The 71905-nt window shown below is 40.4% G+C and overlaps 4 protein-coding genes across 4 annotated transcripts; 2 read left to right on the top strand and 2 right to left on the bottom strand.

Moving 5' to 3' along the window:
• Positions 1–22425: 22425 nt before the first annotated feature.
• Positions 22426–24863, top strand: LOC122052658 (CASP-like protein 5A1). The gene is made up of 3 exons (XM_042614306.1): positions 22426–23268; positions 24108–24240; positions 24513–24863. The coding sequence occupies exons 1-3, from the start codon at positions 23057–23059 to the stop codon at positions 24705–24707; spliced, it is 540 nt and encodes a 179-aa protein (XP_042470240.1). The 5' UTR covers positions 22426–23056; the 3' UTR covers positions 24708–24863.
• A 14698-nt stretch (positions 24864–39561) lies between these two features.
• On the top strand, positions 39562–45232 carry LOC122052651 (chaperonin CPN60-2, mitochondrial-like). Its single transcript, XM_042614293.1, has 18 exons — positions 39562–39803; positions 39887–39914; positions 40105–40236; positions 40353–40512; positions 41024–41199; positions 41357–41452; positions 42773–42877; positions 42962–43048; positions 43127–43216; positions 43314–43394; positions 43478–43546; positions 43691–43768; positions 43864–43959; positions 44223–44322; positions 44402–44505; positions 44586–44691; positions 44774–44852; positions 44948–45232. The coding sequence occupies exons 1-18, from the start codon at positions 39766–39768 to the stop codon at positions 45051–45053; spliced, it is 1731 nt and encodes a 576-aa protein (XP_042470227.1). The 5' UTR covers positions 39562–39765; the 3' UTR covers positions 45054–45232.
• A 761-nt stretch (positions 45233–45993) lies between these two features.
• LOC122052646 lies at positions 45994–47520 on the bottom strand. Its single transcript, XM_042614282.1, has 2 exons — positions 47252–47520; positions 45994–47095 (listed from the first exon to the last, which is right to left on the bottom strand). Exon 2 carries the CDS (start codon positions 47000–47002, stop codon positions 46265–46267), a length of 738 nt encoding a protein of 245 aa, XP_042470216.1. The 5' UTR covers positions 47003–47095; positions 47252–47520; the 3' UTR covers positions 45994–46264.
• Positions 47521–48328: 808 nt separating this feature from the next.
• Positions 48329–53125, bottom strand: LOC122052643 (elongation factor P-like). The gene is made up of 7 exons (XM_042614268.1): positions 52850–53125; positions 52683–52760; positions 52431–52537; positions 52174–52251; positions 49626–49727; positions 49329–49410; positions 48329–48674 (listed from the first exon to the last, which is right to left on the bottom strand). Exons 1-7 carry the CDS (start codon positions 53016–53018, stop codon positions 48556–48558), a joined length of 735 nt encoding a protein of 244 aa, XP_042470202.1. The 5' UTR covers positions 53019–53125; the 3' UTR covers positions 48329–48555.
• Between the last annotated feature and the right edge of the window lie 18780 nt (positions 53126–71905).

Raw genomic sequence — 71905 nt, 5'->3', positions numbered from 1 at the left:
CTAATATAAATATAATTGATTTCTCTTTCTTTTAGCACGGACCTGCTAGGTTCACCAGTTACGAAACTTATCCGTAAACCATAGGTCTCGGGTTCGATTCCCGCCTAAGCTATTTTACGGTTCTAATTATTTTTGCTACTTCCGCTATTCGGAAAAATTCCGAAAAAATATCTAAAAATTCCAGAAAAATCATACTATATTTCTAAAATAGTTTTGAGAATTTTCAGGCTTTACAATCCCCCATACCTTATAAAAAGTTCGTCCCCGAACTTAAAACAATTCTGGTATACATGCGGCCTCTGCTCCCAAGTCGCCGTGTGATTTTGCCGTGACTTTGACAATGGTACTTCCTTGTTCCGTAATTTCTTTCTTGCTCGGTCTATTATCCGAATAGGCCGACTGTCATAGCTGAGATCATCACGGACTGTACCAACTGGGGCTCAATCACCGGTGGCGTCTGGAATATGCTTCTTGACATGGAGACATGAAATACGTTGATGGCTGACATCTCCGAGGGTAGCTCTAGCTCATATGCTACCTTGCCCACTCTCTTCGTGATAAGGTATGGTCCCACATATCGGGAGCTAGCTTGCCCTTCTTCCCAAAGCGCATGACCCCTTCATGGGAGCTACTCGAGGAAAACTGTATCCCCAATTGAAAACTCTAGGGGTCTATCAGCATAGCTTTTCCGGCGGCTCTGTCGCTGTCTCTATCCTCTGCGAATCTCTGCTGTGGTATCTCGCCACTAGATGTCATCAAGCTCTAGTTCCTTCATTCACCACTCATACCAACAGATTGGTGATCTGCACCTCCGCCCATAGAGTGCCTTATAAGGTGCCATGCCGATAGTGGCACGATAGCTATTGTTGTATGCAAATTCTGCTAAGCTCGGATATTTGCACCAACTTCCCTTGAAGTCTAGGGCACACGCTCGGAGCATATCTTCGAGTACCTGATTTATCTGTCTCAGGATGGAAGGCTGTGCTGAATTTCAATTTGGTGCCCAATCTTGACTGTATACACTCCCAGAAGTGTGATGTGAATCTGCTTTCTCTCTCTGAAATGATGGTTCGTGGGACTCCATGTAGTCTGACGATCTCCTGGAGATACAACTGAGCTAGCTTCTCCATGGAGTAGGATATCTTGATAGCTAAAAGTGGGCTGATTTAGTCAACCCGTCGACTATTACCCGGATGGCATCAAAACCATTCGTGGTTACGGGTAGCCCCACTATGAAGTCCATCGAGATATCCTCCCACTTCCATTCGAATCAGATAGGCCGCAGAACTCCTCCTGGTCGCTGATGACCCTCTGACAGGTGAGGCAGATGCTAACATATCTGGCGATGTCTCGCTCATCCCGGGCCACCAAAACGTTTCTTGGTCTTGATACATTTTGGTGGAGCTCAATGCATCGGAGTCCTGTGAGCCTCATCTAAAATCCGTCTCCGTAGCTCCTCCCGATCTAGAACACGGAGTCTATCACCAAAATACAACACCCCGCTCGGACACTCTGAATTCTCTACTTTCGATTCTCATAGCCCTTGCTTGATTTTGAATTTGTGGTCCCGATCCCGAGCCGATCAATATCACCAAGCAAGGTAGACTCTAAGGTCATAGTAGAGCTGTCCGACGATGAGTTCGAGACCAAAATCCGCGATCTCCTTCTGTAGGGGTGGTGACATGGTTGCTAGAGATAATAAGGTAGCGCTGGATTTTCTGCTAAGTGCATCTGCTACCCTATTGGCTTTCCTGGGTGGTAGAGGATGTCTATGTCATAATCTTTGACTAGCTCTAGCCACCGCGCTGTCGCATATTCAGATCCTTCCGAGTGAAGAAGTACTTGAGACTCGATGATTTGTATACACTCTGCCGAGCTCCATACAAGTAATGTCTCCAATTTTGAGAGCGAACACTACCGCTGCAAGCTCAAGATCATGAGTAGGGTAGTTCTTCTCATAATCCTTGAGTTGTCTGGCATAGGCGATTACCTTGTCATCTTGCATCAGCACTGCTCCTAATCCCAATTTAGAGGCGTCACTATATATATCAAAGCTGTCTAGGCAGTGTCGAATAGGTGGACTAGTCAATCTCCTCTTGAGTTCGCTGAAGCTGTTCTCATGATCCTTGAATTTCGTGAGAGGCTCGTCAGTGGGGAGGCTATCTGGAGAAGTCCTCTACAAATTTCTGTAATATCCTACTAATCCCGAGCTCCACGATCTCCCGGCTTCTTAGGTCTCCTCCGATTTATCGCTTCTATCTTGGGATCTACCATAATACCATCCTTTGAGATGGCGTGACCCAGGAAGACACCGATTTAGCCAAAACTCACATTTCGTGAACTTGGCGTATAGTGGGTTCTGAAGGGTCTGCAATACTAGTTTCGTGTGCTCGAGTGTTCTTCCTGAGTTCCGGAGTAGATAAGAATGTGATGGATAAACACAATCACAAACTTATCTAAATACTCCCTGAATACCCTGTTCATAAGATCCATGAATGTAGCTGGAGCATTTGTCACGCCAAAAGGCATGACTACGAACTCGTAATGTCCGTATCTGGTCCTGAATGCTGTCTTCGGTATATCACCCTCCTTGACTCTGACTTGGTGATATCCTGATCCGAGGTCAATTTTGAACACCGCTGCTCCCTTTAACTGGTCGAATAGGTCATCTATTCTGGGAAGAGGATACCTGTTCTTGACCGTGACCTGATTCAGTGCTCTGTAGTCTATACATAGCCGCATGCTTCCATCCTTCTTCTTCACGAATAGCACAGGCGCTCCCTATGGTGAGTGACTAGGGCGTATGAAGCCCTTGTCAAGTAGCTCCTGTAGCTGCTCATGAAGTTCCTTCAGTTCTGCTGGAGCCATGCGGTAGGGCGCTTTGGAAATAGGGTTGGTGCCGGGGAAGAGCTCTATCTCAAATTCAATCTCGCCGGTGCTAGGCCCGGTAACTCTTGTGAAGGCTGGGGTAGTCACATACAACCGGACTTAGTTGTTGGTCCTCGTCCTGGCTGGTAGTGACTACATGTGCTAGGTACCCGTACATCCCGAATCCATCAACTCGTGCCTTCATAGCTGAGAGAAGTTTGGCTTTCTCTTTGGTTCTCCGATGTACTCGAACTGTGCTTCGCTTGGTTGGAATACGACTTTCTATTTACGGCACTCTATAGAAGCACCGTATCCGATCGGAGTCCATTCCAAGGATGGCGTCGTAGTTAGTCATTTCCGGGGATCGGATCACAAAGAGTTCCAGTGCTCTATAATGACTGCACCGCTCGAGCCAAGTCCGATGCCATGACCTCTCCGAAGGTAGTCCGTTGACCCGACCACTGAGTACCTCTGGGGGTATTTCTAATTTCTCGGAGAACATCCTGGCTATATATGAATGGGTTGCCCCAGTATCAAATAGAACAGTAGCACTATACTGAAAAATGCTAATCTGACCTGTGACGACTGTCGAGGCATTTGCTACGTCCTCTCTGGTGAGTGAGTAGATCCTCGCGTTCGCCATAGCTGGAGGGGCTTCTAATCGGCCCTGGCTGATAAGTGGACCTTCTAGAGCGGCCTGCATCTGATGTAACTGAGCTGGCTGGCCTGCATACTGGATCTGTTGTGGCTGAGGAAGACCGGTCTTGTTCGGGCACTGCTTGGCCATGTGCCCTTCTTGTCCACATTCAAAGCATCCTCGTGTGCCCTTGCGACAAACCCCTGGGTGGAATCTCCCACAAGTGGCACACTTTGGATAACTGGGTCGCTTGCTAGATGGTCCTCCTTTTGAGTCACTCCCTGATTTGCGCTTGCTGTTGGAGTTCCCTTTCCAGTTAGAGCTGTGGCCTTGCTGTTTTTGAGTGTGAGAGTTTCCTTGGCCTTTGGACTCTGAGGAGACTTGCTTCTGCTGCCTTATGCTGTACTGTTCTGTGGTCAAGGCACTACTCACCAACTCCTCTGTGGTTTGTGGCCTATGTATGCCACCCGCCACGTTCACTGCTATCTCTGGCCTCAGCATCTTGAGCATCAACCTGATCCGTTCCTTTTCCGTGCTGACTAGCTCTGGGCATAGACGAGCCAACCTGTTGAATTTCTTCACGGCTTCCTCAACTGAGAGGTTGCCCTGACGAAACTCAGTGAACTCGTCATAGTGGCGGTTTGTAACCCGCATATGAAAGAACTCCTCAAAGAATTCCTTCTCAAAGTCAGCCCATGTCATCTGCTCACTGGGCGATTCTTTCCCACCACATGCGTGCGTCTCCTGTCAGGCTAAGGAGGCACACTTCACCTTCTCGTGTTACGGCCAGTCCAGAAGCATCGTGCTCTCCAGTGGTTTGAACCATGCTTGGGCATCCCATGGTTCACTAGTGCCCGAGAAGTTCTGCTTGACTCACGCCATTTGGATCGATAGGCTTCCTTTCTTGGCTCACCACAGACTGCTTGTCGGTGTTGGTGCCAGTCAGGGTCGAGCCGGTGGAACCTCTAAGACTACCGAGTCGTCAAATTCGGTTCGGTGACTGTGGGGTGTTCTACTGATTAGCCTTTAAGGTGGCTATCTCTGTTGATGTTCAATAGTCCGAATGGCGAGCCACTAATCTTGTAAGGTGCGGAGGAGGCACCGAACCGCCCGCCTTTCTTTGCGGGCTCAGTAGCTAGTGCCCTTCTAGCTGGGCGTCCTCGTGCCATTTCTAAAGACATAGAGAACATAAGTATAACTAACACTATCACAGTTATCTAACTACTGATATCATGTTTACACTATCACATACTAACAAGCAGTAGGTATATAAACATGAACTGTAATAATAAACGAGAAGCATAAATAAAGTAGAGGTGTTCTTACTTGGAAGCTGCAGGTACAATGCTGATGTGTGTGTAGGAAGTATGGAACACTGCTCTGATACCACTCTGTAACGTCCCGCCTTCTACTACTAGGCTGTAGGGCGAATCGCTACCCTCGTTCTACACTATACTGTGCGGAAAGCTGGGCTAATTAAAAATTTTACTAATTATCTGATTAATGTTAACTCTGACACTAACATTCCGGGTGTACCTTGGAGTTGTACACTTGCTAGGGGAGGTATTTACAACTGGTAACACCCTCCGGATCGATCCACAGACCGATCTGCTGATACATCGCTACGTCCCCAGCTGGATCGGTCGGCAGACCGATCCAGGTGTGGCTGGATCGGTCGACAGACCGATCCAGGCACTCGAAATCTCCTGGGACGCCACTGTCGCGTGCTGGATCGGTCGGCTGACCGATCCAGGAGGATACAGTAGCATACTGTATTCGTCTGGATCGATCGACTGACCGATCCAGTGGCACTGATCGATCGGGAGACCGATCAGAGTCTGATTTCAGACCCGGGAAACTCTGATTTCAGCACTTTGGCGTGCCAAAACCCCACATAACATCTAACTAATGCATCATAACTATTCTAACAACATGTAATAACATTCTAACGACGTAAACTAGTAATCTAACTTAACATAAGGCATAGTTTAGGAATTCATGGCAACACACACAACTAAAAGTGCCTAGAACATGTAAACCAAAACCAATCAATAAAATGCTAAAGTAAATGCTAAAGAGTCTAATGCTCAATTTGCTACGTCCCCTAAGGACCTTTGATTCCAGTTCCATACACACCCACCATCTTTGCATTGCCCTCCCATTTTCCTTTTACCTGTATCTGCAGTATAAGGAAAATAGTATCTGTAAGCCAAAAAGCTTAGTAAGAAACCATCTACCTCACAAAAACATGCGACGATGCAAATATGCTTTGAAATTATGTCGTTTAAAACATATGCTGAATGTACTGAATAAACTGAGCACGGCATGGCATATAAGCATACAATCATAGCATATCTAAAGCTGTACATGAAATCAATGGAGATAATTGAACTAAGCATATAAAAGCTAACTGGAGCTAAACTGATACTGAATTCAAACTCAACTAACAAGACCAATTTTGAGTTTTGAAAACTAATTCGTAATAAGTGAAAATACATAATCATACTGTTTTGGGCCCGGCAACTGTACTTGTTGTGCGCGCATCCCTAACTAGACCCGGGATTGCAAGTTCTGAATCTAGTAGGGTTTACTAGGTTCAACCTACGGATATCTGATCCTGTACAGTGCCTACTGAAAATAAAATACTGAATGTAGCTAATTACTGTGTAACTTACTGATTCTAGGTTATCTGAACCTAGAGCTAGGTTGTCTAAACCTAGAGGCGACTGTGGGAGCCCACCCATTGGACCGTAGTCCCATATATCTAAAATAAACTAATTTACTGTTCTAAACGCTTCTAATGCATTTAACTGTACTATCAAAATGCCTAAGCTGCTTTTTTACTGATCTAGTTATTTTGTCGAACACTTAGTGTGCCCCAACTCTCCTCTTTATTAGGGTGATCACCTTTAGGCACCCGACAACGTCTACAACCCCAACTGAAGAGGGTAAACGTGTCCGGCCCATCTAAAGGTGCTCAACTAAATTCCTAAATCTGAGAGGAGGGTTAAAACACCCTACATGTCCACAAAATCGGCATATTACTAATCTAATGCATAGAAAACCCAAACGGAGCTATTATACTGCAGGTGAGGGGTTTCTTACCTCTTGATCGTAATTTCTTACGATTCTATTCGCTAGAGTTCCGGTGGAGATGATCCTCTCGACGATCCGATCACGTCTTCGCGTTCCTCTCGCGGAGAAGAACCTCTTTCGTGTTGGAGTCATCGCCGGAAGATGAACCTATGGCCCCTTGCCTTGGTGTGCCGTGCGTGAGGAAGAGGAGAAGGAGGGAGAGGCGGCGGTGAGGTTTTGGAAGGGAAAAGTGGCGTGAGGTGAGGAGGTGCCGAACCAATTCTAAAATAAACCAACCCAACTTAAGTTCTTCTATTTATATTAAGTGGGTAACTAGGCCCAATTCTAATATAAATATAATTGATTCCTCTTTCTTTCAGCACGGCCCTACTGGGTTCACCGGTTACGAAACTTATCCGTAAACCATAGGTCTCGGGTTCGATTCCCGCCTAAGCTATTTTACGGTTCTAATTATTTTTGCTACTTCCGCTACTCGGAAAAATTCCGGAAAAATATCTAAAAATTCCAGAAAAATCATACTATATTTCTAAAACAGTTTTGAGAATTTTCGGGCTTTACAGGGGGTTAGCTGCTTATGTTCATGATAGTTCTCACAAGTATGGAAAACTAGGGCCTAGAGGTAAGAAATGTATCTTTATGAGATATCATGAGACCTCCAAAGGTTATGTTTTAATAGGTGAGCAACTAGATGGAACCATCTCCAAAATAGACTCGAGAGATGCAACTTTTCTCGAAACAGAATTTTCAATCAGAGGTGATGTTGATAAAAATGTTCCTCTATTTGAGGAGGATGAGATATTATCAACAAGAGAGGTGTCAAAAGGGATACCTGAGTCTAGTCAACTGAGTGGGAGTGATATGCCGAGTCATGAGTTGACCTCTCAACAACCCAACTTACGAAGAAGTGTTCGTAAGATCAAACCTAAGAAGAGGTTTGATATTGAGAATGAGGCATTGGTTACACTTCCAATTGACGATGACGAATCTCAATCCATTGATTAAGCATTGGGATGTAGAGTTAGAGAAAAATGGGAAGCTGCAATGGTTGAAGAGATGGAGTCCATGATTTAAAATCATGTTTGGGACTTAGTCAATCTTCCTCCTAGCCAAAGGGCTATTGAGAATAAGTGGATTCTCAAAATAAAGAGGAAAGCAGATGAATCAATTAACAGATACAAAGCTCGTTTAGTTGCAAAAAGGATATACCCAAATGGAGGGTATTGACTTTGAAGAGACATTTTCTCCCGTAGTGAAATTTGTATCAATAAGAGTTATTTTGGCCTTTGTGACACATTATGACTTGGAATTACATCAAATGGATGTAAAAACCGCTTTCCTCAATGGTGATCTTGATGAAGAAATCTATATGATTCAACCAGAAGGTTTCATTGCTGAAGGCCAAGAGCAGAAAGTATGTAGACTTAGAAAGTCTATATATGGGCTAAAGCAAGCATCAAGACAATGGAACATAAGATTTAACGAAGTCATTTTATCTTATGGTTTCGAGATGATCAATGAGGATCATTATGCTTTCCTAAAAAGGGGAAAAGGAAAGTATATCATTTTATCATTATATGTTGATGATATGCTGATGCTGGAAATGACATAGTATATGTGAATGAAGTTAAGAAGTGGCTGTCATCACAATTTGATACAACGGATATGGGAGAAGTTGAATACATCTTAGGAGTTAAGATCATAAGAGATCATCCTAAAAGACTTTTGGGTCTATCACAAGAGTCTTATATAAATAAGATGTTACATCATTTCAGCATGTCTAATTGTAATATAGAACATACACCTATTGTGAAAGGTACTGTTTTGAGCAAGAGTATGTGTTCTAAAACTCCAGAGGAAATAGCTGAGATGAGTAAAAAATCATATGCCGGTGCTATTGGTAGTTTGATGTACACTATGTTGTGTACACGTCCCGATATCAGTTATGTTGTGGGCTTGGTCAGTCGCTTCCAGTCAAACCCAGGACCGAGACACTGGAAGGCAGTAAAAAGGATATTCAAATATCTGAAGATGACAACAGATTATTGTCTCTGTTTTCAAGGATCATATATGAGTCTGAAAGGTTATTCAGATGCAGATTGGGCTGGAGACCTGGATGATAGAAAATCCACATCAGGCTATGCATTCTTGTTGAATGGTGGCGCCATCTCCTGGAACAGCAAGAAACAAGCTTGTGTAGCTTTGTCGACTATGGAAGCTGAATATGTGGCATGTTCAGCGGTTGTGCAAGAAGCAGTCTAGTTGAGAAGGTTTCTGAAGCATCTGAAAATTGTTGAAGATAGTGGGAGTCCAGTAACTGTCTACTGTGACAGTCAAGCTGCAATAGCTTTTTCTAAGGATCCCAAATATCTTAGCAAAGGCAAGCATATAGAAATTAAATATAATTTTGTAAGGGATATTGTGGCTAAAAGAAAAGTCATTTTTGAGTATGTCCCTACACGTGTTATGCTTGCAGATCCTTTTACTAAGCCAATGACTAAATAGTCATTTAAAGAACATGTAAAGCCTTTGGGACTTCGTAGAATGTAACAATATTGGAATAACAATCAGACTTTGTGTTATGATTGTGTCATTTGCCATAATTTATTTAGTGTATATGTTGTATTTGTTACATTCATATAAGATCTTGGTGAGCATGTTGACAGATGGAGATTGGTCCACTCACATGGACAATCATCTCTGTTTGTTAAGTACAAATAAGGATAAGACCGTTACTTATGGAATAGCTTATGTAGATGAAATTAGACACAGATCCATAAGTTGAGGTCGCCTTGATAATTGTGTCAAGATGAGATCATTTATGTATTAATAATGATCGAAGTAAATGAACCCACCATTTACTGAACCTGTTGAAAGCCATATTAGAATTCATATGTTGAATTCAGGATTATACATTAGGTATGTCTAGATCAAAATCTGTACGATGTTAAATTTGAAGACAACATGCGCTCTTTTTAGTAAAGAGAATAACATCATAGTATGTGATTCATACCACATGTGCTATTGCGACAATAAAGGTAGTAGGAGAATGAATCCCTATTTCTCTACTATGTGAGACCTTTGAGATTATATGTTAATCTCAATTTTTTGCCTTAGTGACTATTTAGCTGTTTACTTGAAGTTTTAATCAGTGTTTGCTACTTTAGCGTGTATCCTATGGCTATGGATGATTCGGTCTATGGAGCATAACTAGGAAAACGACTGATTAAAATGAATAGATTCTAGCTAAAAAGGAAGATTAAATATATTTACATCTTTTGATATTATTCACTGGTCGATCCATTTCTGCTATGTATAGAAATGAATGTGAATATTGGATATGGAATATGCTCTTGACATAATGGTCATTATAAGAGATTAGAGATGTTCATATCGATGTAAATGAAAATTATTTAATCTGGGTAAATAGCAAGACATGGATATCTTCAAGATAATGGTTGTGTGTCACTTGAAGATTGGATGAATCCTAGATAAAGGCTATGTGCCACCAGGAAAGAGTCTATGTGCCATGAAGAGTATGTCTCTAATTTATTTGAGCAGCTAAGTAAAGTGTAACAACTTTCTTAGCATTGATTGCTCAAGGAGTGGCTAAGTCAAGGTGTAACAATCTTCTTAGCAACTATCACTCAGTGTGCTTGCTGTCGCACGAACCATTTTCTCTAAGTATGGATTGGATGTTCTCATATGGTCTATGTGAACAAACTCTCTAATAGTCTATGTGACTTATTAAGTCTTTGTGACTTACCTGAATGAACTAGTCTTAGTGACTTACCTTGGACGAGTGGAAGATGTTGGAAATGGGGAGAGTGGGGATGTGGGAATATGACCCTCGTTCCCCACTACTCATAATGGAAAAGTCCATTATGCCCCTGGTTTATTTCCCTATATAAAGGGGGTGCGTCCAAGGATCATTCGTGGGTTGGAGACGAGAGTAAGAGGAGAACATCTGAGGCGGTGGGATTTGGTTCGTGGAATCGTGGAGGGTTTTCCGATCCTGTGATCGCTCTTCCGACAGTGAGTTTTCGCTATTGCCGATTGCGGATCTGCAGAAGATCGCTGTAAGTTTTTACCGCTTTAATTTTATTCGTCTTTCATGCATTTAGAATTATCTACACTTCACATACTCAAGCCCTAGTCTTCAGCACCTAAGCTAGGTGCTTGGGCTTGTGAGCGCTCGGGCTCGAGTTCCTGAGTTCTCTCACGTCCTCAGCAAGAGTTCAAATGAATTAAGTTGTTCGCGAACAGCTCAATCAAAGCTCAACTTGAGCTTGGAGTTGACCAAGCTCGAGCCGAACTCGAACCGACTCATTTAATATTCGAGCTGAACTCGGGCTCACTTAATTTGGACTTAAGTGCTTGTCGAGCCCTATCGAGCTAGGCTATATATAAAATATTATTTTATTTATTTATGTAAATATTGAACAATTTAGAATCATCAAATAATTAATGGTAAGTATTAGATAAAATCTTAAAATTTAAAGATTTATTTTAAAAGAATCAAATTGTTATTATGATTTAATTTGCAATATAAAAAAATTACTATAAAATTACCTCTATTTTTTATTCTGGCTTGAACTTGAGTTCGAAAACTTGATTTTAATTCGAATTTTTTGAGCTGAACTTGTGCCTGTAACTAAATGGTCAAGTTAATTTGCAAGCTCAATTGGGCTCGAGTGTAACCTTTTTATTTTTTTTTAGCTCGAGCTCGAGTTCGATTTGACTCGATTGTAGTCCTGCCTTAGTGCTTGGTCACCCAATATTTTAATCTTGGGAAGGTTATCAAGAAGTTGGTGATCATGTAAGTGAGGCCGGGAAGAGGCGACTGTGGGAGAAAATGTTCTGAATGTGTTTGTGAACAATAATTTTGAAAACAAAATTTTGATAATTCTAAAATTATAAAAAATCTTAGGCTTTCAAAGTATTATGATTTTGGTTGTATTCCTAAATTACTAATGTGATAGGAATCGCTCATTCCCTAAATCAAATAAGATTTCTATATCATTCTGTCCGAAAATTAATGAGATAGAAAGTTGGGGATGTATATGTTCCGCTGACCGCCCATAGACTCTGCTCCACTCTGCATCTATTCACTACCTTCTTTGCTTTTTGCGATGACGAGTTCTTCACAGCCTCCCGTCGTTGTCCCTGGGCCTTGGTACACCTCTACTGAGTTCAGGTTTGAGGTCGGCGACGCTGAGAGCCTGACAGCCGCCTATGAGTTTCCTTTCGATTACCAAGTTCTTCTTCCTTCTCCTTCCGATCGACCAAATGCTCCGCTGCCTGACTATCTTTGTTTCTTTAGGGATCAGTTTACCGCCAATCTGCGGTTTCCCATCCACCCCTTCTTTCCTACCGTATGTAAATATTTTCGCATATCTCTTCATCAACTAACGTCAAATTCCTTTCGGCTACTGTGCGAGATGGTTGTTCTGTTCCGCCTGCACGACATTCCTCTCACTCCCCAACTTTTTCATTATTTTTATTATCCTAAATTGTCTGAGACGGAGACTTTTCTTTTCCAAGCCCGAGTGGGCTTAGTTTTCTTCGATAAAATGCTAACCTCCAACAAGCATTGGAGGGAGTACTTCTTTTTTGTGCGTCTTCCCAAGCGGCTAAACTTCCGGACCAACTGGAAACTCAAAGTGATGAGTCAGCCTCCACTAAAAAAGTACAAGAGCCGATTAGACTACCTCAATGCAGCCTCAATGCTGGCCAGTCAAAAATATGACATCCACAAGTTGCTACTGAAGGGTGTCCTCTACATTTTCGGCTTGAGTCTGATCCGCACAAGGCTTCCATCCAGCTTAGGTATGCAGCAGCTTCTTCACTTTTTTCCTTTGATTCTAATTGATTTCTCTTCTTCTTTTGCAGCTGACACATGTTGTATACGCGTCTGGCCGGAAAGGCCAAGCTTGCAGACGCTGAGATCAATGCGACGACTATAGCTGAACTGGAGAGTCGCGGTCTGCAGCCGATCGGCTCACAAGAAGGCCCGCATGGCAAGAGCGAGGGGGCTCCAGCCTTAGTGAGAGAAGGGATAGTCAGCCGATGCCCAGCGGTGGAGTGGTTGGTACATCGAACCCTCCCTCCGAGTGACTGTTGGTGATTCCGGTTGAGAGGGCATCAGATTCAGCCTCATCTGAGGAACCACTGATAAGGCTCAAGAGGCGCGGGGCGGAGACTTCATCGCGATCCGCTTCCTCAGTAGTGCAGACCCCCACCAGAACTAGCTTGCGCCCTTTCGCCAAGCGTGTTGAAACATCGACCCTAGCTCCAACTCCGGCGATTGCTCCCCCTACGTCGTCTGATCGGACACCATCCTTATCCGGTCTGCCACAGGGACCATCTGCGTGCCGCCAGTTGCCTTCATGCCGCCGCCATCAAAGATTCAAAAGTCTGGCATCCGACTGGCGTCATCGTCTCGGCCATCTGGAAGAGCGACCTTGGCCCATTAGCCCTGAGCGACCAGCACCACATAACGGCGGTTCTCCATCTTCCGATTGAGGAATGGCATGAGTCGGATGGCGCTGACTCCCGAGCCCCCGAGCACCAGATAATCATTCAGGCGCTGCTCGCACAAATATAGGCTGACGCCCAAGCCCGTGCAGTGGTTATGCCTCCGGGGGCGCTCGCGGATAGCCACACCCAGATGTCCATTAAGGTAAGTGTTGTATTTTCTTAGTTTATCTCCGATCGACGCTTATATTTCCTTATTACTCGCAGTATTAGGTAGAAAGCCTGACCATGTGCTAAAGGCTTGATTTTTTGGAGCAAGAGGTTAAGCAACTGAAGGCGCCAAGCAGCCAATCCTTTGCTTCTCAAGAGCGGCTGGAGCAGATGAATACTGAGATGGCTCATCTAAGAGCCGATCTAGCTAAGAGTGTCGAGCTGCTGAAGGTGGAGAGAGGAAAAAAAGTTGAGCCGACCACCCAGATAGCTCGGCTTAATAAACAAGTCAACACCTTTGAAGCCAAAATTCATTCAGTCAACACCAGGAAACTCCAGGCTATTGAAGATCTGGAGATCAAGAATAAAGAGTTCCGAGTGTTGGCTCAAAACTTGAAGGATGCTGAGACCGCGCTGAAGGTCGAGAGGGATGGATGGTTGGCCGAGCAGACTTCAACGAAGACCCAGCTCGACGCCAAGGATGAAGAGTTGGCATAGTTGAAGGAAGAACTTGAGGCCTCCTGAGCGGCCCTAGAGACATATTAGGGAGCCGAGTCGAGTAGGTTCGAACTCATAAAGTAAGCCTACATCCGCTCAGATGTTTTTAATGACAAGGTTGTCGACCGGATACTTCGACTGTTTGACCTGGCGATCAAAGGGACGTTCGACCAACTCAGGAAAGGTGGCTACCTTCTTGCTGCTCTATCGAGTAAGGTCATTAGTTGGGATAAGCTGACCGAATCGCTGCCTAATGATGTCTTAGATTATCTAGAGTGATCTTTGCTAGAGTGATTTTGTATTCACCCTTCTGTTTGTAATCCTCATGCAAGCTATTTGTAATCCTCATTCCAAGTATTAATGGATGATCGCCCATCCGACGATCTTTTCTTATTCGTTCGTTCCCTTATCGCCATTCGGCATCTTTCAATTTGACTCGCATTTTAGTTCATTTTGCCGTGTAAAACCCTGAGCAAGATTGCGAGTTGCTTACTATGGCTTTGTGACCCTTCAAGCGGTGATGAGAAGTCATAGTAGAATAATCATGAACTATCACCGTATTTTGAAGACTTGCAGCTTTGAGTAGCGCATATTCACGGTCGACCGTTCATCGTTCTTGAGTTATAAGATCGACGCTTGACCGTTTATCGAGACAAGGGTTTAAGATTATCGTTCAACCGTAGGTGAAGACGAGGGTTTAAGGTCTATGCTCGACCGTAGGTGAAGACAAGGGTTTAAGGTCGCCGCTCGACCGTTGGTGAAGACGAGGGTTTAAGGTCACCGCTCGACTGTTGGTGAGGACGAGGGACGAGGGTTTAAGGTCGCCGCTCGACCGTTGGTGAAGACGAGTGTTTAAGGTCGCCGCTCGACTGTTGGTGAAGATGGGGGTTCAACTATTGGTGAAGATGAGGGTTTAAAGTCGCCGCTCGACCGTTGGTGAAGACGAGTGTTTAAGGTCATCGCTCGACCATTGGTGAAGACAGGGGTTTAAGGCCACTGCTCGACCGTTGGTGAAGACGAGGGTTTAAGGTCGCCGCTCGACCGTTGGTGAAGACGGGGGGTTTAAGGTCGCCGCTCGACCGTTGGGGAAGATGAGGGTTTAAGGTCGTCATTCGACTGTTGGTGAAGACAAGGGTTTAAGGTCACTGCTCGAACATTGGTGAAGACGAGGGTTTAAGGTCGTCGCTCGATTGTTGGTGAAGATGAGGGTTTAAGGTCGGACGAGGGTTTAAGGTCGCCGCTCGACCGTTGACTCAGTTCAAAAATGGCGTACTTCGCTTTTATTCATATTTATCCTGCATCCATGAAGCAATATACAAATACATCTGTGTTCACTTGCGCACCTCTCACCCGACCCTATAGGGTTGGAGATGATTCGCGTTCCACGGCCTCTCAAGCTGCCTTCCGCTCTCATCCTCCAAGTAGTAGGCGCATGAGCGGAGCCTCTGCATGATCTTAAAAGGTCCCACCCATGGGGCTTCGAGCTTGACGACGTCGCCGACCGACTTTACTTTCTTCCACACGAGATCGCCGACCTGGAAAGATCTCGGGATCACCCTCCAATTGTAGTTCTGCTTCATCCGTTGTCGGTATGCCATTAGCCGAATGACTGCTTTAGCCCACGTCTCATCCACCAAGTCGAGCTCCATGAATCTCCGTCTGTCGTTTCCTTAATCTTAGAACCGCACCCGATCGGATTGCACTCCAACCTCTACAGGGATGACTGCTTCGCCGTCGTATACTAGGTGGAAAGGAGTTACGCCGGTCCCCTCCTTTGGGGTCGTACGAAGGACCCACGACACACTAGGGAGCTCATCAACCCGGCTGCCTCCGGTGTGGTCGAGCCGAGCCCTAGCCCTCTAAGGATTTCCCTATTGGTGACTTCTGCTTGCCCATTGCTCTGGGGGTAGGCTACAGAGGTGAAGGCCTGTTGGATGCTATAGCCCTAGCACCACTTTCTAAGCTCCTGACCGGTGAATTGTCTCCCATTATCTAATACAAGCCGGCGTGGGATGCCAAACCGACATATGATGTTCTGTCAAACGAACTTAATGACCATATACTCGGTTATTCTTGCGGGCAGCTCGGCTTCCATCCACTTCGAGAAGTAGTCCACCGCGACAATCAGGAATCTCTGCTGACATGTCGCCATGGGGAATGACCCAACGATTTCCATGCTCCATTAGTCAAACCGGCAAGACACCGTGGAAGTCTTTATCTCCTCGGTCGGACGGACATAATATTTTGATATTTTTGGCAGGATAGGCAAGTGCCTACTGTCCGAGCGGAGTCCTCTTGAAGAGTGAGCCAAAAATATCCAGCTAGGAGTATCTTCTGGGCCAACGAGAGATTGCCCGGGTGACCTCCACAAGAGCCTTGATATACTTCCTCCAAGATGTATTCGGCATCTTCCAACCCGACGCATTTGAGCAGGGGCCTGGAAAATGCTCTTTTATACAGCTGATCTCCAACAAGGGTGAACCGTCCGACTCTCTTTTTCAGTAGACGAGCTTCTTCCTGATCGGCCGGTGTGACTCCCGATAGGAGGAACTCTATTAGTGTCGTTCTCCAGTCACTCGGGAAGGCTATCCCTTCTGTCCTATCGATATGTGCCACTAATGAGACTTCTTCTATTGGATGCTCTATGGCGATCGGCGTCAAGGAGCTGGCTAATCTTGCCAACTCATCTGCTGCTTGGTTCTCCGATAGAGGGATCTTCTATATGACGACCTCCTTAAAGTTGGCCTTCAGCTTCTCGAAGACTTCCGCGTAGAGCTTGAGCCGGGTATTGTTTATCTCGAACGACCCTGATAGCTGCTGAGCAACCAATTGGGAGTCTAAGTGGATAAGGACTTTAACGACTCTCACATGTCGGGTTGCCTGTAAATCGGCTATCAATGCTTCATACTCAAATTCATTATTGGTGGCTCTGTAGTCCAGCCATATGGATAGGTGCATACGGTTTTCCTGTGGTGAGTTTAACATTATGTCAATCCCGCTACTTTGACGAGTGGATGAACCATCCATATATATTCTCCAGGTTGCCTCCGGCTCGACATTCTGGACCTCTGTGATGAAATTAGCCAAGGCTTGGGCCTTGATTGTCGTTCGGGGTTGGTATTCTATGTTGAATTTGCTTAGCTCAGTCGTCCATTTGATTACCCTCCCAGATATCTCGGGGTTGAGAAGGACCTGCCCCAAGGCGCTGTTAGTCAGCACGATAATTGAGTGTACTAGAAAGTATGAACGAAGCCTCTAAGCGACGAGTATCAATGCATAAGTTAATTTTTCGAGACCGGTGTAGCGAGACTCTGCATCTTTCAATATATGGCTTAAAAAGTATACAGACTGTTGTTCCTGGCCGTTTTGCCTTACTAAAGCCGATCCAACCGCGTGATCGCTGGATTAGAGATAGATCCAAAACGGCTCACCAATAATCGACTTAGCTAATACAGGTAAGGAATTAAGATACTCCTTGAGCTCTTCTAATGCCCGATCACACTCGACGTCCCACTGGAATTTTGTAGCTCGGCGAAGCACCTTAAAGAATGGCAAGCTCCGGTCGGATGACCTGGATATGAATCTGGATAGTACTGTGATCCGACCGGTCAACCGTTGGGCTTCCTTCAAGCTCCGAGGCGGTGGCATGTCTTGCAGCGCCTTAACCTTGCTTGGATTAGCATCGATGCCTCGCTCGGTGATGATGTAACCCAGGAAACAACCACTCTTCGTGCCAAACAAACATTTATTCAGGTTCAGTTTTATCCCATAAGCCCTCAGAATTTGGCAAGTCTTGTCAATATCTGCACATAGGTTAGCAGCATGGAGAGATTTTATCAATATGTCGTCCATATATACCTCCATGTTCCGACCGATCTACCTCCGGAACACCCTTGTTCATGAGTCTCTGGTAGGTAGCGTCCGTGTTCTTGATCCGAACGGCATGACGTTGTAGCAAAACGTTCTATCGGCAATGATAAAGCTGACCTTCTTCTGGTCTTCTCGGGTGAGCGGCACTTGATGATAGCCTTAATAAGCATCAAGCATGCAGATCAACCCGCAGCCCATAGTAGAGTCCACCATTTGGTCTATCGGAGGTAGCGGATCGAAATCCTTTGGGCATGCCTTATTCAGGTCACGAAAGTCGATGCAGATCCGTCATTTATTTCCCGGCTTAGAGACTAGCACAACATTAGCGAGCCAGCTCAGGAATTGGACTTCTCTTATATGACCGGCCTCTAGCAGTTTTTCTATTTCCGCCCAAATGATCAAGTTTTGCTCCATGCTGAAATCTCTTTTCCTTTTCTTTACCGGCCGAGCGTCTGGTCGGGCGTGAAGCTCATGCTGAGCGACGCTTGGTGAGATTCCAGGAAGCTCGTGTGTTGACCATGCTAACACATCGTGATTTTGTCTGAGGCAGGCAATCAACTCTGCCTTCTTCCCCCCCCCCCCCCCCCCCCTCCAAGTCGACAGCGATAAAGGTGGTTGCTTCCGTCCGGCTTGGGTGGATTTAAACCTCCTCCTTTTCTTTGTATACTAATGTAAGAGGTTTTTCAGTGATTGCGTTTACCTCCAGACATGGATTCTTTTGAGGGTTCTTGACTTCCGACTTGACCATTTCAACGTAGGATCGCTGAGTGGCAAGCTGGTCGCCTTTGACTTCTCCCACCCGGTCATTCACCGGGAATTTGATCTCTTGGCAGTATGTAGACACCACTGCCCAGAATTTGTTGAGGGTCGGTTGGCCCAAGATAACGTTATAGGCCGAAAGTGCATCCATCACGATAAAGTTTGAAGTCCTTGTTCTCCTCAGCGGCTCTTCTCCGAGCGAGATGGACAGCTGGGCTTGTCCGAGTGGCAATACCTCATTATTTGTGAAACTGTAGAGCGGGGTTGTCATAGGTAGCAACTCGCTTTGATCGATTTGCAATTGATCGAACGCCTTCGTGAAGATGATGTTCACTGAACTCCCTGTGTCAACAAAAGTTCGATGATTAGTATAATTGGCAATTACTGCTCAGATGATTAGCGCGTCGTCGTGAGGGATTTTCACTCCCTCCAAATCTCGGGGACCGAAGCTGATCTCGGGCCCTTCAGCCCTCTCCCTGCTACATCCCACGACGTGGATTTCCAGTCAGCGAGTGTGCGACTTCCTGGCTCTGTTGGAGTCGTTGCAGTTAGGCCCCTCGGCGATCATGCCTATTTCTCCTCGGGCGGCATTGCTTCTATTTTTTTCTTCTCGAGCTGAAGGTCTATTCTGCTCAACAGGGAGTCAGGAGGGACCTGTGTTATCGCTCCGCTGGAGTTACTAATCACGTCATTCGGGCACCCTTCTTTCGTCCTCACACCGTCTCACGGATCTATCCCTATGGCGCCGATCGGGCGATGGAGATTAGTGGTGGTATCCTCTCGGCGCCAGTCAGCTAACAATCGGTGTTAGATCGTAGCAGTCACGCGTGTTGTGCGTTGCCGACTGATGAAAAGAGCAGAACATTGACGTCCATACCTTACCTTTGCAGCCTTATGACGACCGAAGGTCACATGCTGCACGGCATGTGTTTGGGCCTCCTGGTGTGACCGCGCTTCCTTTGCCCTTGGCCCTTTGGGCGGTTGGTGGCTATTCGACGCTCGGACGCTGTCGAGGGTTCAATTGGTGTTTCCTTTTTCCTTACTGCTTAGGCTTCTTCCACATTTATGTATTTAGTGGCCTTCTTGAGCAGGTGGTCGAAGTCCTTAGGTGGCTTCCTGATGAGTGACCGGAAGAACTCTCCTTCGACAAGCCCTTGGGTGAAGGTATTCATCAGCATCTCGGAAGAGACCGATGGGATGTCCATGGCTACTTGGTTAAAATGCTTGATGTACGGTCTGAGCGCTTCCTTGGGCCCCTGCTTTAGAGCAAAGAGGCTGACGTTCGTCTTCTAATAGCGTCGGCTGCTGGCAAAATAGTGCAGGATTGCAGCTCGGAAGTCCTTAAAGTTGTGTATTGATTTGTCTGACAATCTTCTGAACCAGCGCTCCATCGATCCGGAGAGCATAGTGAGAAAGACTCGACACTTCACCCCATTTGTATACTGGTGCAGCATGACTATGTTATCAAACTTATCCAGATGATCATCTGGATCGGTCACTCCGCTGTATTCCCCGATTGCCAGCGGGGTATAGTGCTTGGGCAGAGGGTCACTCAAGATTTCCTGAGAGAACTACAATTGATCCGTTCAGACGAAGCGTGGCTTCCGGATGCCTTGCCTTTTGGTGCATCTTGAAAGGGAGTGGTATCCGAAGATGATCCCCGTTTATAGTTCGCCTGGGTTATTTCTGAGGGAGTTTGGAACAAGGCACGATGGAAGGGGATTGACGTGTGTGGTGCTTTTACCTGCTTGTCAATCGACCTCCTATTCTGCCCCCATACGGAAACCTATTCCGCTTGGTCTTCTAGCCCCGCTCATCTTCCGGCTACCAACGTAGCAGGCTGTGGTGTTTGTCGATTGACTAACGCCTATTGTTGCTGCTGCTCGACCATTTTCGCCGCTTGGGCTTGCACGAGCATGTTAAGCTCCTCCTTGGTGAGTGTCACGGTAGTGAGTCATCCAGCATCCTCCATCTTCTCAACTAGGATGCAGGTTAAGTTCCCACAGACGACGCCAATATGATCCTGTCCGAAAGTCGATGAGATGGAAAGCTGGGGATGTGTAGATCCCGTTGATCGCCCGTAGACTCCGCTCCGCCTTGCAAAACAGATGACGTTAGTGTCGAGGGAAGGGGTCCCGGCGTTGGTTCTCCGCTGCTCAAGTCAGTCACCGACGATGATATAGAAGGCGGAGCAACAAGAATGAATACTGTAGCGCAAATAGTGTATATCGCATACCTCCGCCGATTCTTGAACCCCCCCTTTATATAGAGTTCTTGTAGCGCGTGTGCATGCTTCCCCAGGCGAGCACGCGTCTCGAAGTTTCCCTTGAAAATACTTGTCAGTAAAGTGTCTCTGACACAATACCTTAACAAGCTGAGCTTATCTCTGATGTGATAGTGGAAACTTCTGTTGTATGATCTTCTTGTCGACTATGCCTGGTGTCAGCAGTACTAACTCCCAAAAGGATGTCGAGAGATAACACAGTGGGTCCGTTGCTAAGCCGAGCGGGTTAGCCGCTCGGCCACAACTTTGCTGCACCTGTGTCGCGTTCGCTCTGCCGGAACTCCGCTGCGCCAGTGCCAAATTCTGTTGCTGGGCCGAGCGGGGTAGGTGCTCGGCCAGAACTTTGCTGCGTCTGTGCCGAGTCCTATTGCGGGGCCGAGTGGGGTCGACCAGGATTCTGCATATCGTCCCCTCCTCCTTTTAGCGTCCAACACCACCTAATTGAGTGTTAGTTGTTTGACACACCTTCTTGAGTCAAAGGTGGGGTCAGACCGAAACCTTCTTCTCTCGGTCGGGGGGCCTGATCGTCTGACCGGTCAATACGATTATCATCCGTTTGACCATATGATACTTGAGCGTTGACCGTTCTAACTTTGACCTCAATCGTGGCAACTAATCCCTGCAAAGTGAGCCCCTCCTTATCGTCGTATCACTATAGATAACCTATTAGGGTGCGTTTGGTTGGAGGTTATCTTTGATAACCTTGGTTATTCATCCAAGGTTATCAACGAAAACCATGTTTGGTTTAGGTAATCGATGATTCCCAAGTAATGTTCCATGTCTGACACATCAGCAAAAGGGGCATGCAATAAGAAATCCAAAAACCTCGGAAAACTGAGGTTTTTCTTGATTACGGGGTTAATGAATTTTTTTTACCCAAAATACCCTTGAATAAGAGAAAAATGTGATAAAAATAAAAAATGTAAAGAAAAATATAAAAAATAAAATAAAAAACTTATAAAAAAATATAAAAAAACATAATTTTTTAAAAAAAATTTAAAAATAGAAAAAAAGTAAAAAAATTAAATAAAAAAATAGGAAAACATTTTAAAAACCATAAAAAAATAGGAAATAGGAAAAACGTAAAAAAAAAATTTAAAACGTAAAAAATAATAAAAAAAATAAGAAAATAGAAAAAACATAAAAATTTAAAAAACAAAAAAACAAAAAAAAATTGAAAACCAAAAAAATAAAAAAAAGTAAAAGAATTTAAAAAGCTTCGAAAAATTTTAAAAAAAATTAAAAAATAAAAAAACACATTAAAAAAAATAAAAAACGTAGAATTTAAATAATAATAATAATAATAATAATAATATATAGTTGATTTTATAATTAAAGATAATATACTAAAATATTAAATTAGGTTATTTATTAAATTTTCAAATAAATAAAATTTTTTTTCATTGAATTAAATAATATTAATTATATTTTATTTCTCATAATCTTATTTATATGATTATTTGATAATCATATAATTAAAATTATACATAATAATTTAAACTAAACGAACTCTTACAATTATCAACCATAATTCCCAACCAAACGTCCTCGGCCATGCATTCAGATGTTGGGCACTTAACTCCGGTCTTTGCTCCGGTGACTAGCGCCCGGGTCTTCAGCGATCGATTTCAACCCCTTCGACACTTGGGTTGTGTTCGGTATAAAATGGATCCAGAATAGGAAGTGGATTGAGCTTTGTGTGTGTCAATTTCCATAACAATGCCAAAATTGGAGAGACGGAATCATCAAGATTGCGAAAGGGAGGGCGGAGTAACTTAACAGGCGAAAGGGAGACGGAAGCCATAGTGTTCATCCGATGACACTCTTGTGAAGAGGGGAGGAGTCAACGGGCTCGCTCGATCACGCTTTCTTTGGCCGGCGAGCCGACCACTGCGACAGCCGCAAAAGCAGTGGTTTAGGGGCCTCACTCGTCACCACTTGTCACCGCCCACTACTCAACCTTCTCTGTGAGCGGATGTCCACGAGATGGGCCCCACCCATATTAATGGTCGCGGCTATGGGTAGTACAAGGTGGCGTGCCGAGGTCGCAGGCTTTCCTTGTTTTCGCTTGCTTCTTCACTTGCCGTAGGTGGCCGCCTTTCTTCTTCTGCAGTTTCTCCTCCTTTCTATTCCATCGATTCTTCCGGTGAGGATTAGGGTTTCCTCTTCCTGTCGAGTTTTCATAGCAGAGGCGAGCCAGAGTCGTTTCTGAGTTGGTGATTTTAGAGTGCGGGGGCGGATATACCGATCCAACCGCGGAGGGTGGTTGGCTTGTCGTGATATTGGCGATCGGAAGATTTCTCCTTTGGTAAACTGTTCGTAGCTGGGTTACCGATGTGTTAGGAGTCGCGGCCTGCGAGATGTCGGTGAGCCGACCGGCGGTGCACCCTGTGGAGGCGCCGCCTCTCACCGATGCGGCGGAGAACCCGCCGAGGGTGAGGATGAAAGACATCCAGGGCATGCCGGGGACTCCTGGCGGGCTCGCCCTGCGTTTGGCTCAGTTTGTATCCGCTGTTACTGCGCTTGGCGTCATGGTTGCCTACACCGATTTCACCTCTGTCACTGCCTTCAGGTTATCTTTCTTGTTCCTTTCGCTTAATTTTCGCCAAGCGATTTCTTGGAACCGGCACCTCTTTTATCTTGATGGACGCTTCACAAGTTGTGTTTTCTACTATCTTGTTCTCTTCTAACTGATTCTGTGGCATGTTGGCATCAATTAACTTGTTATTTGTTGTGAATTTCTAGTATGAACTCGAGAATTTTGTTCCTGTTATGCAGGTTTTAGAAATGCAATAAAGTAGCACATCTGAATTTTACTGAGTGAAGAATTATCTTGGGTAAATATGTTTCTTGAATTTAAAAGAGTACATTTCTCATGCCAGGTTAAGGGGCTTTATTTTTCTTCTGTTGCTGCTAGATGACCTGGGTTTAAATGAATGGTCACACGACAATGTTCTCAAACTAGTCTGTTTGTTCGAGTATAGTTCCTTTATTATTTTGACTTGTATTCAATTGGTTTTAGTTCTTCTTGCCTAAACGATGATCTGACATGAAAATATATTTTATGATCTCGTAGTTATATCAATTTGTGTCCGTATTTTCTTAACTGGCTAGTTAAGGTGCTTAGGATGTTCATCTGGATGCATAGTATTATCATCTACCTATCATTCTTGTGAGATTTGGATTTTGATATTTCAAGTTGTCACTATGTTTCTTTGCAGGCAAACAGTACCATCGACTCCTGATTGAAAACAGAGCTTACCTTTTTCTAACTGCTTATTTATGATATCTGTGCTTGTTGAATCTCATTAGCATTCATCCCAATGTTTATTGGACTTGCTATTTATTTGCAAATCAAACTTGAGAAAATGCAATTCTGAGCATTTGAAAGGGCTCTTCTGTATTGTGCAGCTATTTGGTTGCAGCAGCTGTCTTACAGAGCTTGTGGAGTATCTCGTTAGCTTTTATCGATATATATGCACTTCTAGTAAAACGCAGCGTACGGAATCCCCGTGCCCTGTCCTTGTTTACCATCGGAGATGGGGTAAGCATAGATGTTATATGTTTCCTTTTAAACAAGTTTTAGGTGACCTTAAATGTATGTTATTTTGCTACTTAAATAGATACTGTGACACGATCAAACCATTTTACTTTAACATCGAGTATTTTTTATATCCATTTGTTGTATCATACCTTCAATTCACACAAGCATACTCTAAACTACTTGAAGTTTGCAAAATGTGTCCTTTTGTGTAGTTAATCATATTCGGTTTATCTTCTCATTGGAAAGAAAATCATATTTGATTTCGCGTGCAGATCACTTCGACACTGATGTTTGCTGCTGCTTGTGCATCTGCTGGCATTACAGTGCTGATCGGTAATGATCTGGAAGCATGCCACAGGAGGCAATATTGTGCAACCTTTGAGACCGCCACAGCCATGGCCTTCATCAGTTGGTTTGCAATCTGCCCCTCGTTTCTCCTCAACTTTTGGTCCTTGGCATCTAGATGAATTACATTACGATCTTTTGTATAGGAAGATATATTGGTTGGGGACCATGCAAAATGCGAGATAAAATATTTAAGTTTGGTATTGATTTTTGTTCTATTTTCAGTTTTTAGTTTGTTTTCTGACAATTGTTGATAAAGTTATTATACTTAGAAGCTATGAATTAGAGTCTCCAAAATAGCCTTTTATAAAATAAAGTAAAACTGCATAGATTTTTTTTATGTATCGAGCTATCGTTTTTTTAGTTTGTTTTCTTACAATTCGGCAGTGGCATACGGTCACGTTACCGTCTGGTAGCTGCATAAAATAGTTCAGGCACAACGAGAGAGAATGGAATCCAATATGAACCTGAAATAAATATGGAGGCTCACGTATTTTTGTATGCTGCAAAAAATCATAATTTCCAAAGGATGACTACATGTTTGGAATGATATGGAATTCAATTTTTTTTAGAATTGGAATTGAATTTCATATTTTGGAATGAATTTTTAGCTAAGAATTGATATGGAATTTAATTCCAATTCCATCAAACAAGGTAAAAGTAAATCACACCTCTTTATGTGTGATTTAGATAGAGAATTCAATTCTCTATATTATGTCCATTGTGTCCTCATTCTCTCTTCTTTGTAAAAAAAGAAAAGAAAAAAGAGTGAAAGATAAAATGATAAAACATAAGAATTTCATAACTTAAATTGTAATTCATTCCAAACATGAGAATTGAATTCAATTCCTTATGAAATTCAATTCATAATGGAATTCAATTCAATTCCATGACTTAAGTTATTTCCAAACAGGGTGACAGCATGTTTCGTCTGAGCTGGTCTCGCTGTGGTTCAAGTGGCTGCTAGTACTCCTGCTGTGCTTGTCAACAATGAAGTTCTCTTCGTCGTCAGCATGCAGCACGCGTAGTGACGCAGTGGAATCGGAGGATCCGCACTGAGGGAGACTTGAAGTGGATGATCGGCGTCTCCTGGAAGGGGAACTCGCGCTCGCCTCTTGAGGTAGTCTCTTAGGTGGAGGTTGGCGAAGAAGCGGCGTCGCTTGAATGCGCCGCCCTTGTACATCCTTAGAAGAGCCGGGCGTCCTGCAGCAGGTCAATGCAGACGTTGCTCCTTTGTTCACGACCATCTAAGCAAATTTAGTAGTAGAAGGGAACTATGATATCCGGGTTTTCATCCGGACTGAGTACCTCCCCTTAGTCCGTCCAGGTTCTGCCTGACCTAACTTATTCAATCCAGCGACTCCTCATGTAGAGGAATCCTTGCCAACCTAACTTATTTGATCTAGCGACTCTTTACGTAGAGGAATTCTTACCGAATTAATTCTATTCAACCTAATACTTTTATTAGATTTCATTCGATTCTGCTTCTTGGTCCGATTTGGAAGAGGAACATGTGATAGTATCTAAAATTAAGCTCGAGCACTTGACTTCACTTCTCGACCCATTAGTTTTCTTTCCCGAGCACTCTTGACTTGCCGATCTCCTTTCCCAAGTACTCAATGTTTGTCTAGCAATGTCCCATTCGAACTCAAAAAGACCACTTGGGTTTTGCGCTCTTGAGTACTTAGCATTTGTCTAGCAACATCTCATTCAGACTCGGGTCACTTCCTAAGCACTTGGCTTCACTCTCGGATTCGTCGGTCTGTTCTCCCTAGCACTCAGCCTTTGTCTAACGACGTCTCATTTAGACTTGGGAAGCGAGTAGTTGTCGATCGGCGGCAATCGACTACTTAGCCTCAACCTTTGACAACTCGCACACACCTAGTCAACTGCTTGACTATTGGTTGCTACTCAGAATAACGTACTAGTTCCCTTGTACAAAAATTTTGTACAAGTCTCGAACCTTTCCTAACAACCTATTATGTTCTTTAGAAATTAAATTTGAAATCGCAAACAGAACTTAACATTATTGATTCCAAATTCAACTTATCTGTTCTTAGAGGTTTAGACTTAGATCACAAACGATGCTTAACATTATTAATCCAAATCCACCCATATTAAAAATTTGATTAAATATTTATTTCAGAGATCGGCTTCCAGGTTAAACATGACGAGGCACTAGACCTTCTTGGGTATGAGATCATCCACCACTTCCTACACATAGCCTTTCAATGAAATTCAATATTTAATCTTCTTACAGTAACTCTAGGTTTAACCATTAACAATAATCGAATCACAAGATCGAAAAACAAAAGAAACACAAAATCGAATCATAAATCTGAAACCTATAATCGTTAGCCTCTTGTGTTTGATATTTCAAAATCCATACAAAAGATGAACTAGTTATGATGCGGAAACAAAACTAGTTATACCTTTTATAGCTTATAGACCTCACGATCTTCTGTCGTATTCCTCTTCTTATCTCGGACGTCGTGTGGGCGACGATCTACTGAGATAAGAATCCACCAAAACCTTCTTCTTCCTTCCAAGTTTCGGCCACCAACAATCTCCTAGAGATGAAGAACTTCGGCCACCAACCAAGCTCCAAGGGATGCTAAGAAACAATGTCTTCTATCTCTCCTTCTTCCTCTAACAAGATCTGGCCACCAACAACTCCTAGAGATGAGATGTCGCCGGCCACCAAGGAAGAAGAATAGGAGAAGAAGAGTGTCGGCCACTACCAAGCAAGAGAGGAGAGGAATAATAGATGTGTTCTCTCATGGGGCAACCCCTCCCTCTCTTTTATAATTCTTGGTTATGGCAAATAAGAAAAGTTTTAAACATAATTAAAACTTCCTTATTTTCCTTGCCAATGACTAAAAAGGAAAATTTAATTAAAACTTCCTTTTAATCTTTCAATGGCCGGCCACATCATGTACACTAAATAAGGTAAGTTTTAAACATAAAATTAAAATTTCCTTATTTGTTTCCGAAAATTTTTAAAATAAAAATTTCTCTTTTAAATTCCCTTCATGGTGGGTTATGAAAGGAAACATTTATAAATTAAAATATCTCTTTTAAAACATGTGGATGATTACAATTAAGGAAAGTTTTCTCCAAAAATTAAAATCTTCCTTTTTGTTGGTTGCTACTCGGAAAACCTAGAGATTCCACTGTACAAAATTTTTGTACAAAGGTCTGAACCTTTTCCTAGCTACCATGTGTTCTTTTAAATTAAATTTTGGATCGTCTGCGGAACTTAACACGTTTGATCCAAAACTTAATCTATTTGTTCTTTTAGGTTTTGATTTGGATCTCCTGCGGAACTTTACACGTTTGATCCAAATCACCTAAGTTATTAATTCCATTAAATATTAATTTCCATAATTGGTTCCCAGTACTGACGTGGCGAGGCACATGGCCTTCTTGGATATGGGAACAACCACCACCGACTAGACAAAACCTTTTAAGGAAAGCTAATATTTAATTTCCTAAAATAACTTTAGGTTAACCGAAAAGAACAATCAAATCAAAAGGAAAAGAAAAAAAAAATAAAAGAACACAACATCGAAAAACATATTCGAAATACTAGAATCGTAAGCCTCTTGTATTTGATATTTATTTCCAAAAATAACTAGTATGATGCGGAAAGGAAAAATTACTAGTTATACCTTTTAGAAAGACCTCTTGATCTTCTACCATATTCCTCTTCTAACCTCGGATGTTGTGTGGGCAACAATCTTCTGATATGAGAAATCACCAACACACCTTCTTCTCCTCCTTGCTAGGTTCGGCCAAAACAAAAGCTTCACCAAGGATGAAGAAAACCACCAACCAAGCTCCAAGGGATGCAAGCTTTCTCTCCTTCTTCTTCTTCTTCTCCAAGTAGTATCCGGCCACCACAAGAGCTCCAAGCCAATAGAGAGGTTTCGGCCACCATAAAGAAGAAGAGAGGAAGAGGATGGCCGGCCACACCAAGGAATAAGAGAGGGAGAAAAATAATAGAGGTTGTAACTCATGAAGGCACCTCAACCCCCTCTTTTATATTCCTTAGCCTTGGTAAATTAGGAAATTTAATTACAATAAAATTTCCTTAATTTTCCTTGACATGAATTAATTGAGAAAAATAAAATAAAATTTCCCAATTAAACTTATAATGGCCGGCCATATCATAGAGAGACAAATTAGACAAGTTTCAATCAACAAATTAAAACTTCCTAATTTGTTTCCGGAAATTTTAAAAATAAAATTTCTCTTTAAAAATCCCTTCATGGTTGATAAAAACAAATTTCTATAATTTTAATTTTCAACATGTGAATAATTTTTAAAGAGAAAATAAAATATCTTTCCAATATACAAATAAGGAAAGAGATCTAATCTCTTTCTTTTAATCTTTTGTAGATCCTTTAAAGAGAGATATTTTAATTTTAATTCTCTGTAATAAATTATATCTTCCGCATAATAAAAATTAAAAATTAAAAATCTTTTTAATTACATTAGGGCCGACCCCCTCTAGCTTGGGTTCAAGCTAGGGCCAGCCACCCATAAACCATGCTTAGGCCGACCCTAGCTTGATTCCCAAGCTAGCTTGGCCGACCCCCTTTAGGTGGGTATAGAAGGTGGGTATAGTACTCTATAAATAAGAGGCTACGATAGGGACCGAGAGGAGGAATTGGTTTTGGTCTCCCGATAAAATTAAGCATCCCGTGTTCGCCCCGAACACACAACTTAATTTTATCAATAATAATTCATTCCACTAGAGAACTATTATTGAACTACTGCACCAATCCCAAATTACATTTTTGGGCTCCTTCTTATTATGAGTGTGTTAGTCTCCCTGTGTTTAAGATGTCAAATGTCCACTAATTAAGTGAGTTACTGACAACTCATTTAATTAATATCTTCATCCAAGAATAGTACCACTCAACCTTATCGTCATGTCGGACTAAGTCCACCTGCAGGGTTTAACATGACAATCCTTATGAGCTCCTCTTGGGGACATTATCAACCTAGTATCTCTAGGACACAGTTTCCTTCTATAATCAACAACACACACTATAAGTGATATCATTTCCCAACTTATCGGGCTTATTGATTCATCGAACTAAATCTCACCCATTGATAAATTAAAAAAATAAATATCAAATATATGTGTTTGTTATTATATTAGAATTAAGAGCACACACTTCCATAATAACTGAGATCTTTGTTCCTTTATAAAGTCAGTATAAAAGAAACGACCTCAAATGGTCCTACTCAATACACTCTGAGTGTACTAGTATAATTATATAGTCAAGATAAACTAATACCTAATTACACTACGACCTTCTAATGGTTTGTTCCTTTCCATTTTGGTCGTGAGCTACTGTTTATAATTTATAAGGTACTGATAACATCATCTTCTGCATGTGACACCACATACTATGTTATCTACAATATAATTAATTGAACAACTACAAACAAATGTAGATAATTTGACCAAATGTGATTCTTTATTCAAAACAAATGTTTACAAAAGCTTAGGCTTTCAGTATACACTCCAACACTTTTAACTACAAATAAGGAAAGATATCAAACTTTTATCTTAATCCTTTGTAGAAACTATAAAAGGAAAGATTTAATTTTTAAAACTCTCTTTTAAAATCATGGCTTCCACATAAGGAAAGATTTTAAAAAATAAACTCCATTTTATTTTTTATGTGGTCGGCCACATCTTAATCTTATCCAAGGCTTGGTTTGGCAAACCCTTGCTTGGGCTCCAAGCTTGGCTTGGTCGGCCACCTAAGGATGGGTAAGAAGGTGGGCTTTAGGTGAATATAAGACTTTATAATTAAGAAGCTACGACAGGGACCGAGAGGAGGAATTAGTTTTGGTCTCCCGATGAACTTGAGCTTCCCGTGTTCACCCTGAACACCCAACTCGAGTTCATCAATAATAACTCATACAACTAAAGAGTTATTATTGAACTACCGCACCAATCCCATATTACTATATGGGCTCCTTCTTATCATGAGTGTGTTAATCTCCCTATATTTAAGATATCGAATGTCCACTAATTAAATGAGTTACTGACAACTCACTTAATTAATATCTAACTCTAAAAGTAGTATCACTCAACTTTATTGTCATGTCGGACTAAGCTCACCTGCAGGGTTTACATGACAATCATTATGAGTTCCTCTTGAGGACATCATCAACCTACATTGCTAGGACACAGTTTCCTTTTATAATCAACAATACACACTATAAATAATATTATTTCCCAACTTATTGGGCCTCTTGATTTATCGAACTAAATCTCACCCACTGATAAATTAAAAAAACAAATACTAAATATATGAGCTTATTATTATATCAAGATTAAGAGCACACACTTCCATAATAACAAAGGTTTTGTTCTTTTATGCAGTCAGTATAAAAAGAAACTATCTTAAATGGTCCTGCTCAATACACTCAGTGTACCAGTATAATTTTATAGTCAAGATAAACTAATACCAAATTACACTACGACTATTATAATGGTTTGTTCCTATCTATCTTAGTCGTGAGCTGCTATTTATAATTTATAAAGAACTAATAACATGATCTTCTGTGTGTGACACCACACACCATGTTATCTACAATATAAATTAATTGAACAACTACACTTAGTATATAAATATAGACATTTGAGTAATGTGATTCTTTATTTTAAAATAAATATTTACATAAAGCTAGTCTTTTAGTATACACTCTAACAATCTCTCACTTATACTAAAAGACTATGCTGTCATACATCTGATTCCCAACCCCTCAACATGCCCATCAAAAGCTCTTGCCTTAAGGGCCTTAGTGAAAGGATCTTCCAGGTTATCATATGATGCAATCTAGGCGACAACAACTTTTCCTCGTTTATACGATGTCTCATATTAGGTGGTACTTACGCTCAATGTGTTTACTTGCCTTATGGACTCATGGGTTCTTCGAGTTTGCTACTGCACCACTATTATCACAATAAATTATAATAATTTTTGGGCAAACCAGGAATCATATCTAAGTCTATCATGAAATTTCTGAGTCATATAGCTTCTATGGCTGCCTTAGAGGCTGCCATATACTCAGCTTTCATAGTGGAGTCTGAAAAAGCACCAATGTTTAACACTCCTCCATAGTTATGACTTTACTTCCTAAAGTAAACACAAAACCCCGAGGTTTACTTACTATTGCCCCTATCAGATTAGAAGTCTGAATCCGTGTAACCCACAGGGAGCAAATCATTTACCTTGTAAGCTAGTATATAATCTTTAGTCCCTCTTAGGTACTTTAATATATGCTTTACAGTAGTCTAGTGTCCCGATCCTGGATTACTTTGATATCTGCTAACTATGCACTCGGCAAAACAGATATCCTGTCTCGTGCATGACATAGCATACATTAGGCTCCATAAGGAACTGCCTTTATTTCTTCTATCTCTTTTGATGTGTTCGGAGACGTCTCTTTAGATAAAGATACTCCATGCCCAAAAGGTAGAAAAACCTTTCATGGAGTCTTGCATGCTAAAACGAGCTAGGATCATATTGATATATGAAGTTTGGGATAAACATAACATTCTTTTCTTGCGATCCCTTATTACTTTGATCCTGACAATATGTGCACATTCTCCCAAGTTCTTTATATCGAATTGCTTGGACAACCATACCCTTACCTCCGACAACACTTTGATATTGTTGCCAACTAACAAAATGTCATCTACGTATAGTACAAGAAATACCACCATGTTTCCATCACACTTCTTATATACACAAGACTCATCCGGACACTGAATAAATCCATACGACTGGATTACTTCATTAAAACAGATGTTCCAAGACCTTGAAGCTTGCTTCAGTCCATAAATAGACCAATTTAACTTGCACACTAGATGCTCTTTCCCTTTTTCAATGAACCCCTCTGGTTACTTCATATGGATGTTTCTTTCAAGACTTCCGTTAAGGAAAGCTGTCTTGACATCCATTTGTCAAACCTCATAATCCATATGAGCGGTAATAGATAAGAGTATCCGGATAGACTTAAGAATGACTACCAGCGAAAAGGTTTCCTCATAATCGATTCTCTCTTTCTGAGTATACCCCTTCTCAACTAGCCTTGCTTTGAAGGTTTCCACCTTCCCGTCTGTCCCTCTTTTCCTTTTGTAGATCCATTTACATCCAATAACTTTTACACTATTTAATGGTTCTAATAGCTTCCAGACTTTGTTAGAATACATAGATTCTATTTTTGTATTTATTGCTCTTTGCCAAGATACTGCATCTCTATCTTGGAGTGCTTCGTCATATGTCCAGGGATCAGGTTCATGTTCACCAGGGATCAAGTCCAAAGACTCTCCCAAAACATAAATCTTTCAGGTTGCCTAACAACCCTCCCAATACGACGATGCACTGTCTGTGATTGTGCATCATTTGTGATACGTGTTACAGTTTCTTGTGGTATCTCATCTTGTACTGTTGGTACTAGATTAGGTGTGTCTTTTATTACTTCCTTAAGAACAATTTTACTCATGGGTTTGTGGTTCGTTACATAGTCCCCTTCTAAAAATCAGGCATTAGTGCCAACAATGACCTTTTGATCTTTAGGACTATAAAACCACCTTTCGTTCCTCTAGGATTACCCATAAACAAACGAACTTCTGTACGTGATTCTAACTTATTAGTGCCTCGCTTTAGCACACGTGCTGGACTACCCCAAGTCCGAATATGCTTCAGACTAGGCTTACGCTTATTCCACAATTCTATGGGAGTAGAGAGTACTAACTTAGAATGTACCATATTCAGAATGTACACTGCTGTTTCCAGAGCATATTCCCAAAATAATTTTGGTAATTTTTAATAACTCATCATTGATCTAACCATTTCCATAAGAGTCCTATACCTTTGTTCTGTCACACTATTCTGTTGGGATATACCAGGTGCAGTCAGTTGGGATTGAATCCCGACTTCTGATAAGTGACTCCTAAACTCTCCTAAGAGGTACTTGCCACTACGATCTTACCGTAGTGTCTTGATACTTTTCCACATCAGCCTTGTACTTTTTGAACTCATCAAAGCACTCAGACTTGCAGCGCATCATGTAAATGTACTCATATCTCGAATAGTTGTCTATAAAAAAGATGAAATATTCGAAGTCACCTCTTGCCTGGATAGTCATAGGTCCACACAAATTAGAATGAACCAGTTCCAACACATCTTTGGCTCTATACGCCTTAGTCTTAAAAAACTTCTCGGTCATTTTTCCTTCCAAGCAAGAATCGCAGGTTGGAAAGTTTTCCACCACCAATGAACCCAAAAGTTCATCGGCTATTAACCTTTGAATCCTACTTAAGTTAATATGACCTAGCCTTAGATGCCAAAGATATGTTTGATTCATTTCTAAAGGTTGTTTTCTCTTATTAAAATTAGAAGATGTGTTATTAATTTCCATTTGTTGCATTATGGTAGTATTGCGTACCAGAACAGATAACTTCCATATTTTTCTTGATAACAACTTTGTCATCAAAATAGACAGAATATCCATCCTTAAATAGTTTTAGAAACTGAAATCAAGTTCTTTCTAAAACTTGGTATGTAAAGACAATCAATGTTTTATTTCTATCAAAGGATAAACATCTCCCACTGCAACAGCTGTTACTTTTTGCAGCAATGCCCATGTAGACGGTATTTTCCCCTTCATATAGTTGTTGAATTTCTTGGAACCCCTGTATTGAATTGCAGATATGATTAATGGCTCCCGTATCTACACACCAGGTACCGGTAGATAACACCACTAAACATGTTTCAACAACTAATGAATAAAATACACCTTTATTGTTCTCATTTCTGAGAGGAAAGTCCACCTTAGTATCCAAGTATTGTTTTCAATCATTATAATTGGGATTAGTAAGTGTATTATCTAACATCTAGGGGATTGAAAAATATTTGAAATCCTAAGAATCACAAAAATATTTGGTCAAGACCAACACCTCAAAATCTTCGTGAATTTTGTATGCCACGTATATAAATTCAAACATTTGTAAAAGAAGATTTTATCTATTAATTTTATTGTCTTGTCAACCTATCTTTATGACAAATAAAATTAATAGTTGGTCTGTCTTCGATCAAATATTTGGTCAAAACTTTAGAATTTAAAATAATATTGATTCCTCAAACAATATTATTTAAATTCACCAACATCTCAAACATCATGAATTTTGTATGTCACGTTAGTGTGGACGTATACAAATTCAAACATTTGTAAGAGGAGGGTCTTACCCATTAATTATCTTGTCAACCTTAAATTACCTCAAACACCATGAATTTTGTATGTCACGTTAATGTGGACGTATACAAATTCAAACATTTGTAAGAGGAGGTTTTACCCATTAATTTTATTATCTTGTCAATCTATCTTTATGACAAATAAAATTACCTCAAACACCGTGAATTTTGTATGCCACGTTAGTGTGAATATATACAAATTCAAACATTTGTAAGAGGAGGGTCTCAACCTTAAATTATCTCAAACACCATGAATTTTGTATGCTACGTTAATGTGGATGTATACAAATTCAAATATTTGTAAGAGGAGGTTTTACCCATTAATTTTATTATCTTGTCAACCTAACTTTATGACAAATAAAATTATCTCAAACACCGTGAATTATGTATGTCACGTTAGTGTGGACGTATACAAATTCAAACATTTGTAAGAGGGGGTTTCACCTAGCTTTATGACAAATTAATAGTTGGTTTTCCTTTGGCCACGCAAAAAAATAGCAGTGACTCCGTTGGGAAGGATACTATTGAATGAGTCTAAGTGTATACCATTACTTGATACTTAGTCCATTAAATAGGATTGTACCCCTTCAATTGGAGAAGATCACGCACTCTTAAATAATTTCCTATAACCATCCATAAAAGGAAGTTTGATCTAGTGACCCGCAAACAAACTCATCCGTTATGGAGGAAGACACTCAGAGCCAACACACAAGTTTGTTTGCATCACTTTCAAACTAGTAATGGAGACCGTGAAGTTTATTTAAAATCACTCTCCCACTTAGTTATTTAAGATGATGATTTTATTATGCAAGCACACATCACATGCAAATAAAAAGCAATAAATATGGAAAAGTAATTTTCCAACTATTATGGTCTCTTCTATCACTGTTCTCCGTGTGCTGTCAACCCTAGCTGCTGCCATCTTTAGTCATCGTAATCGAGTCTAGTTGTCGCATCTATCTTGCTTCTTTTTTCACTACGCCTCTGGTCCTCTAATAGCACCACGCCTCGCAAGGATATGATCCGCGACAAAAATAGAATTTTACATTTATCGATCCTATATTCCACAAGGGAATGTGTATGTAATCTAGATCGAAACAAAAATGTAAAATCCTAAAACTAATATAACTCCTGCTGTATTTAATACATACAATCATGCACACACATAAAATGCCCTCGACATGTCCGAGGGTCCAATCACACACAATCACATTAAGGCCATAATAGTTAGATCTAGGATGCCTGCAACCATAGAGTTAATCTATTTGCACATCCTACTATTATCATACCTAAAATATGTGACATGTGCATAATTAAACTGAAAACCAAACACACAGAGGCAAACCCTAGCTCTGATACCAATTGTTGGTTGCTACTCGGAATAACGTACTGGTTCCCCTGTATAAAAATTTTGTACAAGTCTCGAACCTTTCCTAACAACCTATTGTGTTCTTTAGAAATTAAATTTGGAATCACAAACAGAACTTAACATTATTGATTACAAATTCAATTTATCTGTTCTTAGAGGTTTAGACTTGGATCACAAACGATGCTTACCATTATTAATCCAAATCCACCCATGTTACAAATTTGATTAAATATTTATTTCAGAGATCGGCTTCCAGGTTAAACATGGCGAGACACTAGGCCTTCTTGGGTATGGGAGCATCCATCACTTCCTAGATAATGCCTTTCAACGAAATTCAATATTTAATCTCCTTATAGTTACCTTAAGTTTAACCATTAAAAATAATCGAATCATAAGATCGAAAAACAAAAGAAACACAAAATCGAATCATAAATCCGAAACCTAGAATCGTTAGCCTCGTGTGTTTGGTATTTCAAAATCCATACAAAAGATGAACTAGTTATGATGCGGAAACAAAACTAGTTATACCTTTTATAGCTTATAGACCTCACGATCTTCTGTCGTATTCCTCTTCTTATCTCGGACGTCGTGTGGACGACGATCTACCGAGATGAGAATCCACCAAAACCTTCTTCTTCCTTCCAAGTTTCGGCCACCAACAATCTCCTAGAGATGAAGAACTTCGACCACCAACCAAGCTCCAAGGGATGCTAAGAAACAGTGTCTCCTATCTCTCCTTCTTCCTCTAACAAGATCCAACCACCAATAACTCCTAGAGATAAGATGTCGCCGGCCACCAAGGAAGAAGAATAGGAGAAGAAGAGAGTCGACCACCATCAAGGAAGAGAGGAGAGGAATAATAGATGTGTTCTCTCATGGGGCAATCCCTCCCTCTCTTTTATAATCCTTGGTCATGGCAAATAAGGAAAGTTTTAAACATAATTAAAACTTCCTTATTTTCCTTGCTAATGACTAAAAAGGAAAATTTAATTAAAACTTCCTTTTAATCTTTCAATGGTCGGCCACATCATGTGCACTAAACAAGACAAGTTTTAAACATAAAATTAAAACTTCCTTATTTGTTTCCGGAAATTTTTAAAATAAAAATTTCTCTTTTAAATTCCCTTCATGGTGGGTTATAAAGAAAACTTTTATAAATTAAAATATCTCTTTTAAAACATGTGGATGATTACAATTAAGGAAAGTTTTCTCCAAAAATTAAAATCTTCCTTTTAACTACAAATAAGGAAAGATATCAAACATTTCTCTTAATCCTTTGTAGAAACTATAAAAGGAAAGATTTAATTTTTAAAACTCTCTTTTAAAATCATGGCTTCCATATAAGGAAAGATTTTAAAAAATAAACTCCCTTTTATTTTTTATGTAGCCGACCACCTAAGCTTGAGCTCTAAGCTAGGTCGACCACATCTTAATCCCATCCAAGGCTTGGTTTGGTCGACCCTTGCTTGGGCTTCAAGCTTGGCTTGGCCGGCCACCTAAGGATGGGTAATAAGGTGGGGTTTAGGTGGATATAAGACTTTATAATTAAGAGACTACGACAGGGACCGAGAGGAGGAATTGGTTTTAGTCTCCCGATAACTTGAGCTTCCCGTGTTCGCCTCGAACACCCAACTCGAGTTCATCAATAATAACTCATGCCACTAAAGAGTTATTATTGAACTACCGCAACAATCCCATATTACTATATGAGCTCCTTCTTATCATGAGCGTGTTAATCTCCCTGTGTTTAAGATATCGAATGTTCACTGATTAAATGAGTTACTGACAACTCACTTAATTAATATCTAACTTCAAGAGTAGTACCACTCAACCTTATTATCATGTCGGACTAAGTCCACCTGTAGGGTTTACGTGATAATCCTTATGAGCTCCTCTTGGGGACATCGTCAACCTAGATTGCTAGGACACAGTTTCCTTCTATAATCAACAACACATACTATAAATAATATTATTTCCAACTTATCGGGCCTCTTGATTTATCGAACTAAATCTCACCCACTAATAAATTAAAGAAACAAATACTAAATATATGCGCTTGTTATTATATCAGGATTAAAAGCACACACTTTCATAATAACAAAGGTCTTGTTCTTTTATACAGTCAGTATAAAAAGAAACTACCTTAAATGATCCTGCTCAATACACTCAGAGTGTACTAGTGTAATTTTATAGTCAAGATAAATTAATACCAAATTACACTACGACTATTCTAATGGTTTGTTCCTATTCATCTTAGTCGTGAGTTACTATTTATAATTTATAAGGAACAGATAACATGATCTTTTGTGTGTGACACCACACACCATGTTATCTACAATATAAATTAATTGAACAACTACACTTAGCATATAGATATAAACATTTGACCAATGAGATTCTTTATTTCAAATAAATATTTACATAAATCTGGGTTTTTAGTATACACTCTAATACTGGCAATCTCCGACAACTCACGCAGAAGGTGACACTTAGCCAATTGTCCGATAGTGTTGAGGTACAGTCCAATGGTTGTCTACCACCCTGTGTGCTAACAGCATGTGGGCATCATCTCGCTCGTGTGGTAGCCAATCTGAAGATTTAATTCTGTTGATTATATAAAGATCGAGGGAGGTAAGTGAGGGTACGATACTCGAATGTAACTTTTCTCCACTAATAATCTCTCTAATCTCTCTTGAGTATTTCTTCTTTTGCATTTCCAAGTCTCATCTCATAGTCCAGCACTTGATTTGACCGTCAGAGGGACGCGTCGACAACACCGGCCCCCATTCATATCGTAAAAGCTTCGTGTGTGTATAAGAGCATCTGCAACGCTATTAACGCGTGACTCGTTAATAACAATATAATATTATATATATATATATAATTTTTTTAATATGTAAGTGTTTTAACCCCGTTCAATTCCTTTAACGTGTTAAAGGAACAGTACATGAATAGTGTTATCACGTGAATATTAACGCTGAGTATTAACAGCGTTGTAGATGACCTAAGTACAAGAAGTTGGGATTAGTGAATAAGGCTATCTGAATTGGCTTGGACGATGAGACGAGTCAAATAACGAATTACATCTTCCTATTGACCTTCGCATCCAAATAACTGTGAAAAGAATAAGGAAGGGTCTTTAAAATATAATTATCTTCTTTCTAATTACTGTCATTTTTACCATTCCATTTAGCTTGTCAATGATGCTCCGCGAGGACCACTTATTTTATCGTCCGCCAGTGGCTTCCATCTCGATGAACGGTCCAGATTTCGTTCACATAGCGAGGACATTTTACTTAAATGTTAGTCCTAAAGTAAACCGGAGCCTCCGACACCGAAAACCCTAAACCCTGGACCTGGGGAGGATTTCTTACGAGGTCCTTCGTGTCTCTAACCTGGCTGCTACCATCCTCTTCCCTTCCCCACTATTTAAGCTCCAGAAAGCTCCTTTCCACTTGATCTGTTCTACGGAGTCCCGGTATACCGCCGATAGTTCGACTACGTTCTCTCCTCGATCCGACCATGTATCGCACCGTCGCCTCCCTTACCTCCAAAGCTCGGTAAGTTTTATTTTATAGAAAGAAATGCACGAAGTTTTTTTGTGTTCATGGTGATAGCTTACTTGGCCTTCTTGGTTTTTTAGGGTTTCTAGAGGTAGCAGCAGCCGGCAGGTACAAAAGTCTGGACTTTTTTGGGTTGTGATAAAATTTCTGTTCATTATTGTTGTCTCTTTTTTATATATATATGTATAAAGTTTTGATTTTGAGCTGCGATCACGATAATAGATATAGGGACCATGATTAGAAGAGTTGTAGGATATGTGATCATACGAGTTACGTTCTATTGCTTTTCTGGCTGTAGATTGGTAGTAGACTTGGATCGACTAGGAACTATGCTGCAAAGGATATCAGATTCGGAGTGGATGCACGTGCTTTGATGCTCAAGGGTGTGGAAGATCTTGCCGATGCGGTGAAGGTGACTATGGGCCCAAAGGTATAGATCTTTGGCTGGTTTATGTTGCCAAAAATTATTGATGGGATCAAGCAGGATTTGCGTCTCGTGACACAGTGATTTGATGTTTGATTTGTTTCTTTGATACTTGTTTGAAGGGTCGAACTGTTGTTATTGAGCAAAGCTATGGCGCACCCAAAGTAACAAAGGATGGCGTAACGGTAGCAAAGAGTATCGAGTTCAAGGATAGAATAAAGAATGTGGGTGCCAGCCTTGTGAAGCAAGTTGCCAATTCAACTAATGATGTTGCTGGTGATGGTAAGTTTTCTGTTTGCTTTGTAATCAGGTTTAGCGTTTTGTGTTTAATGGTTATCCAAATAACTACCCAACTATTTTGCACGTTTACATATAATATATTCTTTATATATTTGAATAAATAAGCTAGATAAATAAGATGACAAATTATTAACAAGTCTGTAACAAGTGTGTGCATGAACAATTCATCTTTGCTCATGGATCTGGCCAATTTCACCTTACAACAGCTTATTCACTATCTTAGATAACTTGAAAACATATTCAAATTTGTTATTTTTTCTAAAAGGATTTTCCATGTGAACAAACACAAATGAGCACTTATCAAGTATTGAGATTTTTTCACAAAAAAGTTAGTTCATTTGTGACTGTACCTACCTCTGCCTCCTTTGGCAAGTGGTATTTGGTTATTTCCTCTGGAAATCTCATGAGTATAACTGCCACATCTTCATTGATTAAAAGGCTACATTGGTTTCAGTGGCATGTTGCTAACATTGGGTGAGCTGAATTTATGCAGGGACAACCTGTGCTACGATCCTTACAAAAGCAATATTTGCTGAAGGATGCAAGTCAGTTGCAGCTGGAATGAATGCGATGGACTTGAGACGAGGCATCACCATTGCTGTTGATGCTGTTGTGACTAACTTGAAGGCCAGAGCAAAGTTGATTAGTACATCGGAGGAGATAGCCCAGGTATAATGTTATTTGGTATCCAGAATATCACAATAAAAGAAACTTTGGGAGCACCCCCATAACTTTGGAAATTGTAGCTTCTGATATTACATATTTTTTGCTTAGTTCCTTAGTTGTTTATCACATCAGCAATAACTTGATTGATTTTCTGTTAAAGGTTGGCACAATATCAGCTAATGGAGAAAGAGAAATTGGGGAACTAATTGCAAAAGCCATGGAGAAAGTTGGCAGAGAGGGAGTTATTACAGTCTCTGTAAGCGTCTTATTCTTGGTGATGATACTTTATGTTACTTTATTTGTTGTCCACTCACATTTTTTTTTCACTTACAGTTTAGCGATAGCAATTACTTATGTTTCTCCGCTACTATATCTTTTTTCTTATTCATTTAAAGTAAATGGCGTTAGGTAATAATTCATCTTTCATGATATAAAACATTAAACACCGCAGGGGATTTTCCCTTCTCATAAACCTAAGAATGTTGGCCGTTTGGATGAGCCTCCATTAGCGCTTCCCGATTTATCCTATGGCTAGCGGAAAACTTCCGTAGGGTCGGGCTGGTCACTCCCATGATTAGTTGGTTCGAAGAATTGGATACCTAGTGTCAACTATATATATATATATTCTATCTTTTTAATATAAGCTCAATTTGCCTTTTCACATTTCACTTTTTACAACAATTTGTTCATAGTTGAAGTGTTGAACTGAGTCATAGAGAGACTAGCTTCTTGATTGTCAGAAATAGAAAGGAAAAATAAAAGCAGACTAACTCAATTCATACTTTTTGGTGAAGTATAGCTTTTATGAAAAATTGCAAAAACGTAAAATTTTTCAATATTATTTGTAATTTTTTGTGTCTGATACCACCACCTACAATTTTCAAGGCATCTTGAGACCAAAAAAAATGATATATGGGTCCACTGGTTATTGGATCTTATGTGATACAGATGCACCATTCAGGTCATGTTTGATTAATGTAACATCCATCGATCATTTACTTATATTCATGGTAATATCTGATGTTTACTAATTGTTAGGAATTGGATAACTTGTGTCAAACATAGCTAAAGAAAATAATGCAAATATTTCATTGACCATGCTCTTATCAAGGATGTCTTGTGAAAAGTCTTACTTTTTTGTTTCAATTTTCTCTTATTAATCTATTATGATTTGAATTCAAAATAATTTCCATTTACTTTTAACTAGTGTTCCATTAGATTGCATTTCCAGTTGTCAATGCCATTAAAATTATCTAGTCAAACATGACATTGGATTTTGATTGGTGCACAATGGGGCATCCATAATTTTAAAATTTTTTTTTTTAGTTTTGCTTACAATATAACTATTGATTGAGATAAATCTGACGCACATGACTGCCATTTGGTGTAAAAAAAATATTTCTGACTGTGCATACTGTGTAGCCCTGTCTGCTTTTAGTAGTTTGTTAAATTTAACTTCTTTTGTTGAGCTTTCTTCTGTGTTTTATAAATTTCTGTTTGCTTTGCTCTTCTAGTTTGACTACATACCAGTTACATTGCTCATGAAAATTATCTGTAATTTGATGTACCCTGTTAGGATGGTAAAACCCTAGATGACGAACTGGAAGTAGTTGAAGGAATGAAACTTGACAGAGGGTACATATCACCATATTTCATTACCGACCAGAAGAATCAAAAATGTGTAAGCAGTATATCACGATCAAGTATCTTCCATCCATGTAGTGCTTATTTTATTGATTTATGAATGAAATTTTTTGTTTTGCAGGAACTTGAAGATCCTCTTATTTTGATTCATGAAAAGAAGATCTCAAACATCAATGGCGTAGTCAAGGCATTAGAGTTGGCATTGAAGGTGAAGTATCTTGATGCAGATTTCAGAATGTTTTTACCGTTGATATAATAAATACTGATACTTTTCTTCTGTGTTCAGAGACAAAGACCTTTGCTAATTGTTGCTGAAGATGTAGAAAGTGACGCTCTTGCGACTTTGATTCTCAATAAGCTTCGTGCTGGAATTAAGGTCAATAAAACCATCTTTTGTGTATTGATACTTGTGAATTCATTTTGGCACCTAGTTCTGGCTACATTCCAGCGCCCACTAAGTTGTTTCCGTACAGGTCTGCGCTGTTAAGGCCCCTGGTTTTGGGGAGAACAGAAAGGCCAGTTTGCATGATCTTGCCACTCTCACAGGGGGATCTGTGAGTACATTTAAATAGGCATTGTTTGGTGTTCTTCCATTAATGTATGGCGAATTAATGAATTATTTGCTTGTATGGTTTAGGTCATAACAGAAGAACTTGGCATGAACCTTGAGAAAGTGGAATTTGAAATGCTTGGATCATGCAAAAAGGTGTAGCTGTGTTTTTTTTTTTTTTAACTTTTATTGTTCTTAGTTTCATAGTCAGTAGCCTGCATTCTGAACTTGGAATCAACCACGTTATTAGTATAGGCGTCCAACTGGGGGCATCGGAATTTATAAATGGTTATATTGTAGGTGACAATCTCAAAAGATGATTCTGTGATTCTGCATGGTTCTGGTGACAAACAGGCTATTGAAGAGAGATGCCAGCAGGTCAGATTCTTTTACATCTGATCAATGAGATACTGAAATGAATTAATGGAATCAAGCTTGTATTTTGTGATTGTTTTACCTTCCATTCATACCAGATACGATCTGCCATTGAATTAAGCACATCTGATTATGACAAAGAAAAGTTGCAAGAGAGGTTGGCAAAACTTTCTGGTGGAGTTGCTGTTCTTAAGGTATTCTTTAAGTTGGCACTTTCACGACATGCTGCTAAAACGTTGTTTTAGAGCAAAGCAGTTGGTGTTTAAGTGTTAATTAGTTTACACAGTACACTACTGCAATTTTCTCGTCTTAAGAATAACAGTTGAAAGAGTTTTCGCATTTATAGCCTGATCAGTATGTCTTTACCTGTACAATAATTTTCTTGACTAATCATAATCATAGGTAGCGGCAATTTCTGTTTTGAGCTATTTCATGAATCTAGACATGATTTTTGCAGATTGGAGGAGCTAGTGAAGCGGAAGTTGGTGAGAAAAAGGACAGGGTGACAGACGCTCTTAACGCAACAAAAGCTGCTGTTGAAGAAGGCATTGTGCCGGGTATCTTTTGTCCATTTCTAGTGAAATTCTTGAGATATTTTCTTCACAATAGTTGGAGGTACTCATTGACTATTTTCAGGTGGTGGCGTTGCGCTTCTTTATGCATCCAAGGAGCTGGATAAACTGCAGACGGCCAACTTCGACCAGAAGATTGGTGTCCAAATAATTCAAAACGCCTTAAAGGTTCTTGACTAACTTGTAGAGCTAAAGCTGGTAATTTATTACGCCGTTATCTTTCAACTTTCCAGTCTGAACTTTTCCAGGCCCCAGCATACATAATTGCTTCCAATGCTGGAGTAGAGGGAGCAGTGGTCGTTGGCAAGCTTTTGGAACAAGATAATCTCGACCTTGGTTATGATGCAGCCAAAGGTCAGATTCATTCCCACATTGAGTTTCTTAAAATAGTTTTGTGACTAGTTAAAGACATTGATGATCTTTCTTTCATGACCAGGGGATTACGTAGACATGGTGAAAGCAGGCATCATTGATCCCTTGAAGGTCATCAGAACTGCTTTGGTAGATGCTGCAAGGTGAGTAAAATTATGTTTTCTGTGTGTTCCTACTGAAAGCCCACTTGGCTTTATCAAGTCCAAACTCATTTTACGTTCATTTGTTATTATTTCAGCGTTTCTTCGTTGTTGACTACCACCGAAGCTGTAGTTGTTGAGCTACCAAAGGATGAGAATGATTCTGCTGCTATGGGCGCTGGCGTGGGGGGAATGCCATACTGATTTGGTTGAATTTTGATCTGTCATCATGTCAGGATTTTTCGTATCGGAAGCATTTTGTTATAGAGGCTAATGTTAATGGCAAAAGTTAGAGTGGATGTTTTTTTTTTCTTTTTTTCTTTTGTTGCTGCTAAAACTATTGTGATTCAATATGCTTATAAAAAAAATAATAAATCATGTAACACCGAATTAGCATGGCCGGAAAAAATATTAAATCAAATAAAGCTGAATAGGATGATTTAAGAATGGCTAGGAGGTTAATTTTATTTGGAGGAATTTTGATTCAATTAATTTGTTATTCAAATGTAGTGGGACAGAGGCATTCAACTTGAGGTCAGAAAAATTATCAAAAATTTAATATACTACATAATCATATCGGTATATTGATATAAATTTAATATCAATATACTCCATATGATTTTTATACAATATAAAGATTTAAAGTTTAATATACCGTACCAACCATCTCTAATTCAACATGCTCTCCTATTTATTTATTCATTTTATTTTACCATTGACTTTTCATCTAATTTTTTCATATTAATTTAAACTTGAGCAATCGATATATAAAATGAAACATACTCCTACTTTTTACCTTTTTATTTATATGAAAGAACAAAGCAAGTATATAGAGCAAGACATCTTCATATTTAGAAACATTATTAATAACTCCAAGTATCACTAGAATATATAAGAAATCTAAATACAAGACTCTTTTAGACAAAAACTAGATTTGGTGGGAAAACAAAATTTAACATGCAACCTATTCCAAAATCACCCAAGTATCCTCCACCTGTTTCAAAACAATATATATCTTGATAGCTATATATTGCTTTTGGGAATCACAGGTATCAAAAGCCCAAATTAGACCATCAAGCAGGAACATGCACAAGAAAAACAGTCATATTCTGCTTGTCATGATCATCCACAATAAAAGAAAACGAGAAGAAAACACAGTGATGGCACATTCAAGTCATGTACTTATCCAACTTACATGAAGTTAATAACTTTCCTAGTGTCATCAATATCATTGACACTACAGCTCAAATCAGCAAGCATGAGCAATCCAAAATTTACAAACTGCAATTGAAGCAATTAGTCCCTGCATGAGTCTAATCAGGATAGAACACAGGTTATTTCTATGTAGCTAGGAACATTAACTATTAAATAAGTTTGTGATATTATATGTTAGAAAACATAAAAACAGAGTTCTGTCATCCAGCCATATCGTCGTCGGGGAAGTCAAGCTGTCGGCATATTCCGGGATCTAATTTTGTTGATCTTGCCGGTTCTCTCTTAGGAGCAGGTGGGCATGTCTCTGCAACACCTGTTAGTAAAGGTAATGACAGTGGCGTATTGGGATATTTGGAATGTTGCTCATGATCCAACAGATTGTTTGCAGATATCTCCTGCAACTGGCACGAAACAATTAGTTCGAAGAACGATTGAGAAAGTAATTCTGAAAGGTGACCATCTTCAGGAACATGGCATTCTATACGAGTGGAATCAAGAAATTCATAAAATTTCAGCTTCCGCAGGTGAGGAATTTGAATTCTCTTCAGAGTTTTCTTCATGGGGGCAACAGCTAGATCTTCTTTGGCAGGAGCAAATGGATCGAAGGTGTTTTGTAATGGGGTTTGGGCAATGGAAACGGCCTCACGTTCCTCAGATTGATCAGAAGAGAATGAAAGATCCAAACTCTCACTATCAGGAGACGGGGTTGCAGGACAAACTTCCATTCCATCAATGAGTTCAATGAATGCACCATCACAACCTTCAGGATAGTAATTACACCCGATCGAGGGAGCACGGCGGCAAACTTCTTGCCCACCACTTGCCACTTCTTCCAACTTAATTAAAGACCCCATCTCAATGATCTCCATTTCATCCGATTCAGAAGCTCCAATTTTGTCAAAGGAGAAATCTTTGAGTGCTTCAGAATCCATCAGCATAACAAGAACAGCAAGGAATGCCTTTCTTTGAGCGCTAGGGCAACAACAGAGATCGCCTCGATACCAGATCTCGTGCTTTCACATCGAGAACACCTGGAAACAGAACCACCCCTATAATTCCATCTCGAGAAACACTTGATCGGATCGACAAAAGGAGAAGTCTCCACGAATCCAGAAAATACCAACTTGATTAACGAAGAAGGAAAAAAAAAACAATTTTGAACAACAGGGAAAAGAGCGAAAACAAACCCTAATCATATCCTCGATGCCCCTCGAGAACTCCTTCTAACAGTGAAGAAAAAAAGGTAAACAGGCTGCGTCAGTCGAAGCGGGGAGTCGAGAGCGAGCGAGGAACTAACGGCAGCAAGCGAGATCGCCGGCGGGGATGGAGGGAGATTGGAGTGGAGATTTCGCGGGAGAGAGAGAGAGAGAGAGGAGGGAAGAGGGAAGGAGACTGGGGTCGCTTTGGAACTGGAAGCAGCCAAAAATTAAACAGAGAGAGAGAGAGGAAGGTAACGGGCGAGGCAAAGAGGAAAATTGTACGGAAGGTAATTATTATTGAAAAAGTTGATGAAAGCCTACTCAATACGATTTAGGACGAAGATTTTTAAAAAGAAAAGAAAAAAAAGAAAAAAAATTCAATTTTGTTTCTCAATTAGATTTCAAATTTTATTCTTATCTCAATCTGTCAAATTTTGACTACTAAACTTGCGTTAAAAAAAAAAGGAAAAGAAACAATTTGGCGGTAGCAATTTAGGTGTTATTATCATATACTATCTTGAGAAGATGTTGGTAAAAATGTTCATTTCAATATATTTATATATATATAGAAAATAATTTTTGTTATAAACTAAACTATCATCAATATTTATCCCTTACCATATTTCAATTTTTGTGGTTTTAAAACAAAGATTACTGATTTTTTTTTTCTTTTACTTTCACTTACTCTCTTTCCTATATATATATATATATATATATTCATTTCCCCCTTTGGAAATTTTGCCATCTCCTTTTTCTACTTCTTGGAAGAAAGAGCCTAAAAATTCTGGACAAAACGACGGTAGTTATTCAAATTTGAATATTTTATATAAAAAATAAAAAGAAACTCATGATAGAAATTTTATCCAATTGAATCAAGTAAATAACATTGGCAGGGAAAGTTAAAATTTTTTAGGAGTATAATATGATCCAATGACTTTTGAATAGTATACATTACTTTTGGATGAGATAAAGCCCTTCTTGTTCAATCAAAGTCATGCTTGTTCAATCTGCCATCCTGATGTGTTAGTTCTACACCTGGCTAGTTAAACAACATGAGGCACCAACTAATGCAAGGTATCAAGTGATTCTAAGAGCTTGAAGGTAACAATTGTGTTATTGACAATATCCATCATTCAATAATGTGCAAAAGATGTTAAAGAATGATACCAAAACCGCCAGCTTAATCACAAGCTGCAAAACTTTATATGACAACCTTAACTTGCAATGATTCTGTGACTGCAAGACAAGCTGCAAAAAGAACTCATCTGAGACGATTCGTTGAGACAGCTTCCCTATGCTCGGCTTGTATACTGGCCGGTTCTAGTATCAACTAAGATCTCTTCGCCCATGCTCACAAACAGTGGCACATTCACAACAGCACCTGTGTCTAGAGTTGCTGGTTTTGATCCCCCTGCAATTTGTATGTTGTTCAAGTTAACATAAAAGTTTAGATTGCCTATAAATAGACACTGGATAAGTTGGTGCTATTAAAATGAAGTTTTTAATAGCAGTTTTCCTTTATGTGGAAAATGAATGTGCAAATATTTCACTATCCAAGGGAGATTAAAGAGAAAAATATATATCATTCCATAGTACTCTTCCACTGTAGACCAGAATGTGTTCCAAGAAGGAATCTTTAAAATATATACCCCTCTATATTTTTTAGTAATAGTAGAACTATCGATAGAACTTCCTCTAGATTTTTTAGCAATAATAGAACTATCTATAAAAACTCCCTCTAGATATTTTACTGATGATAAAACTATCTTATGTAATGTTAGCAATGAGCTGAAACTAAAGGGAAGCCGTAGGTATTTGATAATGTTAGAGATAACCCATTAGTCGATGACCATATTAAAGGATTCTGGTAGGTTATCAGCTTCAGTTGCCATAAAAAGCAACCTACCAACAATAAAAGATCTTATAGAAACTTAGATAGTGGATCAAATACAGGAGCAATCAATTAAAAATATCAATTAACAGAAACAGTTTTGCAATCAAATTGATCATCATAATGCAGAACTATGGTGGAATCAAAATAAATCTCTCATGATTAGTTGATTACCTTGTACAGTGTCACCTTTTAGACCAGGATCCACATCAACCACAGTCAGCTTCACTATGATGGGAAGTTCAAAATCAATTACCTGTGGAACTGTTCAGGGTTAGTTGCCATTGACTGCACATTACTTGCACAGAAGCATCCAAAAAGGTAAAGTTATTCAAAGTTCAGCAATAAGATGCAAAAAACTGAAATTTCCAAGAACCCAACATTCTGTTTATATAGATGAACATACCAAGTTAGCAAATCTATAGTAAAAGCAGATAGTAATTTTCATCGTAACCAAGGAGAGGGAAATACCCGTCCATTCCAGAAGAGCAAGTTGCAGTCCATTCCTTCTTTCAACCATTTCTTTTTATCACCAACATCTGCCTCAGTCAGACGAAATTCCTCAAAAGTTGTCTGTGAAGTATACATACTATCATATGCATCATGTCTAGATTCTGATATGTAGAATAACAAAATCAAAGACTAATTTGACAGCAGCCAATGTTACTTCAAAGATTTAATCCATGACATACTTAAGGTTGCATGTTCTAAAATCTTCAATATTCAAAATGATAAAATAACATTTATAGGTAGTTAAGTTAGTTACTCAAAATTAGTATAATTTAGCAGACATAATATATTTTAGTTTCCATGCTTTAACAAGAGTTGCATAGGAGATGAAAGTTTCTTATCACCAATTTGTGGTGAGCACAACGAAAATGTGAATTTTAGGAATGCTTACTTTATTTTTCATTTTGTAACCTCTACCATCCCCCATTTTAGCTGTGACACAGACAGCCTTATTTCACATAATATAGTTTTCGTGATTGTTGAGCCTTCTAGCTTCATTTCTTTTAAGCTGGACTGTCTATCACACAGACAGAGTCCTTAAAACTAGGGTGGCAGAATAATAATTGGATTTCCTATTAACTTGTTTTATACAAGCTTTATTCAGGTTACGTGATCAAAAAAAAAAAAAATTCCTTGTGCAGATTCAAGAAGTTACTATTTAGAGAAACTGCTATGATGAACTGAGATGCCAGATCACAACAAGCAAGTATCACCAATTCACAGACTCAAACATGTTTGGCATTATTTTGGGATAAGCTCCATAACCGAATGCCATATGAAATCCTTTATGTTGATAACAGTTTGTAAGACATGATAAGTTAATTCATGTCATGTCATGTCATATTCGTATGGGCTAATAATTTTTTTTTTTTTGGTGTTCCAAGTATCTAGCTCTTCGAATCTAGGAGGTGACTAGCCCGGCTCCACGGAAGTTAGCCACCATTGGTATGGGCTACTAATGAACATTATATTCCTTGCCAAGAGACCAATTAATAGGATGGATATCCGACCATATGAAGCTATCTTCATGACTAGTATAACCATCAAGGCAGATGTAAGCTAGAGATATGAACATCAGTATAGTAATCTTTCTTGCAGAGTCAACAAATATGAGTAGGAGCAGTCATATTCAATATGTTATACTATATTTTGTTCATCGTGGTCTTGCATGTGTCAAAGTAGTGTCTGTTTTAAATTTTGAAAGGGATAAAAACAAATTGAGAGTAACAATGGCAGTAAAAAGTGGAATCCGCCACCCTAGCGCCCCACACGGTCGGCCACACGACCATTTGTGAGGAGGTAAATAGGGAAGTTGTAGTTGGCCAGTGCGGGGAGGGCTTTTTTTTCATCGGCTTTGCCGAGATTCGAACCCTTGCCCTATGGTAGCAACTCTGCCCCGCACTAGTCAACTCAACCTTGCCGCGGGGGCAACAAATTGAGAGTAACAAGAAAATAGATGAGGAGGTGGGCTTGAACAAGTATAACATCCTCATTAAATTTTGGGTCAAAATTTTGTATTCATGTAAAAATGTAATTACTCTTAAATAAGGGTTTTGTTGCTAATGTTGAGATCCATCAACACTGTTATCTTAAATAGGAGTTATTGTCCTGGTATATAAAAATAAATAAACAAATAAATAAGAGTTATTGTTGCTAATGCTGAGATCCATCAATGTTACAATGTTGCTAATCTCATCTTGCACGAGGTAAGCTTCTATTCCCTATTATTTTCTTAGAGTTATTTGATAAACCTTAGCATAAACGAAGTTATTTTCTTAAAGTCAGCTCTCTCATCAAAACGGAGTTCTGATAATTGGTATTAAAACAGGCATTGGAAAGGGTTGCCTACGTGATTACGTAACCACTATTAGGCCTCACATGATGTTTCTAGGCATGGTGAAACATTAGAAAGGGGTGCCTAAATGATTGTGTAACCACTATTTGGCGATTCTAAGCTATAAGTTGAGTGTAAGACTTAACGCAAACATCAAGCCTTAAGTGGGGAGATTATAACGCACCAGTTTAGCCTCACATTTTTAGTTGTGAAATAAAGTAAATCTATAAGCATACATGAATGCTACTATTAACTTTGGCTTAATCATTTTGGCCTGACAACTAAAATAGGATAAATAGCAAATTTAGGTACAAATTTAAAATTGAAATTAATTCCATACATGCCATTAATTATTTCTGAGTTGCAAGTTTGTAATAGGCACAACGGCAATCTCTCTACACTTGGGGCATCACTTTCTCTTAGGGCGGTGCCATGGCCACATCTACTATATTATTTTATTTTTATGGAAGCTTATAAATATTTTATTCATGAGTTTATCTTGGTAGAAGTAGGCTTCTGTTTCTTAGTTATTTTCTAGCCATTTGATAAATTTTAGTATGATGCTCCAATTTTGACAATATCATGCATATATACCAAGGAACATGTGTGCTACGAACAGCTTAAACTTAACACGCTAAACCAGACAAGCAAATTGCTCAATATCTGTAAACTTACCAGATCCATGAACACATATTGAGCGCCGTCTTTGTATGTGAACTGTTTGGTTTCCTTGGCAATATTTGCCTCTAGAATCTGGTACACCATGATGTATAACAAGGAATTAGTAGAGTAAAAGAAAGAAAGAGAATCAAAACATTGAAGGAAATTAAGAATCAATGCAAGCCAACATTCATCAATAGCAAGATAAGACATTTAGTCATGCATTAGAACAAGCACCATAAGATAGCAGTTGAGTATAAATTCGAATTTACCGTGCTTCCAGCTCGGAAGGTTTTCTCAACTGTGTTGCCTGTCAAGTAGTTACGCACTTTGGTCCGCACGAAAGCTGCCCCCTTTCCAGGTTTGACATGGAGAAACTCTACCAAGTTCAACAAATCAAGGAAAAGATAATTAACTAGGGTTTCTACACCACATAAATGCAGGCAAATGCCGACGAAGGACACAGCGGCATGATAAAATAGGGAGCCACAATCCACGTTGTGGGCATTTAAGAGAGGCGATACCGAGAACACGCCAGGGAGCACCATCGACTTCGATGTTGGATCCTACCTTGATGTCGTTGCTCGAGAAGGCGTAGATTCCTGGAAGATGAGATAGGAAAACCTGGTGAGATGAGAGAAGAAGAGTAGACAGAGGAGGGAGAGTTATTGTGTTATCTGAACTGTATTACGGGGGAAAGAGGAGGAGAACTTGGAGCGCATGGGCGTGCAGCGGACGGAGCGAGGCCTCGCCATCGAGAGGTGCGAAGGCACGATGAAGGAGGAGGGAAAAGGACTGCGAATAAGAGGAGCAGCAGAGGAGGAGGAAGAAAAAGGAGAGAAGAGGTGAAGGGAGCTCATTCTTTACGCCCAGCCGCTGCTTCTCTTTTGCGGAGACACTGCCTCCGCACCACACTGGCGTTGACGATAAGGGAACAACGAAAAAAACACATCAGCCATCACTCTAAGTTGTTGTAGTTGTCGTTATGGTTTGGTCTTGACCAAATCGGATTGTGCATTTGTGCAAATGGCTGGCCGCTACACAGATTTAGCCTGGCATGATAAACATGGTCCGTTAAACATCGGCACTACCAATGCACCGATTCGAATATTTCATTACAACTTATCTCTCACTCTTATTGAAAAGCAATAAAAACATTTAATGACGTGTATAGGGGTGTAATTGAGTCGAATCGAGCCGAACTCTTGAATATTTGAGCTTGACTCGTTTATAATCGAGCCGAGCTCGAGCTTTATTTAACGAATATATTCATGACTCACGAATTTATTCGTACTTTTATCGAGCCTAAATGAACTTAATAAATATAAATCATAAATTTAAATATTCATTAAAAATTAAATTATATATTTAGAGAAAATTATAATAATATTATTAAAATTTATAATTTTATTTTGGAAAACCTAATGGTTCCACTGTACAAAAATTTTGTACAAAAGTCTGAACCTTTTCCTAGCTATCATGTGTTCTTTTAAATTAAACTTGGATCGCCTGCGGAACTTAACACGCTTGATTCTAAGTTTAATTTATTTGTTCTTTTAGGTTTAGACTTGGATCTCCCGCGGAACTTAACACGTTCGATCCAAATCACCTAGGCCACGAAGACAATTAAATATCTATTTCCAAAATCGACTTCTAGTACTGCATGGCGAGGCACATGACCTTCTTGGATATGGGAGCAACCACCACCGACTAGACAAAGCCTTTTAAGGAAATTAAATATTTAACCTTCCCATAGTAACCCTAGGTTAACCTCTAAAAACAATCAAATCACAATAAAAAGAAAAAACAAAAGAACACAATTTCGAAAACTAATTCGAAAAACTAGAATCGCATGCCTCTTGTATTTGGTATTTTTACATGAAGATAAAACTAACATGATGCGGAAAATAATATTAGTTATACCTTTTTTAAGTAGATAATGACCTCTTGAACTTCTACCGTATTCCTCTTCTAATCTCGGACGTTGTGTGGGCAACGATCTTCCGAGATGAGGACCACCTAGCACCTTCTTCTTCTTCCTTCAAATTTCGGCCAAGCAAGACTTCCAAAGGATGAAGATCTTTTTCCACCAACCAAGCTCCAAGGGATGCAAGCTTTCTCTCCTTCTTCTCCAAGCTAGGTTCCGGCCACCACTTGATCTCCAAGAGAGAAGAGAGTTTCGGCCACAAGGATGGAGAGAAGAGAAAGGGAATAGCCGGCCACACCAAGGAAGAAAAGAGAGAGAAAAATAATAGAGGTTATTCACCTTGAAGGCTCCCAAAACCCCCTCTTTTATAATTCTTAGCTTTGGCAAATAAGGAAAATTTAATAAAAACTTCCTTAACTCTATTGCCATTGAAAAGGAAAATTTAATAAATTAAAATTAAATTCCTTTTCTTAGTTTATATGGTGGGCCACCTCATGTAAGCAATCAAGGAAATTTTTCACAAGAAAAATTAAAGCTTCCTAATTTACTTCCGGAGAAATTTTAAAATAAAATTTCTCTTTAATAATCCCTTCATGATTGATGCTATAAAAGGAAATCTCTATAATTTTAAAATTTAACTTTTCAACATGTGGATGATAAATAAGTAAAGTTTAAACTAAAATTAAAATCAACCTTTTAATCTACAAATAAGGAAAGAGATTTAACTCTTCTCTTAATCTTTTGTAGAATCTTATAAAAGGAAATATTTTAATTTTTAAACTCTCTTTTAAATCATGTATTCCACATAAGAAAAAATTTAAAATTAAAATTCCTTTTGAATTTATAATGGCCGGCCACCTAGACTTGGGTTCAAGCTAGGGCCGACCACCCATGGACCAAGGCTTGGCCGGCCCTAGCTTGGTTCCCAAGCTAGCTTGGTTCCCAAGCTAGCTTGGTCGGCCCCTATAACATGGGTATAAAGGTGGGTATAGGTGGATATAGTACTCTATGTTGGTTGCTACTCGGAAAACCTAGAGGTTCCACTGTACAAAAATTTTGTACAAAGGTCTGAACCTTTTCCTAGCTACCATGTGTTCTTTTAAATTAAATTTTGGATCGCCTGCGGAACTTAACACGTTTGATCCAAAACTTAATCTATTCGTTCTTTTAGGTTTTGACTTGGGTCTCCTGCGGAACTTAACACGTTCGACCCAAATCACCTTAAGTTATTAATTCCATTAAATATTAATTTCCATAATTGGTTCCCAGTACTGACGTGGCGAGGCACATGGCCTTCTTGGATATGGGAGCAACCACCACCGACTAGACAAAACCTTTTATAGAAAGGTAATATTTAATTTCCTAAAATAACTTTAGGTTAACCGAAAAGAACAATCAAATCACAAGGATAAGAAAAACAAAAGAACACAACATCGAAAAACATATTCGAAATTCTAGAATCGTAAGCCTCTTGTATTTGGTATTATTTCCATAAATAACTAGCATGATGCGGAAAGGAAAAATTACTAGTTATACCTTCTAAAAGACCTCTTGATCTTCTACCGTATTCCTCTTCTAACCTCGGACGTTGTGTGGGCAACGATCTTCCGAGATGAGAACCACCAAGCACCTTCTTCTTCCTTGCAAGTTTCGGCCACCACAATTCTCCAAGAGAAGTAGAGGTCCGGCCACCACCACCAAGCTCCAAGGGATGCAAGAAACAAAACCACCTTTCTCTCCTTCTTCTCCTAGCTAGAACCGGCCACCATCAAGAGCTCCAAGAGAGGTTGCCGCCGGCCATAAGAAGAAGAGAAGAGGAAGAAGCTAGGGCAGAGGAAAAATAATAGAGTTGATCACCCATGAAGACACCTCTACCCTCTCTTTTATAATCCTTGGCCTTATCAAATAAGGAAATTTAAATAAAATTTCCTTAATTCTTTTGTCATGATAAAGAAAAATTTATTTAATTAAAAACAATTTTCCTATCTCAATTTACATGGCCGACCACCATCAAGTTATAAACAAGGAGAGTTTTAATTAATTAAAACTTCCTAATTTGTCTCTGAAATTTATAAAAAATTTCTCCAATAATTTTCCTTCATGGTGGTTTTTATAAATTAAAATTCTTCTTTTAAACATGTGGATAAAAAGAAAGTTATCTCTAAAAATTAAAATCTCTTTTCAATCTACAAATAAGGAAAGATATCAAATCTTTTCTTAATCTTTGTAGAAACTAATAAAAGAGAATATTTAATTTTTAAACTTCTTTTAAATTATTATCATGGTTAAAAAGGAAAGTTTTCTTAAAATTAAAATCTACCTTTCAATCTACAAATAAGGAAAGATTTCAAATCTTTTCTTAATCTTTTGTAGAAAGCTTTAAAAGGAAAGATTTAATTTTTAAACTCTCTTTTAAAACTATGATATCCACATAAGAAAAATTTATAATAAAAATCCTTTTTAATATGATGTGGCCGGCCACCTAAGCTTGGGCTCCAAGCTATTGGTCGGCCACCTTAAGGCTCAACCTTTAGGCTTGGCCGGCCCCTATTGGTTGGGTAAGAAGGTGGGTATGTGGTGGGTATAAATCTCTATATACAAGAGGCTACGATAGGGACCGAGAGGAGGAATTGGTTTTGGTCTCCCGATAAAATTAAGCATCCCGTGCTCGCCCCGAACACACAACTTAATTTTATCAATAATAATTCATTCCACTAGAGAACTATTATTGAACTACCGCACCAATCCCAAATTATATTTTGGGCTCCTTCTTATCATGAGTGTGTTAGTCTCCCTGTGTTTAAGATATCGAATGTCCACTAATTAAGTGAGTTACTGACAACTCATTTAATTAATATCTTAGTTCCAAGAGTAGTACCACTCAACTTCATCGTCATGTCGGACTAAGTCCACCTGCAGGGTTTAACATGACAATCCTTATGAGCTCCTCTTGGGGACATTCTCAACCTAGATTACTAGGATACAGTTTCCTTCTATAATCAACAACACACACTATAAGTGATATCATTTCCCAACTTATCGAGCTTATTGATTCATCGAACTAAATCTCACCCATTGATAAATTAAAGAAATAAATATCAAAAATATATGCTTGTTATTATATTAGGATCAAGAGCACACACTTCCATAATAACCGAGGTCTTTGTTTCTTTATAAAGTCAGTATAAAAGAAACGACCTCAAATGGTCCTACTCAATACACTCTAAGTGTACTAGTGTAATTATATAGTTAAGATAAACTAACACCTAATTACACTACGACCTTCCAATGGTTTGTTCCTTTCCATCATGGTCGTGAGCCACTGTTTATAATTTATAAGGAACCGATAACATGATCTTCTGTGTGTGACACCACACACCATTTATCTACAATATAAATTAATTGAGCAACTACATCTATTATAAATGTAGACATTTGACCAATGTGATTCTTATTTCTAGATAAATGTTCATACCAAAAGCTAGGCTTTTAGTATACACTCTAACACTCTATAAATAAGAGGCTACGATAGGGACCGAGAGGAGGAATTGGTTTTGGTCTCCCGATAAAATTAAGCATCCCGTGTTCGCCCCGAACACACAACTTAATTTTATCAATAATAATTTATTCCACTAGAGAAATATTATTAATTTTATCAATAATAATTTATAAGGACACAGTTTCCTTCTATAATCAACAACACACACTATAAGTAATATCATTTCCCAACTTATCGGGCTTATTGATTTATCGAACTAAATCTCACCCATTGATAAATTAAAGAAATAAATATCAAATATATGTGCTTGTTATTATATTAGGATTAAGAGCACACATTTCCATAATAACTGAAGTCTTTGTTCCTTTATAAAGTCAGTATAAAAGAAACGACCTCTGATGGTCCTACTCAATACACTCTAAGTGTACTAGTGTAATTATATAGTTAAGATAAACTAATACCTAATTACACTACGACCTTCCAATGGTTTGTTCCTTTCCATCTTGGTCGTGAGCTACTGTTTATAATTTATAAGGTACTGATAACATTATCTTTTGTATGTGACACCACATACTATGTTATCTACAATATAAACTAATTGAACAACTACAAATAAATGTAGATAATTTGACCAAATGTGATTCTTTATTTAAAATAAATGTCTACAAAAGCTTAGGCTTTCAGTATACACTCTAACAAATATATGAGATGGGAGTCAAGTAGGTCATGGAGGACTGGATACTTGATTAAAAAACCTTAACTAGAGGTTAGGCAAAGCAAAGTCTAACTTGAGAGTTAGGCAAGGCAAAGTCCTAACTCTAGGGTTAGGAAAAATCCTAACTCGAAGGTTAGGCAAAGTCCTAACTCAAGGGTTAGACAAAAGAAAGTCCTAATTGAGGTTAGACAAAAGAAAATCTAAATGGATCAAGGAAAACCGTATGTTGGCAAAGAAAGTTCTAATTGTGGTTAGGTAGTGAAAAATCTAAGTAGATCAAGGAGGACTGCACGTTGGCAAAGAGAAAGTGCAAGTGGGTTTGGGAGGACTGCACGTTGGCAAGAGAAAAGTCCTAACTACGGTTAGGTAAGAAGAAAATTCAAATGAGTCAAAGAGGACCACACTTGATGATCGAAAGTTCAACAAGAAGTTGGCGGACCATACTTGGTGATCGAAAGTCCAACAAAAAGTTGTCATGAAATATAATGTCCAAGTGGGTTAAATGTTGATCATACACTTGGTGAAAAAGTTCCAAAATATCATGGTTGACTGGATGTTGGGCAAAGGAACCCTAGACTTGATTATGCAAGTTAGGGTTGAGCAATCGATTAGGGCAATCAATTGATCTTGAGCTAATTGATTAAGCTCTTCTTGATCGATTGGTAGTTGTTTGCCACAAGAAAGGAGAAGGCATGAATCCATTGGGGTAATTGATTAAGCCTTCACCTCAATTGATTGGGAGCATAAATCGGGAGCATAGAGATGTGCTAAATCGATTGGCCAATCGATTTAACCACTGCTAATCAATTTGGTCAATCTATTAGGCAATGTTTTGTCGTGAGAAGGAAGAATGGATTGAGGCAATAGATTAATCGATTGGCCTAATCGATTAAGACCTTTTCGCCAACGAACAAAGAGTTGCAGAATCAATTGGATAATCGATTAAGGCTCTTTGAATTGATTGGGATGACTCATCAATTGATTAAGGTTTCAAAAAGGGTCATTCTGCAAGTTGAAAGGGCAAATCCTACATGGCAATCGATTAGGAGTGAGCCTAATAAATTGGAAGGCATTGAAAAACCCTAGAAAAGTTTTTTCATGGATTTTTTTGAAGTCATCTCTCTCACACACTCTCCACTAATTCTTGAGCCCTTAGAGGATAAGTGTTGTTGTAGTTTCCAACGATTAAGAGACATCTACAAGCTATAAGAGATCAAAAAAAGGTGTTTATTGTATTTTGTATTCATTTTCTTATTGTGAGTTTGTATGAGGTTTCTCCATCTCCCGATTATTTTCGAGAAGAAGTGTTTTTCATAGTGGAGTGTGTACACTATGTGGATTTTTAGATTAGTTACCTCAAGAAGATGGACATCAAGTAAATCCTAATGTTAACGATTGTTTCAAGTCTTCTGCTATAACAAATCAACAAGACGAAGCAAAAGTATCTATTCACCCCCACTCTAGCTTTCGAAGTGTTTTAGCAAGTGGTATCATAGTGAGGTTGCTTTTCATTCGACTAATCATAGAGAGAGCAATGAACTAGAGGAAGAAGAAGAAGTTTGAAGCTTGAAGCCCTAATTTCAATAAGCCAAAAAATTACTATTCAAGAGCTTAAGTTTAAAAATGGAGTGTCAAGATAGATTCAAATATGATATCCGAGCACCTCCACCATTCAGAATTGGAAGCTTTGATCTTTGGAAATCAATGGTCAAAATTTTTTTTATAATAAAGATAGAGCAATGGTTTGCTCTAATTGAGGGTTTTGAAACTCCAAGAAATTCAAAGGGAAAGTTCCTCAAGAAGAAGAAATGGAATGAGGAGCAAATCAAGAGATACGAGACCAATGAGAAAGTAACCAAATTATTAGTTAATTTATTATTGACTACCATCTTGTGTAAGATTGGAGGATATCAAGATGTCAAGGAGCTATGGAGCAAGTTGACACAACTTCATAAAGATCCAACCTTGGGGCAAAGTGAAATAAAATTCAAAGAAGAAAACTCTTTGGATAAAAAATAAGAGGTTTCGGAGGTTGAGAAATACTCAATTTCCAAGGATAAAGTTGAAGAGTCATCCACCTCAAGAATTGAGAGGGAGCAAAGCTCATCGATACCAAAACAAGAAGAAACTTCAAATTTCGGATCAAATGAAGAAAAATATGCTACCCCTACAAGTAAAGGTATTAAATTTTCAATTTGTCAAAATAAAAATCATATCATTTGCTTTGAGTATAGGGAGAATGGATACTACAAAAGTAAGTGTCCAAAGTTAACCAAGAAGAAGGGTCAAGTGACACCTAAGGACAAGGAGAAGCCAAAGGAGGTCGGTATTGTGCTACTCAAAGGTAAGGAGCATATTGTGTGCTTTTCTTATAATTAAAGAGAACATTATTAGAGTCAATATCCACAAGGGAGAAATCCGACCAAGAAGAAAGGAGGAAGTTTAATTCAAAGGAAGCTTCCAAGGGCAAGCCTAAGGTACCATTAGTTAATGGTACTTATTTAAATCATAATAAAAAGTATGTTAGAAATAATCATTTTAATGTGATTTATCATGAAAATAGGAAGTGTGAAAAATCTAAGAAAAATTATAAATCTATTCATGCTAGAACTACCATACCTAAGGATAGGAAGGTATATAACAATTTAAGCAAGAACTCTAAGAATTTTAGATATATGTCTAGAAATACAAATGTTCAAGGCTATAAAGGAAAATTAAATTTTGAGAATTTAAGGATGGAAAACTCAAGTTTTAAGATCAAAACTTGAGAAATTAGAAAAAAAAACTCTTAAAAGAATGAAAAAATTGCTCAAGGGGTAAAAAGAACCAAACTTAATTTTAGGAAAGCTAGAGTATCCAAGGGCAAGAAGGGGTTGGGGTACAAGCATAAGTCCAAGAAAAAGGTGGTCTCTTATCATAGAGTTTCATATAGTTATGGAACTAACCTTAAGTTTAGGAGTTAAGCTAAGCTTACAAGGAAAGCTATCCCTAGAGTTAACCTTGAGGAGACTAGTGTGACCAAGACTTCTAAGAAGCTTAGGAAGGTCATTAGGAAAGTATCAAGAGAAGTCATCCCTAATGAATACCTAGACCACCCAAGGAACACCAATAGGTTTTGGGTTCCTAAGAGTGTGTTCTCTACACCCTAGATGGGTTTAAAGAGTGTCAACTCTAATTGGAATGGTAGTTAACCCAACCTTTGTGAAGTTGGTACTTTGGGACATTTTCAAGGTATTGTTATACCTTGAAAATGAAAAGTTAATTTTTACTCTTTGGAGGAGTAAGAATGTGCCAATAAAATATTAATAATTAAGCTTGATCGAACTAGCACAATTAGGATAGAAGTTAAAGAAATTTCAAGTTAGAATTTTGGCAATTTCTTATGGGGATAAGGGCAAAATTAAGTTTATTGTTAAATTTAATGATTAGTTAATAATACTTAGAAAGATAATCTAGGTATTTTTTTTATGTAAAAATTGTCATGATTGTGTGTTTTATCACATGTCATGACATCATATTTTGTATTCATATTCATATGAAAAATATCATATGTCATGTCATACATGCATCATTTAGATATGATAGATTTTTTTGAAAAATATACATTTGATTTATGACATAACTATTCTCATGCATTAGTTTTTAAATTCCTTGTAATTAAGAACAATGATATCAATTAACATCATAGGTTGGATGATCAAAGTTTAAATGCCTAGTTAAAAATACATGATCCCTTAGTTTCAGGGAAAACATATTTTACATCTCACAAAGACTATAAGTTTAACTTGTATGTGTTTTTGAAACATATTAGATACAAGATGTTAGAAGGATGAATAAAACTCAAGATGTTGATTTAGTGCATCTTTTTAGAGTTTTAGTTTCATCAGAATAATAGATTATGTGAAGTCCAATCATTGAAAAAGTTAATATACAAGTTATGTGCATTTAGTCCAAAGAACATAGTTGGAAATTTATTTTGAAAATTATTTCAAAATCATTTTGAAAAACATTGGTACAGTGAAATATTGGTTTCTAATTTTTTTTTTATCAATCTTTAAAAATGAGAGTTATTTTTATAGAAAATTATTTTTCCTTGATAGTATATGACATAAGTAATATATACGTAAAATTTTATAATTTTTTTTTATAATAGTAGAATTATTTATGAATTTCAATCTAAAATTGAAATTAGGAAATTCAAAAACAATAATCAATCAAGCAATTGATTAGCTCAATTAATTAGGGTGTACTTTCGTAGGCACAAAGGCTCATGGAATTGATCAGATGATCAATTAAGCGGTCGTAATTGATTAGCACTTGGTAATTGATTAAATCCCAACTTCAATTGATTCAAAGAGGCTGTAATCGATGGGTAGCTGAAACCAATCGATTAGAAAGATTGATTTTGGTTTAAGTAGTCTGATTTCAGTTCATTAAACTACATTTAATCGAGTTAGCCATCCCTAACCCTCTAAGCCTCTGTTTGGATGGGGTGAGGTAAGGTTCATTAATGGAAGGGGATGGAAGGGGAAGGGAGGGAAAGGAAAGGAAAGTAATATATTTATCTTACCCTTATTTGGAAGGGAGGGAAAGTTTATGTGAGAGGAAAGGGATGGAATGAAGGTTAAATATACAAATTTACAAAAATATCCTCTTCTTTTTTAAATAAATCTGCATGTAAAAAAATAAATAAGGATATAATTGTAATAATTTCTCCTTACCCTTCCTTACACCCCAATTTGGGGTGTAAGGAATTTCGCTTATTCCCGAGCATGCAAGGGGAGGCTTTACCCTTCTCTCCCCTTCCCCTTCATAGCTCACTCTCTCCCAAACAAGGGTAAAAATTCATTTTACCCATGTTTACCTTTCCCTCCCCTTTACTCACCTCCTCCCAAACAGAGGGTAAAGTGCTTTGATAAGTATTTAAGGTTATTTTTTTTGATGAAAATAAGAAAGGAATGGTTATATAGGATTAATTTGGAATTTAGGAGGAGGTTTGGATTCAAAGTTGAATTTTCAACCTCATAACTTTAATTTTAGATTTCCTAAAAGTTTAGAAATTTTAAATCATTATTGGTGCAATGATAGAAATTTGGAGTATGTTTTAAGGGAAAGATTCTCCTTAAAAGCATGATTTTTCTTAATGATAAGGATGAGGAGACAATGAAATATTGGAAATCTTCATTGTCATGAATGAATGCTCAAGGGTGAGCATATGATACAAAGAAAGGTATGAGACTTTCATTGGACTCTTTTGATAAAATTGACTCTTAAGGTGTAGAGTTTTTGATGTGTGTCAAAGAGGGAGAAAATATATGATTGAAGTTAGAAACTCTTATTCATGCTTAGGAATGGGATGAAGTTAGGATAATAGGTTAGCCTAACTTAAACATATTACCAAACATAAAAAAAGAGGAGATTGTTGGTGCAATCATTCTCGAGTCAAGGTTGATCAGTTTGACTAAGCTTGAATGGATTCGAGCTTGATTTTTGATGTTTAGACAATATGGGGATAATATGTGAGAAGAGGTCAAAGAGGTTAAGGTTGACTGGATATTTGATGATATGTGAGACAGGTCAAAGAGGTTAAGGTTGATTGGATATTTGATAATATGTGAGACAGGAGTTAAGTAGGTCATGTAGGATTGTATAGTTGACTGAAAAACCCTAACTAGAGGTTAGGTAAAGTAAAGTCCTAACTCAAGAGTTAGGTAAGGCAAAGCCTTAATTTGAGAGTTAAACAAAGGAAAGTCCTAACTGCGGTTAGGTAAAGAAAAGTCCAAGTGAGTCAAGGAGGAGACCACATGTTGGCAAAGAAAAAGTCTAAGTGGGTCTGGGAGGACTACATGTTGACAAGAGAAAAGTCATAACTACAGTTAGGCAGGAGGAAAATCCAAGTGGGCCAAGGAGGATTGTATTTGGTGATCAGAAGTCCAACTGAAAGTTAGCACAAGATATAAAGTCCAAGTGGGTCAAATGTTGATTAAATACTTGGTGAAGAAGTCCTAAAATATCACGGTTAACCAGATGTTGGGCAAAGGAACTCTAGACTTGATCATGTAAGTTAAGGTTGGGCAATCAATTAAAGCAATCAATTGACCCTGAGCTAATCAATTAAAGCAATTGATTAAGCTCTGATCGATTGAGAGCTGTTTGTCGCGAGAAAGGAGAAGACATAAATCGATTCGGGCAATCGATTAAGCCTTCACCTCAATCGATTGGGAGCATAAATCGCAAGCACAAAGAGGTGTTGAATCGATTGGCCAATCGATTCAACCACTTCTAATCTATTGAGTTAATCAATTAGGTAGTGTTTTGTCACAAAAAGGATTGAGGCAATCGATTGACCTAATCGATTAAGACATTTTCGTGAGCTAACAAAGAGTTGAGAAATTGATTGGGTAATCGATTAAGGTTATCTCAATTGATTAGAATGTCTCATTAATAGGGATGACAATTTTCCCCGCGGGTTTGGGGTCCCGCGGGGAAAACCCGAAATGGGGATGGGGATCCCCGATTTTTCGGGGATGAGGCGGGTTCGAGGCGGGTATGGGAATACTATCCCCATCCCCGAACCCGCCCCGAATATTATTATTATTAATATTAATAAATAATAGTATGATTTTTTTTAAAAAGTATTAATAATAGTGTTAATATTAATATTAAAATTTTTAAAAATATTATTATTAATAATATTATTAATATTGATATTAATATTAATATTATCATTAATAATAATTATTAAATAATATTAATAATAATATAAATTAAATTTGGGAATGAGGTGGGGATGGGGGCGGGGATGTGGATTTGATCCCCGTGGGTTCGAGTTCGGGGAATCCCTGAACTCGAAAAATGGGAACGAGGCGGGGATGGGAATGGCAAACCCGCCCCGCCCCATTGCCATCCCTACTCATTAATCATTAGGGTTTTAAAAAAGAGCCATTTTGCAGGTTAAATGGACAAATCCTACATGGTAATCGATTAGGAGTGAACCTAATCGATTGGGAGACATAGAAGAATCCTAGTGATCCGGCGGTGAGAATGGGGGATCCACTTCCTGAAGGGTCTCAGCTTGAGGACAGATGGAGGGCTGACTAGGCGGTTAATGGCCGCGCCGAGCAGCTGAGTAGGTCCGAGCGGAACCAAAGATAACCCAGTCATGGGCTGGGGCTTCCGACGCCAAGGCAGGAGAACCGAATGGCCGATCGGGGCGTCTGCCCGGCTGGGACCGCGGGTCCGAGCGGGTGTCCCGTTCGGCCAGGATAAGGGCGAGGGTATGAAGGTTAGCCGAGCGGCCTATTCGTTCGCCTCGGGATATGGGGTGTCAGCAAGGGCATGTCTGATGATTACGCTGTACACAAGAGTGTACGATGGAAGATCTCGCCGTCACATCATGGAGAGGTTGATACAGTGGCGGTATGGCCTTATTGGCGTCTTTCTGACAGACCCATACCTGGACATGGTCCTTCTGACAGACCCATACCTGGGCATGGTCGAAAGCAGGTGATTGCTCTGATTGGCGCGCCCAGGCTCCTTCGATGGGTCTATATAAGGTCTCCGTTTCTTCACCGGAGGTACGCGCGTCTGGATCTCTGAAGCCACCTCCTTTGTTATTCCTCGCCTGACTTGAGCGTCGGAGGGCCGTCGCCGGGACACCCCTCCCGGCTCGGTTCTGTTGCAGGTTCGCCGGAGCACTCGAGGATCCAGCAGGGAGCGCCACGTCCCCAGCGTCCGTTGACTCTTGGTTCGGACAGGATCAAATTGGTGCCGTCTGTGGGAACGCTCCTGCATCCGAACGGGAATGATGGACGAGGCTGGACGACAACACATGGTGGCGCTTTCAACAGAAGAACTCGACGCTCTGGTCGAGATGAGGGCCGCTAAACTTGTGGAGCAAAAACAGAACGGCCAGAGCAACAAGCAACATCTGCGTCGGGTGGCCGGCGAAGCACCTCAAGCCACCGTCGCATTCCACCGGCCTTATTTCGCACTGCACTCGAAGAGATAGAGGCTCTTCTTTAGGCGAAATGCCAAGGGGATGCGAAAAGGAAAAGCTCCCGGCGGACTCATATCCCGAGCGGATCAATCGCCAATTCTCGAGGCTATTCTAGAGACCCTCTACCCAAGCACTACGTGCCTCCGACGATCGGCGAGTACAGCGGAACAACGGACCCGGATGATCATCAAGTTTGATAACACAACTACACTCCATCAATATACGGATGGAGTAAAGTGCCGCGTCTTCCTTACAACTCTCTCGGGATCGGCTCAGCGGTGGTTTCGGAGGCTGCAGGACGGATCCATCACTAGTTTCAAAGACTTCGAGCGGCCTTCCTCCACCACTTCGCAGGCGTTATCGGAAGACAAGTGTCGACTTGTTCGCCATCAGCGAGCCGAGAGATCACTTGAACCTATATCCGGCGGTTCAACAAGGTGGCAATGGATATCCCAACGGCCACATCGAGACCATGATGAATGCCTTCACACAAGGCCTAGTGGATGGGGACTTCTTCTCCGAAAGCCACCCCAAGATTATGATCACATGCTGCACCGAGCCAATGAATACATCAACGTGGAAGAAGCGCAAGCCGCCCGGAAAAAGGAAACTCCAACCGAGAGGACGCCTATTCAGGCCGAACGGAGACAGCAAGCCGCTCATCAGCCGCCTAGAGGACCAAGGGCCGAAGCAATCCGCTCCCCTCGTGTGAGGTCCCAAGTTCAAGAAGTAGCTGCCGCTCGGATCAAGCCAAAGAAGAAATGGACCCCTATGTTCTGCTCCTTCCACCGGACGGATACGCACAACACGAGGGACTGTCGAAGTCTTCCCTTCGTGACTAATCCTGTGCCCAGGAAGGCTGAACGACGGTCTCCTTCCGTCGACCGAAGACAAAGGATCCATGAAGCCGACCGGACTCGCACAGAGAGGCGACATCAGCAGACGCCCGATCGGCACCGATCTCCAAGACAGGAGAATCGCCGAGCGTCTAGAGAACGGTCCCGGCCGTCCGCTCGGGAAGAGGAAAATAGGAGCAACACTTCCTGAGGCGAGATCAACGTTATTGCTGGCGGGCCGACCGGAGGAGACTCCAACCGAGCCAGAAAGGCGGGCGTCCGGCAGCTCCAGATCCACGCGGTCGGTTGCAGCCAGGAGCGGGCAAGTGGATCGGAAATCACCTTCGGACCCGGGGACTTAGAAGGAGTTGAAGTGCCCCATGACGATGCTTTGCTCATTAAAGCGGTAATAGCAAATTACACTATTCACCGCGTATTTGTTGACACAGGGAGCTCGGTCAACATCATATTCAGGAAGGCGTTCGATCAGCTGCAAATTGATCGAGCTGAGCTGCAGCCCATGACGACCCCCCTCTACGGGTTTACGGGCAACGAAGTTCAGCCGGTCGGACGGATCCGGTTGGCTACCTCGCTGGGAGAGGAGCCGCTCAGGAGGACCAGGACAATAAATTTCGTGGTGGTTGACTCACCCTCGTCCTACAACGTCATTTTGGGACGACCGGCGCTCGGCGAATTCCGAGCGGTCGTCTCAACCTTCCACCAGAAGATGAAGTTCCCCGTCGAAGACAAAGTGGGAGAAGTACGGGGAGATCAGTTAGCAGCTCGGCGATGCTATATCGAAATGGTCCGAGCAGAATCCAACTCTGCTCGGAAGGCACCTCGAATCGAGGTAAATGCCATCACTGAAAAGCCGCCCTCTTTAATTTATGAAGAAAAAGAGGAAGTACGGATTCACCCGACCCGATCGGAGGCTACAACTTTTATTGCCTCTGATCTGGATGAGAAGCAAAAGGAGGAGCTGATCCAATGCCTCCAACGAAATCATGATGTATTCGTCTGGTCGACACATGAGCTGCCCGGAATTTCGTCGAGCCTGGCACAGCATGAATTGCATGTCCGACCGGACGCTCGGCCAGTGAAGCAGAGAAAAAGGGATTTCAGTGCCGAGCAGAATGCCATCATCCGGAGGCCGGCCACATACGAGAAGTGCAGTTCCCGAGCTGGTTGGCTAACGTAGTATTAGTCTCCAAGCCGGGCGGCAAGTGGAGAGTCTGCATCGACTTTCGGGACTTAAACAAAGCATGCCCCAAGGACTTCTATCCTCTGCCCCGGATAGATCAGCTGGTGGACTCTACGGCCGGCTGCGAATTAATTTGCATGCTTGACGCCTACCAAGGATATCATCAAGTGCCGCTCGCCCGAGAAGATCAAGAAAAAGTAAGCTTCGTAACGGCCGACGGCACATATTGCTATAATGTGATGTCGTTCGGATTGAAGAATGCCGGGGCCACCTATCAACGCTTGATGAACAAAGTGTTCAAGGAGCAGATCGGGAGTAATCTGGAAGTCTATGTGGACGACATTCTTATCAAATCCGTCCGAGCGGTCGATCTTTTCAAGGACATAGAAGAAACCTTCCGAACGCTGCGCAAATATGGAGTCAAGCTAAATCCCCAGAAGTGCTTGTTCGGAGCAAAAGGAGGGCGTTTCTTGGGATACATAGTGACCGAGCGGGGAATCGAAGCAAATCCCAGCAAGGTGAAAGCTCTGCAAGACATGCCGCCCCCAAGAAATACAAGAGAAGTGCAGAGGTTGACCGGTCGAATAACCGCTTTGTCCAGATTCATCTCGACCGGAGCCTACCATTCTTCAAGATCTGCGCAAGGCTACTAAGTTCCAGTGGGATGAAGTGACCAAGCGTTCGGAGAATTGAAGACATACCTTAATTCTCTGCCAGTGCCGAGGGTGAGTCACTTTATATTTATTTGTCGTCAATCGAGCATCTGTAGGCTCAGCACAGAACGGCGAAGCAATAGCAGTGTATTTTCTAAGTCACATTTTAAAAGATCTTGAACACCGGGCTCGAGAAGTTGGCCTTTGCTTTGGTTCTAGCCGCTCGGCGCCTCGACCGTATTTCTTGGCTCACACCATCATTGTCCGGACAAAGCAGTCCACTCGGAAGAATCTTGTTGAACCCGAAGCATCGAGCGGCTCATCAAGTGGACGACGAATTAAGTGAATTTGACATCCAATACCAGCCCCGGCGATCAAAGCACAATCCTTGGCTGATTTTGTGACCGAAATGCAAAGAGAAGCTATGTGGAGAATATATGTGATGGGTCCTCCACTCGGCTCGGAAGTGGGATTGGAATATTGCTGCTCACCTCAAGAAGAGAAGATGCACCTATCCGTCCTACTGGATTACAAAGCTACCAACAACGAAGCGGAGTATGAGGCCCTCATAGCGGATTGCAGGGCCCGGCATGTGGGTGGTCGGGTGACTCTCCGATTCGGTTGGCAGCTCAACAACTTCGGCACCTTTGAAATCAACGATTGCTCGGCTTAAACTCTACGTTGAGGCCTTTGAAAAACTCAAAGCTACTTTCCAAGAGGTTCTTATCCGAAGATCCCGAGCGGAAAACCAGGCGGCAGATGAGTTAAAGCTCAATAACGCCAGTTGCCATTCAGCAACCAATTGAAAAAGTACTGCTGGTGGCGCACGTCGATCAGATGCAAGGCCTCACGTTTCCAAGTGACTGGAGGACACCTATTATAGAATTTCTCCGTTCGGGCACCGCACCCTCAGATGAATATGCAGCCCGGCTCCTCAGAAGAAGAGCCGGTCGGTTTACACTCATCGGAGATCAGCTTTACAAGAAAGCTTTCTCGCGCCCGTTGCTGAAATGTGTAAGCTCGGAGGACTCAGCTTACATCCTCCAGGAAGTACATCAAGGATCATGCGGTGGTCATCCGGGCGGGCGCTCGTTGGCCAAGAAGATCCTCTTGGCCGGATACTTTTGGCCAACTTTACAAACAGATGCCGCTCGTACCTTTCATGCCAGAAGTATCACAACTTCTCCCACCGACCGGCCGAAGAAATGAAGGCGTCAAGCGTTTCATGCCCATTCGACCAATGGGGAATGGATATTGTCGGTCCATTTCCGATGGCGACCGGGCAGAGGAAATTCTTACTAGTGGCGGTAGACTATTTCTCCAAGTGGGTGGAGGCCGAGCCACTAGCAAAGATCACTGAACAAATAGTTAAAAAATTCATCTGGCAACACATCATTTGTCGGTTCGGCATCCCTCGCCGACTAGTGTCCGACAACGGGTGGCAGTTCACAGGGAAGATGTTAGAGGATTGGTGCAAGAGCTACGGCATTGAGCAACATTTCACGTCCGTGGCCTATCCTCAGAGCAACGGTCAAGCTGAAGTGGCCAACCGGGAAATTCTCCGTATTCTGCGCGCTCGGCTCGACCATTTGGGAGGAAGTTGGCCGGATGAAGTGCCGAGCGTCTTGTGGGCCATCCGAACGACGCCAAAAGAAGGGACAGGGGTCACACCGTTCCATTTGGTATATGGCGGCGAGGCCGTCATTCCGGTTGAAGTCGGCGTTGAGTCCGCCCGGATCCAGAGCTATGATGATGACAACGCCGAACGGAGAAACATGGAGCTGGATTTGGTAGAAGAGGAGAGGGCAAAGGCATCCGTTCGGCTGATGGCATACCGTCAGCGGATGAAGCAAAACTACAACCGGCGCGTCATTCCCAGGTCATTCCAGGTTGGCGATCTTGTCTGGAAGAAAAATCAAGCCGGTCGGCGACGTCGGCAAGCTTGAAGCCCCGTGGGCAGGTCCCTTCAAAATCATCGAGAAGCTCCGCTCGGGGGCGTATTATTTGGAGGATGAGGAAGGTCGGCAGCTAGATAGGCCGTGGAGCGCGAACCACCTCCAGCTTTACCGGGCGGGGTGAAAGGTGTGCCTATGTAAATCATCTTGTGTACTTTTTTCGACTGAATACTTGAAATGCAGAAACGAAAAATCAAGAAAACAAATAAGGCGTCGATGAAAGGAACCAAAAGTGATAAAAAGGAGGGAAAAAAGCTTCGCCGAACGGAAGCGTCAAAATTAGCCATAGCCGTCTAGCCCAGACGTTAAACCGTAGAGCCGCGTCGATCGGCTATAAACATCCGCGCCGACGAGCACCGTCGTTAAAAATCGAGAGCCGCGGCGATCGGCTATAAACATCTGCGCCGACGAGCACCGTCGTTAAAAATCGAGAGCCGCACCGATCGGCTATAAACATCCGCACCGACGAGCACCGTCGTTAAAAATCGAGAGCCGCGCCGATCGGCTATAAACATCCGCGCCGACGAGCGCCGTCGTTAAAAATCGAGAGCCGCGCCGATCGGCTATAAACATCCGCGCCGACGAGCACCGTCGTTAAAATCGAGGCCGCACCGATCGGCTATAAACATCCGCACCGACGAGCACCGTTAAAAATCGAGAGTCGCGCCGATCGGCTATAAACATCCGCCCCGACGAGCACCGTCGTATCGAGAGCCGCGCCGATCGGCTATAAACATCCGCACCGACGAGCACCGCCGTTAAAGATCGAGTCGCGCGATCGGCTATAAATATCCGTGCCGACCAAAGCACCGTCGTTAAAGATCGAGAGCCGCTACGATCGGCTATAAAACCGGAACGACCGACGAGCACCGTCGTTAAAATCGAGGATCGGCTATAAACATCCGCACCGACGAGCACCGTCGTTAAAAATCGAGAGCCGATCGGCTATAAACATCCGCCCC

This window comes from Zingiber officinale, chromosome 1B (assembly GCF_018446385.1).
Source record: "Zingiber officinale cultivar Zhangliang chromosome 1B, Zo_v1.1, whole genome shotgun sequence".
NCBI lineage: Eukaryota > Viridiplantae > Streptophyta > Magnoliopsida > Zingiberales > Zingiberaceae > Zingiber > Zingiber officinale.
The sequence above is the reverse complement of the archived record's forward strand: the minus strand, read 5'-3'. Positions and strand labels throughout refer to the sequence as shown.

Bases quoted from the DNA above. Each gene is read 5' to 3' on its own strand.
- LOC122052643 (XM_042614268.1), bottom strand. From the start codon at position 53,018: ATGAGCTCCCTTCACCTCTTCTCTCCTTTTTCTTCCTCCTCCTCTGCT. The intron at 52,761-52,849 runs GTAATACAGTTC...CTCATCTTCCAG, and splicing joins GTTCTCCTCCTCTTTCCCCC to GAATCTACGCCTTCTCGAGC. The intron at 52,252-52,430 runs GTAAATTCGAAT...ATGGTGTACCAG, and splicing joins CCTTCCGAGCTGGAAGCACG to ATTCTAGAGGCAAATATTGC.
- LOC122052658 (XM_042614306.1), top strand. From the start codon at position 23,057: ATGTCGGTGAGCCGACCGGCGGTGCACCCTGTGGAGGCGCCGCCTCTC. The intron at 23,269-24,107 runs GTTATCTTTCTT...TGTATTGTGCAG, and splicing joins ACCTCTGTCACTGCCTTCAG to CTATTTGGTTGCAGCAGCTG. The intron at 24,241-24,512 runs GTAAGCATAGAT...TTTCGCGTGCAG, and splicing joins TGTTTACCATCGGAGATGGG to ATCACTTCGACACTGATGTT.
- LOC122052651 (XM_042614293.1), top strand. From the start codon at position 39,766: ATGTATCGCACCGTCGCCTCCCTTACCTCCAAAGCTCG. The intron at 39,804-39,886 runs GTAAGTTTTATT...TTGGTTTTTTAG, and splicing joins TCCCTTACCTCCAAAGCTCG to GGTTTCTAGAGGTAGCAGCA. The intron at 43,217-43,313 runs GTCAATAAAACC...GTTTCCGTACAG, and splicing joins AGCTTCGTGCTGGAATTAAG to GTCTGCGCTGTTAAGGCCCC.
- LOC122052646 (XM_042614282.1), bottom strand. From the start codon at position 47,002: ATGCTGATGGATTCTGAAGCACTCAAAGATTTCTCCTTTGACAAAATT.